At 36.7% G+C, this 72,089-nt stretch overlaps 1 long non-coding RNA gene and 1 pseudogene across 1 annotated transcript; one reads left to right on the top strand and one right to left on the bottom strand.

Moving 5' to 3' along the window:
* Positions 1-33,152: 33,152 nt before the first annotated feature.
* LOC145802115 (secreted RxLR effector protein 161 pseudogene) lies at positions 33,153-34,002 on the top strand (annotated as a pseudogene).
* Positions 34,003-36,065: 2,063 nt separating this feature from the next.
* On the bottom strand, positions 36,066-36,705 carry LOC114302234 (uncharacterized). Its single transcript, XR_014328123.1, has 3 exons — positions 36,585-36,705; positions 36,429-36,509; positions 36,066-36,304 (listed from the first exon to the last, which is right to left on the bottom strand). It is a non-coding gene; the product is annotated as an uncharacterized LOC114302234 (long non-coding RNA).
* Between the last annotated feature and the right edge of the window lie 35,384 nt (positions 36,706-72,089).

Below are 72,089 nucleotides of genomic sequence, written 5' to 3'. Positions count from 1 at the left end.
AAATCTCGGATCAAGAACCACTACAATTGCTAACACCAAAGAACATTCTTCCCAATATTTTTGAAATTTCACTCTCATTGGACCAGCCATCAATCGAATGCAATCATACTCACTTTGCTCCCATTTTTTCATTTCAAGTTGAATAAGACAAATATCGGGAAAAAACACATTTGAAATAGGAAAAGTGGTACCACTAAAGTGAGATGTAGCATCAAAAAAAATCTTCAAGCACCCACAAATCACATTTGCTACATTCCACTCATCCTCAGAAGGATTGTGCATATATTGTTTGTCAATTTGCCCTAAGCGGTGGAATGCACTTTTCAAATCTAATGCAGCTTCAAGCATTGAATAAGTGGAGTTCCATTTGGTAGAAACATCCATGGGGACTTTCTTTTTATGATGTAACTTAACATGATTCACTGCAACATCAAATTTTTGTTTTCCATAAGGAGACCTCCCTAAATATCTCACACTTTCTCGAATTTTTGAAATAAGACTCCTAATCACCTTCAAACCATCCTGAACAACTAAATTCAATATGTGCGCGCTACAACGCACATGAAGCAATTGTCCACCCAAATGAAGTAATCCTTGGTCATGTTGCCATCGTTTTAAGAGTCTCGATATGACATTATTACTCGTTGCATTATCGACTACCATTGAAAACAACTTCTTATCTATGTTCCACTCTAAAATTATATCTTTGATAAAGCTAAACAAATGGTCTCCATCATGCGGGTAATCAATGCGTCTATAAACAAGGATTTTCTTCTTTAACTCCCAATCATTAGTCACATAATGGGCAGTCAAACATGTATAGGCAAAATTCTGATGGTCTGAAGTCCATATATCAGTTGTCAAGGTGATCTTAGAAGAGAGTTCATCCAAAAATTGATATAACCTGGCCTTTTCTATTTCATAAACATCAAGGACATCCGCCCTAACAGTGTTACGAGATACAAGTTTGAACATTGGTTGAAGATTATTGCAAAATATTTCAAAAAATTCATGCTCAGCCATGTTAAAAGGATAATTATGCTTGGTGTTGGGATTGAGATAGAGGAGGTGGAGATAGTATAAAGAAATTAGTCCCATGGGATTAGATTTTTTTATTTTTTTATTTACATGTTGGGCATTTTTTTTAACATTAATATTTAATGTTTTGTATTTTTTGTTAAGTAAAAATCATAATTTTATTTGTTTTAATGTTTTATATTTCTTGTATAGGGTAATAATTTAACAATCCCCACATTAACAACTAGCATCAAAACAAACACAATTTTACTTAATCCCCTCACTATCAATCTCCTCATTATTAATCTCCTCCATTCCACCTCTGAAAACAAATGGAGCCATAATGTTATTTGTCTCTCTCTATGGATTTAAATTTCACTCACTTTTTTTTTTTCTCGATCCATAGAAAAATCCATTAAGGAAAGTCAAATGGCACTTACAACCATCCATCCAACCCAAAACTTACATTAAGCAAAGTAAAAATATAGCAAGGAGCACAAATGAGAGAAACTATGAAAATATTTAGATGCACATCTTGTGCTTGTGCTCATACTGCGAAGCAGAGTCAATCATAAGAGTTCGGCAATATAGCATATCTGAGATAAATCATAGATCCCAACCATAAAGAGGGTAAACCTAACACTCACACCATTGATGGACTCCAAAACACCAAATAACAACAGAACAAAACACAAAGAAAAACCAAAAAACAAAAAGCAAAAACACAAACCCACAAATCAAAAACTTCCAACAGCGGTGGCGGATTCAGCAATGTTGAAGGCGACAGATTTGGGGAAGGAAGGCTGTGAATCCGACAGAGAAAGAACGGTGAGCAAGGGCGATGATGGCTGAACAGGAGGCAGACGTAGAGGCGACACTGAATGGAGGCGGAAAAGAGGAGAGATGATAGATCCAGTGAAGGCCATGACCAGAGTTGAAGCAAAGGGAAGAAGATACCCCTCACAAAGGAGGGAGAGGAAGGAAAGCCAAAGCTCAGCAAAGTAAGTAAAGGAAAGAGAAAAGAGGGGTAGGAGGAGAGGAGAGGAGAGGAGGTCGAAGGCCGCTGAAAACTCCCTCTCCCACCTTGACTGCTGCTTTAGATTAGCAACCCTTGGAGAAGAAAAATATAGAGAGAGAAACTTCTTAGACGACTAATTTCACTCACCTTGACACCTAAACTTTTTATGTACATTTATTTTTTCATATTATATATATTGATAATTGGACTGGGAAGGCCCCCAAGTACATTTCCAAACCATGCCCAGTTAATAAATGGGTCTAAAAAATCATCCCAGCTACACCCTATTAAATATCAATTTTTTTTTTCTTTTCCTTAAAATAAATATCAATTTTAAATTCTTAAAATAGTGAGCTGGGATGGGCCAATTCAGTGGTAGGAGAGGAGCCTTAAGGGGGGCAATGAGTCCTATTGCACTTTTGGAAAATCATTTTTCTAAAAAAATTGCCTTAAAAGTTTGGAAATATTAACTTCTATTCATTTTAAATAGGTAGTAATTTTAAGAGAAAATTAGTGAAAAGTCAAATTTAAAGAGGGTATAAGGCATTAAAAGTAAAATCTTATTTAGTGATAAAAACATGTTGGAAAGTTGTTGGCGTAGTAGGTGATGGTGGTGCAGTAGAGAAATACGTGATATTTAACAGATAGGGTACTGAATGAGTGACATGTGTCACATTTCAACAGGTAGATAGTTTGATAAATTTCAACAGATAGGAAAATAAGCTTGGTAAATTTCAACAGATAGACAAATTAAGTAATTTCAAGAAATTGACCGATCGATTGATTTCAATAGATAGTTATCCTTAATGTCTTTTTTTTTCATTAATTTATTTATTTTTGTACAAACCGTTCTTGGGTAAATTCCACCATTAGAAAAAATTTTAGGTATGATTTTGTCGGTAGGATTTCGTTAAAATTTTAACTAAAAAATTAAAAAAAGTTACTAAAATAATATATTCCCAAATCAACCCTTAAAAAAAATTTTATGTATGATTTCGTCTGTGTAGGATTTCGTGAAAATTTTATAATTTCATGCAAACATGTAATGTGTCACAACGTAGGTGGAATGAGTATTAAGGAAGCATTACATATGAGTTTTGGTGGCGTATAAAATCTCTTCACAAGTTGAGACAGCCAGCAATGAAACATAAACATGGAGTGTTTTGGCAGAGTCAAAAACAGAATAATAATATTATATGATATGATATGCTTGAGAGAGAGAACTCAACTGAGATCACATACATAGATAGAAAAAGAAGATACATAAACATTCTAAAAATCCTAAAACACAATCACGACTAAGGGATCTTTAAGATTCCCCCAATACAAATTTACAACAACAACTAAAGTCTTGTTTAGAAATAGACTATGTTAGTAATTTTTCAATTTTTTATAAAAATAAAATATATAAAAAGTAGAGAAAATGATTTAACAATTTATAATAATTTTTTAATTAAAATGTATAATTGACAAACAAAACTTAAATGTCCATAGTGGATATGTATACTAAACCTAAACTAAATTAAATTTGTTCCCCAAACCCGCGTTTCATCATAATGATGGATCCGCGCTAAAGTGTGTATTGGTGAAAAATGTAGATGATTTTCCTTTCTTTCTCTCATGTCATAGTCACATTCTTATCATATAACTAGATTTTGTTAAACATTTAAACAATTGAGTAACAGAAAAGGGACATTAACACTTGTGTAGGGACTAAAGTGAGATTTGACTAAAAGTATAGGGGGTTGACTGTCATAATTTTATGTGCAGGAACCAAAGTGGAATTTGACCAGAAGTGTAGGGGGCTGACTGTCATAATTTCATGTGTAAGGGCCAAAGTGAGATTTGGTTCAATGTGTAGGGGTGCAAAGTGTAATTTACCCAACTAGTAATTAAGACTACAAATGGATGGAGCTAAGGTTTGATAACTATTCAAGGTCAAGCTTAACCCAACTCGTTAATTTTAATCAATGTTGAACTCAGCTCGAAACTCGATAATAATTTTTTTTTTGCTATTATTTAATATGTAAATCATACGTTTATGTTAAAATTAATTACTCTCTCTTTTTCCTAATATAAGTGAGTATTGAAGGTGTTTCAATCAAAAATCCCTATTATTTATACATGTTTTTATATATTTAATATATAAATAACATGTTTTTCAAACTTAGTTCATTTACTAAACGACCTAAAAGTTTAGCTCAAACTCATTTATTTACTTAATCAACCGAGCCAAGCTGACCTCATAAACAACTCAAGTCCATTTGTAACCTTACTAGTAATTGAATCACAACATGAATGTGATACAAAATGAATGACTAATAAGAGGATTACCAGCGGGCTCTTTAAAAAATGTTGGTTATTATAGTTTACTCCCTCCAATTGACTAGTAGCAACTCCAACACCCCTAAATAACCATGAATCCTTCAATTTAAGTTTCAATCTATAAGTGCATAAGCCTTAATCTCATAAATTTAGCAAGAAATTCTTACCGTAAAGAATTGATCTATGAAGATTTGCTTGATTCCTCTTCTTTCCTTCTTCTTTCTCTTCTTCTTGAGCTCTTCTCTCCCTTCCTAGAACTCTCTCTCTCTCTCTCTCTCGCTCTCTCTCTCAAGTTATATTTCTTCCAACAAAACCCACTAACTCATTTTCCTACTTCATATGATGAATAGACTTAAGGGATTCATTAATCTCTAAACTCTAATTAATTAGAAGTTTAAATTAATAAATTACATGGACTTTAATTAATTCGAATTCACTTAAAATAAGTCAATTCCCATTATAGTCTAATGTGAATTAGGCTCTAATTTCCTATTCAATTATTTCATTTTCATGCATATAAATTACTGATTCAGAAAGATTCAATTCATATCCTAACCATATCTGTTCACAATAATACATTTCAATTCACACATAGCACATAATTGCACATAACACATAAGCAATGCAAATAAAAAAATTAACATGACTAATTAAGGAGGTGGTTGTTACAAATGCTCTTCATTTTTTGCTAGCTAAAATATAAATAAGGTATACTATTTATTTTGCCTAACAATTTCTTCATTTATGTGCCCTAATACTACTATTTATTTACCTATACATCCACACAAATGGTTTGAAAAGCCTCTTAAGGCTCTCTATATGTAACTAGCTTGAAAGAGTTTTGTTAAAATAACTATTGTAGTAGCTAGCACATTGAAGGAAGTGCTAGCTATATTAGCTAACAAGTTTCTTGTAAAAAGCCTATTGGAGGAAGTAAAATATGATGAGACTAGCTATAATAGCTAACAAGTCTATTTTAAAAAGTTCTTATAGCTATTTTTAACAAAACTTTTTTCAAGCTAATTATATTTGGAGAGTCTTGTCAGGATTTTTAAACAATTTGTATTGATAGATAGGTAAAATAAATAATAGCATTGCAACACAGATGAAAAAAGGGTTAGGTAAAACATAGAGTACTCCTTATTTATACTTTAGTTAATGAAATTGAAGAGTAGTATTGAAGTTGATCTAATTCAGGCTAATTAGTTAAATTGCAAAGTTATTCATTCCTCCTAACCCTAAGTTAATTCAAATATAGAATGTGATTCTAAAACTAACGGTCCTAAAAATGCTAGTTCTATCAAATTCAGTTTATTCAAACAAACATAGTCTAAATGAATGGGAGGAAAGTCTTGACCATTTCATATCCGGAAAAGTCTAAATACTTAAAATTGTCTATCACGAAATCGACTCAAAAAATTAATTCTCCTCGTATAATCCTGTTGACCAAGTCCACGCTCCTCCGTACGACGTCGCTTTGTCACCTGAAAACACAAACGTGAGCTAGCCGGCGGGTGTGTGCCGGAAACCTCTCCGATGCCTAAGTCAGAAAACTTGACAAATAGACAAAGCTCTAAGTTCTCAGAAAGATTATGTTCAATTACCTCCTCCAAGGTGATGCTTGTGAGCTTTTATAAGTTTCATATGGCACAATCCTAGTAGGACTTGTATTTCTCCATACAGAGTCCTCCTAGGATTCAACCTCTTAAGGATAATGCTTATCCTTTTACACCCTCCCCCACTGCTCAAACCAAGTGGGATGGTTTTCTTTACGGCCGAACTTCCTTTTGACCGAAGTAAACTTGGCTATACCGAGCCACAGAAGGCCGAACTATCCTTAGCTCGGTCTTCTCCTCCAACTCTTTACTTCGGCTGCCCTGTTCGACCTTGATGCGCTTAGATCAAACTTCCAAGTAACAAGTTCGGACCGACCTAACCAATGTAAGTCACGACCGGACTAATTCCGACACCGGCCTTCTCAGAACATACTGCGACCGGACTAACTCTGAGACCGGCCTAACTGTGAATTGCCTCCAGACCGGAGTAATTTTACTCTTCCTCGGGCTGAAGTAACGATCTCTTCTTGAGCCGGAGTAATTTTGCCTCCTTGGGCCGAAGTAGCTTTGTCTTCCCAAGGCCGGAGTAACTTTGCCCTTCTGGGCCGGAGTATTCTGTACGACCTTTTTACCTAGTCCACTGCGTTTTGGGCCTCAAAACCAAACTCGAAGTTCGGCCCAATTTTCCCAAAAATTACCCTCTCAATTGCCCCTTAATTCCATCTGTGCAACATGATTGGGATTACCAGCCTTCTGGCCGAGCTAGAGTTTGTCATGCTTTTTCAGCCGAGCTAAAAACCCTTTAGCCTTTCCAGCCGAGCTAAGTTTACCTCGGGTACAACTATGTCCGGTCAAAACGTCTCTTCAATCACAGCGACTGTATCGCTTCCCATTCCCGTGACACGTGGCAAACTCTGATAGGCTGTGGCCAACTGTCACGCTGTCCTTCAGAATTTTTGTACTGTTCCCGCCTCTTTTTGCCGCCTTTTTTCTCTCTCCCTTTTCACAAAACAACCTTTCTCCTTCTTGAATCACTTCACCTTCTATTCTTCACTTTCTCTTCTCCCCTGGTTCCTGAGTCTTTGAGTTTGCTGTGTTCGTGCCTCCATTGCTGCCATTGCCTCCATTTCTAGCTTCTCTCTTATACAGGTAAGCAAGCCTATCCTTCTTGCTTTCTTTGTTTTCGTACTTTGCTTTCCATGCTCTGTATGTTTTTTGCAAACAGTTTGTCCATTTCTGATTCGCTTTTGTACTTTTATGGAGAAACCATTAGAACTCTATGTATATGTCATATACCCTAGAGAAAAAATTTCGATTTTGATCCAGAATCACGTCCCGACCGAACTTGGATACTGTTTGTGTCATGTATGTGAATAGATTCAGAACATAACCGGACTAGAACTTGTAGGAATATCAGTAGTTTCTTTTGACCCACTCTAGCCAAGATAGGATCACCGAACAAGCTTGCTTATACCGAACTAGGTACTTCGGTCTATAACCGAGCTAAGATTTTGGGGCCAAGCCGGCTTCCTTAGTTCTTAAACCGAACTCAGAAAGCCGCCCCTAAGAGCTCAACCGAAGTAATTTTCCTCATACTGTAACCGTATTAGGCCTTGGGACTAGACCAGCTTTCTTAGTTTTTTAGACCGAACTCAGAAAGCTGCCCCTAGACGTTAAACCGGTCTAATGTGCTCAAAACCGTGCTACCAAACATTCTGAAGAGCCGAGGTAGAACCAGCCCACTAAGCCGAAGTAGGATTTGTATATCTTGCTTATAATTTGTAGCGCGGTCCAATCGATCTGTGCTTAACCCCTTTGTTTTCTACCTTGCAGACTTAGGTTGCCCAGACACTCCTGCGTGTGCTCAACCGAGCTACTGAGCCAAATTTTTGTACCGAAATAATTTATTCGTAATTTATACAACAAATGGGTAAGTATAGATATTTAGTCGAAACCCCTGGTGGCATGGCCGAATTTAGGCAGGACTACCAGATTCCTGATGATGTCCAACTGGTATTGGCCAAGAAAGATGCTACTCCCTGGGACAATGAAGGCTTCGTCCCTTTTACCCTTCAATCCATAATAGAAACCGGACTACGGTTTCCTGTTCAACCGCTAATCTGCGAATTTCTTAGACAGACTAGGTTGTGCCCCACCCAACTGTCTACCAATACATATCGTATCATAATGGGAATAGCCACATTAAATCATCAAACCGGACTAAATCTCGGCCTAGCCGAAATATTCCATCAGTATTCCATCGGTTCAAAGAATGCTGGGTGGGTATATTACCTTAGAATTCGCCGCCGCCGAGAGAAGATAATTAAGCACACTCCGGACAAAGATCTTAACGATGATGATTTCTTTTGGGTCTTTGGGAACTTTGAGGATTTTCAGGCTCAAATTCCTGGCCGACCTATAAATTGGAAAATGGGAGAGCCTGGTAATTTTACTTCGGTCTTCTGCTTTGTAAGTTATCTCGGTTGTTTAGTCTATTAGCCGAACTAACACTTCTCTTTTTTGCAGATTTTGCCCATCTCCATTCCTTGTATAGCTATCCCAACCTCGGAGTTTTGCGAGCTGCATTTCGGGTTAAAGAAAGAGATTGGGCCAAGCTTCTAAATTTCGAACCGACCTACCGTTACAGCGGTCGCCGCAAAGCAAAGGTAACCGATTTTCTTCTCGAGGAAGCACCGGAGCCGGACCCAACTTTGCCCGAGATAAGGCTTGTCCCTCTAACAGCAGAAGAAGAGATGGCGAAAAGGAGCAGAGTTAGGGCCCTCCTGACCGCAACAACTAGGGCCGAAGTAACACCGACTACTGAGGTTCAGCCCGCCGTCGTAGCCCTTCCTTCACAACGGCCTTCTTCATCGCGCCCTTCAAAACGCGCCCGATCTGCGTCAGCCGAACAGCAACTTGTTGACGAAGTCGAATCCGTCCCCCAAAGTCCTCGTCCTGCTTCCCAACCAGAGCAAACTGACCGAGCTCGTTCTCCGAAGTGGGCTCCGCCTTTGATCTTCAATGACCGAAACATCAAAGCCACTGATTCGGTCGTGGCTGAAAAAGACCACCAACTGGCCTTTAACCTGGCCAAAAGTGTGTGCCTCCCCAAGGACATGGAGCACCACTTGAAGCAACTGAACACCGAAATGAAATCAATTCGGTCTGCTTCCAAGTCCATGATCTTGGTAAGTAGCTCTGTCTGCTTTATCCTATCTAAATTTTTCTAACTTTTACTTCGGCTGAGATGAGATTTTTGTTTTGCCAGGCCTTGCAGAAGAACAATGTCACTTATAGGAAAGTCCAAGAGCTCCGCAAAACCACAAGGCAGGCAATGGCGGAAGCCGAAGCCAAGTCGGCCGAACTACTACAAGCCGAAAAGAGGATGGCCGAGCTAGAAGCAGAAAACGGCCGTCTTGCCGATCTAGTTAATTCGGCGGAAGTGGAGAAACAGAAAGCTGCCATCGTTATGAAGGACAAGTATTTGCGGGAGTTGGTGAAGCTTGAGAGGAGGAAAGACGCCGAAATAGGTGAATTAAGAAAAAACATGGTGGAGGCCGAAAAGGAGGGCTATAAACAAGGTTACAAGAAGGCCGAAGACGCCTACGTCCAACAATGTGACGCTGCAAAGGAGCTGTTCTTTAAATGCGGCTGGAGGGCGGCAGTGGAGAAGCTCGGTCAAGATCAACAGACCGAGGTCTTCAACCCTCCAGATTATTTTATACCGGAGTCCCTGGCGGAGTACGCGGCTGCTCTGCAACAACAGTTTTTGGAAGACTCTGACTCTGATGATGCCTCTGATGAAGATACTCCGGCCGAAAATGTGGACCAGCCAGTTCGGTCGGTGCCCACTGCTGAAGACCTAACTGTTGATCCTCCCAGTGGAACCGTAGCCGAAGTGGCTCACCCTAGTGTGAATGAGCTCCCTCCGGAGACTGGTCTTCAAGTTGATGCCGATGCGGTTTTCGACGCTGAAATTGATGAACTTTTCTCTTGATTTTTTACTTTTTCTCCTTTGTAACCGAACTAAGCCCCCTTGTAATGACTTCTCTTTGAATGAAAAATTTTACGTCTCTTATTGTTATTGTGTGTATGCTTGCGTTTGTAATGTCTTCCTTTCACTCCAAGTGTTATTTCGGTTTTTGGTTGGTTAAACTATACTTACCAGCCAACCACTCCTTAGCCGACATAATTACTTCGGCTGAGGAGTATTAAGTGTTGGTTTATTCCAGCCAACCACTCTTCAGCCTTACACTTACTTCGGCTGAAGAGTAACAAGTGTTGGTTTATTCCATCCAACCACTCTTCAGTCTTACACTTACTTCGGCTGAAGAGTAAAAGTGTTGGTTTATTCCAGCCAACCACTCTTAAGCCTTACACTTACTTCGGCTGAAGAGTAACAAGTGTTGGTTTATTCCAGCCAACCACTCTTCAGCCTTACACTTACTTCGGCTGAAGAGTAAAAAGTGTTGGTTTATTCCAGCCAACCACTCTTCAGCCTTACACTTACTTCGGCTGAAGAGTAACAAGTGTTGGTTTATTCCAGCCAACCACTCTTCAGCCTTACACTTACTTCGGCTGAAGAGTAAAAGGTGTTGGTTTATTCCAGCCAACCACTCTTCAGCCTTACACTTACTTCGGCTGAAGAGAAAAAAGTGTTGGTTTATTCCAGCCAACCACTCTTCAGCCTTACACTTACTTCGGCTGAAGAGTAACAAGTGTTGGTTTATTCCAGCCAACCACTCTTCAGCCTTACACTTACTTCGGCTGAAGAGTAAAAGGTGTTGGTTTATTCCAGCCAACCACTCTTCAGCCTTACACTTACTTCGGCTGAAGAGTAAAAGGTGTTGGTTTATTCCAGCCAACCACTCTTCAGCCTTACACTTACTTCGGCTGAAGAGTAAAAGGTGTTGGTTTATTCCAGCCAACCACTCTTCAGCCTTTACACTTACTTCGGCTGAAGAGTAACAAGTGTTGGTTTATTCCAGCCAACAATTGAAGTTAGTTTTTCCAGCTAACTTCGAGTATTTGGTTATTCCGACCAAATGTCCTGCAGCCTGGATCCTTATCCTGGGCTTAGGAAGGGTGTTGGTTTAATCCAGCCAACCTCTAAGTTTGTTTTTCCGGCTAACTTAGAATGGAATGCTTGCAATATACTCAAGTGTAGCTAACTTTTACAAAGAGTAATTTGTGCTAAAAAGAATCTCATTTTATTGAAGGAAGAGAAAATTACATAATGTTTGAAAGATAAAAGCTAAAAGTAAAATATCTTGAGATTGGCCGTATTCCATGGCCTAGGGATTGCCTTGCCATCCTTGTCTTCTAGGTGGTATGCCCCTTTGCCGGCTAACCCAACCACCTTATAAGGACCTTCCCAATTTGGGCCTAACTTGCCGTCTCCTGGGACCAAGGTGTTTCCCATTACTTTGCGCAGTACCCAATCGCCAATTTTGAATTGTCTTGGATGAACCTTTTTGCTGTATTTTTTGATTAACTCTCGTTGGTATGAGGCGATGTGGACCAACGCTCTTTCTCTTCTTTCTTCTGCAAGGTTGAGTTCTAAGGCTATGGCTTCTCCATTTAAGTCTGGATCAAAATTTTCGCTTCGAATTGTAGGGAGGCCAACTTCTAGTGGGATCACTGCTTCCATGCCATAGGCTAAGGAAAATGGTGTTTCTCCAGTTGATCGCCGAGGTGTGGTGCGGTAACCCATAAAACATGAGGAAGTTCATCCGCCCACTTGCCTTTTGCTTTCTCTAGCCTTTTCTTTAGTCCATCCAAGACGACTTTATTTGATGCTTCAGCCTGCCCATTTGCTTGAGGATACGCCGGTGTGGAATTGTAGAACTCTATCTTGTATTCTTTACAAAAGCTTCTGAAGATTCTGCCGTCGAACTGAGTTCCATTGTCTGAGATCAGTGCTTTTGGTATGCCAAACCGAGTGATAATATTTTGCCAAACAAACTTCTTCACATCTTTTTCTTTGATTGATGCCAATGCTTCTGCTTCCACCCATTTTGTGAAGTAGTCTGTTGCTGCGAGAAAGAATTTTCTGCCCCCGGGTGCCGTTGGAAGTGGTCCTACTATGTCTAAGCCCCACATTGCGAAAGGCCATGGGCTAGTTAAGGGTAGGAGTTCTCTTGCTGGTTGATGTATTTGGTGCGCGAATTTCTGGCATTTTTCACACTTCTTCACATATTTTTCTGAGTCTGCTTGCATATATGGCCACCAATATCCTTGCGAAATAGTCCTGTAGGCGAGCGACCTTCCCCCTTGATGACTTCCACATACCCCTTCATGTATTTCGAATAGGAAGGCTTCTACTTTGCTGGGATGAACGCACTTGAGGTAAGGCCCAGAGAATGACTTTTTGTATAATGCCAAAGATGGAGATAGCCAAAATCGCTGCGACTTTGCCCTTATTTTGTTGGCTTCTTTTTTCTCTGCTGGTAGGATGCCGTCTTTTAGGAACAGGATGATGGGATCCATCCATGAAGGGCCTAATTCAGTGCAATATACTTCTTCTGCTTCGGGGTCTTCTATACTTGGTCTTGGTAAGAAGTCGATGAGTAATGGATGAGGGATCGATGTATCTGCCATTGAGGCCAGGCCTGCTAGCTCGTCCGCTCGGCTGTTTTCCTCCCTGCCAATTTGTTCTATCCTTACCACATCAAACTTCTTGATCTCTGTTCTGACTAACTCTTGGTACTTGGCCATTCTGTCGTCTTTTGCTTCGTATTCGCCCGAAATTTGGTTTACCACCAGCAGAGAGTCACTGTATACCATTAGTTCGGCTGCTTTCATGAAGTGTGCTGACTTGAGTCCTGCGATAAGCGCCTCATACTCTGCTTCATTGTTGGATGCTGGGAAGCCAAGGTTGATTGCTTGCTCTATAACCAGACCGTCTGGAGAGATGAGGACTATGCCAAGCCCTGCACCATGTCGGTTGGATGCTCCATCCACAAAGAGCTTCCACATCTCTCCAACGAATAGTTTCCAGCAGGTGGAAGGGTCAGACGATGCCGTGGGGTCAAGGATGGTGTTTTCTTCAAAGTCCATATTGGCTGTCTGTCCTTCGTCCTCTGTTTGAACTGCTGGTGAGCCTTTGTTCGTCTCTTCCTTGTGGTCCTTAATGTAGTCTGCCTTTGTGCTTGATGGACTACCTTTTACTAGGGGTTGCGTTATTCCGGCGTCAACTTCCGTCCCTAGTTCGGTTGGACTACCTTCCACTAGGGGTTGCGCTATTCCGGCGTCAACTTCCGTCCCTAGTTCGGTTGTGTCAGTCAGGTCGACTGGGCAGATATGATGACTTCCAGGAGTAAATTCCGCGACGAAGTCCGCCAAAGATTGGGATTTTATTGCTGTCTTGGGTTGGAATTTGATGTCGAATTGTCCCAACTCCACCGCCCACTTCAAAATTCGCCCACTAAAATTCGCCCTTTCAAACAGAGCTTTTAGTGGAAAGGCCGTGAGGACGACTATGGTGTGGGCATGAAAGTAGTGCGCCAATTTTCTGGATGCCATCATTAATGCTAATGCTAGTTTCTCCAATGGTAAGTACCTTGTTTCGGCTCCCAACAATGTCTTGCTGACATAAAAGATGGGCAAGTGTTGTATTCCTTCTGCACGAACCAACACTGCGCTGACTGCGTGTTGAGAGACTGCTAGGTACAAAAAGAGTTCTTCACCAGGTACTGGAGTAACAAGTAGTGGTGGGGAAGACATGTATTCCTTCAAGCTTTCCAGAGCTCGGTCGCATTCTTCATCCCACTCAAACTTGGCCTTTAATGCTTGGAAGAACGGTCGTAGTCTGTCCGACGATCTGCTTATGAACCGGTTGAGTGCAGCTGCCATACCAGTAAGATGCTGCACTTCTTTGACTGAGTTTGGTCTCTTCAACTCCTGGATTGCTTTGATCTGAGAGGGGTCGGCTTCTATACCTCGGTTGGTCACCAGGAAGCCCAAGAATTTGCCAGATCCAACTCCGAATGCGCATTTGGACGCATTGAGGCGTAGCTTGTGTTTCTTCAGGATCTGGAACATCTCGCCTAAGTCTTTCAGATGGTCATTCTCATCCTTGCTTTTGACCACCATGTCGTCGATGTACGCCTCCATTGTTCTGCCTAACAATGGTTCAAACATCTTGGTGACCATCCTTTGGAATGTCGCCCCTGCGTTCTTTAGGCCAAAGGGCATGACCTTGTAGCAATATAACCCCCTTGGTGTTGTGAAGGATGTGACCTCCTGGTCTGGTTCATGCATGGCGATCTGGTGGTAGCCTCTGTACGCATCCAAAAAGCTAAGTCGGTTATGCCCTGCCGTTAGGTCCACCAGTTGATCTATCCTTGGTAGAGGGAAGCTATCTTTTGGGCACGCCTTGTTGACCGTTTTGTAGTCGACGCAGACACGCCATTTACCATTCTTTTTTGGCACTACGACGGTGTTGGAGATCCATCTTGGGTAGTGCACTTCCCTTATCGCTCCTGCTTCCAGCAGGTTGCCCACCTCTTCTGCCACTATTTCGGCGTGGTGGAGTGCCGATCTGCGTGTGCGTTGTATGACTGGTCTGGCGGATGGGTGGACATTGAGTTGGTGACTGATGAAGTTTGGATCAATGCCTGGCATGTCGTAAGGTGTCCAGGCAAACACTTCGATATTGGAGGTCAAGAATTCCATGACCTCTAATCTCTCAGCGTTAGACAACGATGATCCAAGCAAGAAGAACTTATCCGGGTTCTTCTCATCTATTTTTACCTCCACCAAGTCTTCCACTGCTTTTTGATCAGCCTCTTTGCCGACGTCAGCGAATAGTTCATTACTTTCTGGCTCCTCCACCGAATGAACATATCCTTTGGCAGCTCGGCTTCCATTTGCTGTGGCGAAGCATTGTTTTGACATGATCTGATCGCCATAAACTTCTTCGATTATACCGGCGTCATTGGGGAACCGCATTACCTGATGATATGATGACGCTACCGAACGCATGGCATGCAGCCATGTTCTGCCCAGGATGATGTTGTAGGTGGAGGGGACCTTCAATACCCAGAACTCCACCTGTTTTGATACACTTCCTGCTCTGACTGGAAGGATTATTTTGCCGACAGGCCACTCTGGCATGGAGTTGAATCCAATCAGGGGAGAAACTGCGGGTGCCAAGTCTTTGTCCTGCAGCTTTAGTTGCTTGAATGTGTCGTAATACATGATCTCACATGAACTACCCTGGTCAATCAGAATCCGCTTGACGTCAAAATCCTTGACTCGGAGAGTGACAACCAGGGCATCATTATGGGGGCAGTAAATTCGCTCCAAGTCCTTATCCGAAAAAGACATGACGTTTGTTGCCTCTGTCCTCCCCTTCTTGATGGCGGGTTGGGAACTTAATACTTCCCTAAAGTGTTCAGCCTTCTTGATTGAACCTCTAAGCTCGCATACGCGCTCAGGTTCAAAAACTCCATGAATTACATTGATAATGCCTTGCGGTGGTGCGTCGTTTGGCATTCTGTTGGGTTGGTCATGATCTTGGGGGGCCGGTTGCGCTCCTCCTTCAATGTATTCGTCCAAGTGGCCTGCTGCCACCAATTCTTCTAAATGCTGTCTTAGGGGCGTGCAATTCTCAGTTCGGTGCCCCTTTTCTTTGTGGAAGGTGCACCGTGATCTGTCGTCGTAATTCTTCTGAGCTTCCCCAAGCTTGGCTGGCCACTTGACAAAAGGCTCATCCTTGATTTCGCTCAGAATCCGATATATTGGTTTTTTGAACACCGTGGTTATGGCAGTGCGAATTCTCAGCCATCTTTTGTCTGGGTCTTCTCCGTTATCTCGTCTGCCACGTCCATTTTTGTTACTTCGGTCCACCGTATTAACCTTTGCTGAGGTTTTCTTTTCTGGTACCGTGGCCGCACTTGTTTTGGCTTTGGAACGTGCGCCATTTTCTTCTACCCTGATGTGCTGATGCACTCTCTCCATCAGGGCTTCCATGGTGAGGGGTGGCGTCATTGTAATTGAATCCCTTAGTCTATTCCCTACTGGTAGACCTCTTTTATACTGCGCAATGGCTAGATTGGTTGGGCAGTCTCCAATTTGGTTGAATGTCTCCCAGTAGCGACTGTTGTAAGATCTGAGGGTCTCTTTTTCACCCATGTCGATGGAGAGTAACTGGTCTATCTCCACCGGTGTTTTTGTGTTTGTCCGAAACCTTGTCACGAATGCTTCTGCCAATTGGGCCCAGGAGGCTATGCTGCCCTCTGGGAGCTTTTCGAACCAAGTCAAGCCTAGGTCACCAAGACTGGACGGGAAGAGTATGCACATTAAGGACTCGTTTCGCCTGTACACAGCCATGACTTGGCGAAAGTGGCTTAGGTGTGAATACGGGTCCGTCTTCCCTTCATATGTATTGAATTTCGGCTGAAGGAAGCCTGATGGTAGGGGCGCGTTTTCGATCGCTGGGACAAACGGCGAAGTCTGTAGTCTTGCCAATGCTTTGTCCGCTGGTTCGTAGGCCGGTCGCGGTATTGGCATTCCAACCTCGACGCTTCTATGCGTTCGAGGAGCCAACCGTTGTAAGGCCGAAATTCGGTGTGGATCCTTTGCCCTGGCATCCTCCTTGCATCGTGCTTTTTCTTCTAGCACGGTTCGTAAGTCGGATGACCTGGGTAGCTTGGTTTGTCTGGATCTGGTTTGGTGTGAATGTGAAGGCCAATACGTGCTTCCTTCAGTGTATGATCTTTCGGATCTCGTCCTTTCAGACCTGGAGTGACGAGTTCTTGAAGATAAGGAGTGAGTGTCGCCTGTCCTGAGGCTTCTGCTCTCTCTTTGGGAAGGTGTAGTATTCCTACTACGACTCTCTGAGTGGCGAGGGGGCGTCTTGTGCTTGCGCCCCTCTCCTATCGCCACATCTTTGGTCTTCATCTGGCGTTTCAAGGCCTCCATGTCCGTCGCCATCCTCCGAATCAGTTCATCCTGTTCCTTTACGCGATCTTCCAGGACTTGAGGATCAATCCTCCTCCTTTGCCTGTCGGGACTTTGAGAGTGACGAGGGCTGCCATTCCGCCTTCCCCTGCCGCTCCTCCTGGAATTATGTTGTTGGGGCTCCAAGTCCGCCATGGGAGGGACAGCAGGTAATCCCTCACGCCTTGCGCCCCCTTCTGGAGTTAGTCCGTCGACGGCGGACTGCGGCAAGTCTTCAATGTGTGCCATTGAATGAGAAAAGGAGAAGCTTAGTCAAGAGGTTTTTGTTCTTGTCTGTTCTTCCCACAGACGGCGCCAATTGTACGGGGAGGAAATAATTCTCCTCGTATAATCCTGTTGACCAAGTCCACGCTCCTCCGTACGACGTCGCTTTGTCACCTGAAAACACAAACGTGAGCTAGCCGGCGGGTGTGTGCCGGAAACCTCTCCGATGCCTAAGTCAGAAAACTTGACAAATAGACAAAGCTCTAAGTTCTCAGAAAGATTATGTTCAATTACCTCCTCCAAGGTGATGCTTGTGAGCTTTTATAAGTTTCATATGGCACAATCCTAGTAGGACTTGTATTTCTCCATACAGAGTCCTCCTAGGATTCAACCTCTTAAGGATAATGCTTATCCTTTTACACCCTCCCCCACTGCTCAAACCAAGTGGGATGGTTTTCTTTACGGCCGAACTTCCTTTTGACCGAAGTAAACTTGGCTATACCGAGCCACAGAAGGCCGAACTATCCTTAGCTCGGTCTTCTCCTCCAACTCTTTACTTCGGCTGCCCTGTTCGACCTTGATGCGCTTAGATCAAACTTCCAAGTAACAAGTTCGGACCGACCTAACCAATGTAAGTCACGACCGGACTAATTCCGACACCGGCCTTCTCAGAACATACTGCGACCGGACTAACTCTGAGACCGGCCTAACTGTGAATTGCCTCCAGACCGGAGTAATTTTACTCTTCCTCGGGCTGAAGTAACGATCTCTTCTTGAGCCGGAGTAATTTTGCCTCCTTGGGCCGAAGTAGCTTTGTCTTCCCAAGGCCGGAGTAACTTTGCCCTTCTGGGCCGGAGTATTCTGTACGACCTTTTTACCTAGTCCACTGCGTTTTGGGCCTCAAAACCAAACTCGAAGTTCGGCCCAATTTTTCCAAAAATTACCCTCTCAGGAGGGTTGACATTAAATGATGTATTGTGAGTCCATATAAAAATTAAATTTAAACCACACATTCATAATTGGGGATAAAATTCTGAGTATAAATTGTGGGTGCATAATAGTGTGATTGTTTCCTATCCCTTGAATTTGGTACATTAACCTAATTTTTTTTTTTTATAGTTTTTTTCTTTTTAAATCCTTGAGCAAAGTCAACTGGGGCTTATATATTCATTTATAACACATTAGCAAAAGCTTTAGCTGAAATCTTCATCAACTAATTTTCATATATGATAAAAATTGTTGCATTTTTAGTTCGTCAACTGAGAGAGAGAGAGAGTACCTACTTACTGTTGTAACAAACAACTATTGCTGGCCAAAATAATATTTAAAAAAAATAAAACTATTTGACCTTTTCTTTTAGATAGGAAAACTATTTGATTTTTAAAAATTTAAGGCCGATAAATAATTATTTATAGAAATGATGTCAACTGTTTGACTTTTCATTTCCTAAAATATGAAAAGAGAACCTCCCCACAAAGTGCAAGGCCTGAATTCTCCAAACCTCTTTAAATAAGGACACGTGGGCTTGTTCTATAGGGCATATCCCTATACCAAGCAACCACTGAGTCACAAACTATCTGACTTGTTTAATTTTTCTTAGTTGCCAAATAACTATCACAATGAATAAATAAATATATAGAAATGCGATTGGCATTTTTATAATTCAAAGGTATTTTAATGATTTTTAAAATATTTTTTTAGAATAAATTAAAAATATACCTTCTAAGATTTACTTAAAATACAGATTGCTCTTATAGTTCTGAAAATCATGAATGTCTCCTTATTAGAATTGTTTTTATTTAATATAATTAATAGAAAAAATAAAATTTCTAAATACTCTCCTATACAACAATAAAATTGCCTGATTATTAATTGAAATATATTTTTGACAATATTAAATACTGTTAATTGACTTGATAATTTATTAATGAAAGATGTCATTTGTCATGTAATTAGAAACTTGAATGGGCAGTATGTAATTTTTAGAATAACATGAGATAATTCATATTTTAAATAATTCTCAATGAATGTATTTGTAATTTATTTTCTTTTTCTTATTATTTTATTTTATTTTATTTTTAAAGTGGTATACTCACAAGATGAGACAATGAGTGGGACAAATGATTTGTATTGGAGGTAGCATGAGATCATCTATCTCATTCTCTATATCATTGTTTGTTCCATATCCTTTTGAGTATTAATTTGAATGGTATGGCAATATGAAATTGAAATAGATATAAAATAAAAGATGAGACAGAAAATGGGACGGATGATATGTGTCAACGCTTTGAGATCATATGTTTTACTTTTGTATCTGTTTACACCTATTTTTGTAACTCTTCTGTCAATAGAGAATGAAAATTTGCTTATAACATGTGCCAGTGAAGTCAAAATGAAGTCTTCCAATAGTCAAGGGGCTTCGTGGTGTGAAAGACTTGATCATGTGCATCGATTGACTGAGAGAGTCATGAGCTAGTTATCAATTGGTTAATTGGCTTGGTGGACTAATTTATAGGGAACCATATTTGTGAATTGGAAAGCTTTCCTCTGTCGATCATGTTCATTAATTGAAGGTAAATTGTGTGATGATGTGGTTGGAGGTTTAAAAGTGGAGTTTGGTCAAAGATAAAAAGTTTAAAGAAGCAAAGGAGGTTACAAGTAGTTATGGGCCTAAGTAAAATGTTTTCCTCTATCAAAGGTAGTGCTAGAGATCATGGAGGACATGTGGTAGGTTTGTGTGAAGTGCTGGAAAAAGATGAAGAAGTAGTTGCAGCAGTTGGGAAATGATTGGCCAGCAAATTTCAAGGCCCTATCGACAGGTGGTCCAGTCAATTGAGGACACGTGGCTAAGTCCAGGTTGGATAGTTGGCATTAGAAAACAAGGGTCATTAGGGTTTGTGTCTATGGGTTAACATTGGATGGTGGAGCAATTACTGGCAGTGATTGTGGACTTAGTGGACAGTCCTTTAAGAGGAAACATAAACAAATTGGGAGTCTTTCTCTGTCGAGGGAAGGTTAGAAGGGCTTGTAGGCATGTGATAACTTGAAGAAGGGTTAGTTCGACAGACAAAAGAAAAGGTCTAATGTGATTGGAAGACCTAGAAGCTAGGAAGCAGTTGCAGCAATTGCAGATTAAGGAGATCATAGGGGCGTAGGAAAGAAGAAGTATAAAGGCTAAAAATTTGCAGAGAGAGGGGACATCAACAACAACATAACAACTTAGCTTTTAGACTTAGGAGTAATTCAGGTTGTAACTTAGGAGTAGCTTATTGCACTGTAATTCGTACTTGTTGAATGAACATAGGTGATTTCAATTTGAAGTTGCTTTTTGTTTGTTTAATCTACTTTGTTACCATCAATTGATACAAAACAGTTTATTTTTCTCTTGTTTACTTTGTTGCCATCAGTTGATCCAAAGAAGTGCTCATTCTCTTGAGGCATTAGAACCAAAGCCACAATTGCTTGAATTTTCTTATTTAAGTTGTTTAGTTTGATTATTGCTTAGTTGCTGTCGATCTAGGCCCAACATAATTTTTACTAACAAATTTTTGGCACGTCCAGTGGGACATCTTCCTAATTTGGAATAATGACAAGAATTCTAAGGCAATGTGAAATACAAGATGAAATGATTTAGTTTCGAAGGCAAGTGAAGTACAATATGAAATGTTTTGATTATGTGAAGATGAAATGCATTGGCGTGAGAATGAAATTTTATATTTACAAGAAAAAATTGATCATCTTGATTGGTAAAAATTTCAAACAACAGCGCCATTATCATATTATTTGAGGTTAAAAATGCGAAATCATTTTAATAGAGTGATTGGTCAACTTGATGATCAAATTGACCATTTTGAGATTGAAATTCGTCAATGGAGGGAAACAATGAAAATTCTTACAGAAGCCAAAATTTGTGGCTTTTCAATTATTTTTCCTATGCCTTCAAGGGTTGTGAATGAGGAAAAAGTTAATTCATCAGTTGTTATAAGTGAAAAAACAAAAGGTCATGAGAATAAAAATTCCATCGCAGGGGGGTAATTTCACAAAGAAGAAATATTTTTCAGGTTGTCAAAAAATATTTCCAACCCATTAATGTGTGAAAGAAAAAATTAGCCCTTTTTTGAAGATCTCAATTCAAAGAGTGATGCAGACAATGTGGTTAAAAAGTTTGATTGCAAGCCAAATATGGTTGAAAATTATGAACAATCAGATGTTATGAATTTGAAATCTTTGACATTGTTCAAGATGTGATGTATGAGTTTTTATGGCCACCTTATGCTATGGCTTTTGTTATTCAAAATCTTTTTCAGATTTGTGGATCTCACCAAAATTCAATCTTAGTAAAGTGGTTAATGAACCAACATTGTTTGGAAAATATATACATTCAGAAGTATTATGCAAAGACGTATTATAAAATATATACATTGTCCACTTTGGCATATGTATCGTCTTTGACCATCAGACTTCTTGGCCTAAGGCACATATTTTATATATGTTTGTTTGTTGAAGGGCTACCATCAATTTAATTTTGATTTCATAACTCTTCAAGAATTCAAGTAAGTTTCATTCTTAAAGAGTTAGGGGGGCATTGTTTGCATCCATCTTTGTAACTCTTCTATCGATAGGGAATGAAAAGTTGCTTATGACATGTGGTAGAGAAATCAAAATGAAGTCTTCTAGCAGTCAAGGGGCTACGTGCTGTGAAGAACTTCATTATATGCATCAATTGGCTGAGAGGGTCATGAGCTAGTTATCAATTGATTAATTAGCTTAGTGGACTGATTTATAGGGAACCATATTTGTGAATTAGAAAGCTTTCCTCTATCAATCATGCTCATTAATTGAAGGGAAATTGTGTAATGATGTGGCTGGAGGTTTAAAAGTGGAGTTGGGTCAAAGATAAAAAGTTTAAACAAGCAAAGGAGGTTACAAGCAGTTATGGGCCATAGTAAAATGTTTTCCTCTGTCAAAGGTAGTGCTAGAGATCATGGAGGACATGTGGCAGGTTTGTGTGAAGTGCTAGAGAAAGATGAAGAAGTAGTTGCAGCAGTTGGGAAAGGATTGGCCATGAAATTTCAAGGACCTATCGACAGGTAGTCCAGTCAATTGAGGACATGTGGCTAAGTCCAGGTTGGATAATTGGCATCAGAAAACAAGGGTCATCAGGGTTTGTACCTATAGGTTAACATTGGATGGTGGAGAAGTTACTGGCAGTGATCATGGACTTAGTGGACAGTCCTTCAAGAGGAAGCGTGAACAAAGAAGGAGTCTTTCTCTATCAAAGGAAGGTTAGAAGGGCTTGTAGGCATGTGATAACTTGAAGAAGGGGTAGTTCGATAGACAGAAGTGAAGGTCTAATGTGATTGGAAGGCCTAGAAGCCAAGAAGCAGTTGCAGATTGAGGAGATCATGGAGGCGTGGGAAAGAAGAAGTATAAAGGCCAGAAATTTGCAGAGAGAGGGGACATCAACAATAGCATTATTGGGTCTGTGGACCCTGATAAGTACTGTTCACTCAACCCTACAGTTCACTTAAACACTGGGTCCAATGGGGAGTTTGGGGGGGCTTTCCCCCAAGGGGGAGGGGTGTTCGGGAGAGGGGGGGTTTTACCCTCCTGGCCGAAAAGTTTGGGTGCTTTTGTAATTCCTATGTTGCTTCCATGTAACCTTAATTCTATACTTATAAATAGATGAGAGGGCGCATCTTTTAGGTGAAAAAAAGTGTCACACCCCAAAACCAGACATGATTGGCCGTCGTCCACAGGGACTTAGCCCAAGGTACACGTAAGCCCAAACACGAATCCACAAACACATTGAATAACTATACAATAGTCCAGTAATAAATATTTAAAACTCAATCCAGCGACAAGCCACAAATATAAACGGAAAAACCAACCATAATCAATACCATCCAAACTTATGGGATATAAACAGCCCACATATCAAAATAATCTTAAATGAACCTCAATAAAAATAAAAATAAAAATAAAAATAAATATGCACAAACTTGATATAACAATCTAAAACAAAATAAATGAATGTCCTAGAGGTCCATGCAATTGAGTCCCCGCTACACCATGAGTCCACTCTAAGTCCTTCTAACACTTGGAAATAATAAATAACTAAGTCAGCTGATAGCTCAGTGAGTAGCAACATGGATAGTAAATACAGTTTTGAAAATAGGATTCAATTCCAAAATGAGATATATATCACAGAAACTAGATTGGCATACAATTTTGATACAGATAATCTATTTCGAAAAGAAGGTTCCACAGTTCAACGGTCAAGAACATGATAAATGACATTTTCCACTTAAAACAAATTACAACACGAACACCAATAATTTTCTGCGTACCAAGAATAGCAAGTAACATGCCACAAAGTTCCCAAGGCAATAATCCCGTTGGATCCAATATCGAACCAAGAGTCATTCTTGGGGTGGCAACCTGGGCCTTTTCTCTAAGACAATCCAATTGAAGGTCACCTAGCCTAGCCTAGGTCTTTTCCTTACAACCGTTGAGCACTAGAGTCATCACGGCCCAATCCAGATCTATTCCTTAGTGGCCAGAGTCACCACACACAGTGGAATAATTTCCCTGGACTAAAATATACAGATAGTCTCAATAATCAATACACATCGATTTCACAAAACATGGTAGTTCACCATTATAAACATGAGACCATAACAAATAGTTTACAGTATGCCAAGTTTACACATGTTTCAGAAGTAATTTAATTCCATTGATACTATAATAGTATATCAAAACAGTTTAGTCCTGAAATAACAATCTAATTTTTTCAACAGTTCAGGGTAGGAGAACATTTATAAAAATATGGAGCATGCAACTACTCACCTGAAAATGAAATAATATAATTCTCAAACAAAGTATGAATGTCCAACTAGTGCCCTAAACTAAGTATGAAAACTACACGTCACTACTAATTTAAAAATACTAAAGAATAAGAACTAAGTAACCCCAAATTAAAGCACACTAATACGGCTCAACCCAACTCACTGTTACTCTTAAATATTACCTAAGCTCATGTTCTTTGAGGTCTAAAATCACCTAAGACATGGGTTCAAATCGAAACTTAATTAAAAGTAGCTTTAAGATAAAACAGAATTTTAAACAAATTTTTCCAATCTATTCGCTCCTTTGAAAATTAAAAACCCACTCCACACTATTTGAAAAATTCCAAAACCTTCCAGATATCAATTAATATATCTTAAGTTTCAAACCCAATTGGTTTTACTTGATTTGCTTATCAAAATAATTATTTACAATTATTATTTTAGGTTGTAGGTGTATGTATTTTGTGTATATATAAATTGTTAAGAAATCTGAGGAGTTAAATTCATGTATAAAGAATGGGTGTAATTCTTAGTTCAAAAATTGTGCACAAAATCATAAAATTTAAAAATCAAGAAACCATATAAAACGGATGAATTTTGAACTGAAATTTTTACAGTAGATTAATTACATATTGAATTGCATATCAAAATTTTCTAATAATTTTTGGGATTCAAAATCTATATAAACTGGTGCGTTTAAATCTGTCCAGAAAACTGGTGTAAAACAGTAACTTCGAAAGTGTCGTTCTCTTTGGGTATAAATCCGAAAATAATCAAATTAGCGTCATTAGAACCGGTTACGAGTCTATTTTCTTACATTTTTATCCTTGCATTGATTTCTCGTGTATACTAAGAGAACCATTAACTTCTTTAAAGTGTTACAGAAAACAATCTGATTGGTTATAATTAATTGTAAATAATTATTTTGATAAGAAAATCAAGTAAAACCAATTGGGTTTGAAACTTAGGATATATTAGTTGATATTTAGCGGGTTTTGGAATTTTTCAAATAGCGTGGAGTGGGTTTTTAATTTTCAAAGTTAGCGAATAGATTGGGAAAACTTGTTTAAAATTCTGTTTTATCTTAAAGTTACTTTTAATTAAGTTTCGATTTGAACCCATGTCTTGGGTGATTTTAGACCTTGAAGAACATAAGCTTAGGTAATATTTAAGAGTAACGGTGAGTTGGGTTGAGCCGTGTTAGTGCGCTTTAGTTTTGGGTTACTTAGTTCTTATTCTTTAGTATTTTTAAATTAGTAGTGACGTATAGTTTTCATACTTGGTTCAGGGCACTAGTTGGACTTTCATAATCTATTCGAGGATTATATTATTTCATTTTCAGGTGAGTAGTTGCATGCTCCATATTTTTATAAATGTTCCCCTACCTTGAACTATTGGAAAATTAAATTGTTGTTTCAGGACTAAACTGTTTTGATAAATTATTATAGTATCAATGGAATTAAATTACATCTGAAATATGTGTAAACTTGGCATACTATAAACTATTTGTTATGGTCTCATGTTTATAATGGTGAGCTACCATGTTTTGCGAAACCAATGTGTATTGATTATTGGGACCATATGTATATTTTATTCCAGGGAAATTATTCCACTGTATGTGGTGACTCTGGCCACTAGGGAATAGATCCGGGTAGGGCCGTGATGACTCTAATGCTCAACGATTGTAAGGAAAAGACCTAGGCTAGGCTAGGTGACCTTCAATTAAATCGTCTTAGAGAAAAGGCCCAAGTTGCCACTCCGAGGATGACTCTTGGTTCGATATTGGATCCAGCGGGCTTATTGCCTTGAGAACTTTTTGGCATGTTACTTGTTATTCTTGGTACCCAGAAAATTATTGGTGTTCATATTGTAATTTGTTTTAAGTGGAAAATGTCATTTATCATGTTCTTGAGAGACCTGAGTATTTTAACCGTTGAACTATGGAATCTTCTTTTTCAAACAGATTATTTTTATCAAAACTGTATGTCATTCTAGTTTCTGTGATATTTATCTTATTTTGGAATTGAATCCTATTTTTTGAACTGTATTTACTATCCATGTTGGTACTCACTGAGCTATCAGCTGACTTAGTTGTTTATTATTTCCAGGTGTTAGAAGGACTTAGAATGGACTCATGGTGTAGCAGGGACTCAATTGCATGGACCTCTAGGACATTCATTTATTTTGTTTTAAATTGTTATGTCACGTTTGTGCATATTTGTTTTTGTTTTTATTGAGGTTCATTTAGGATTATTTTGATATGTGGGCTATTTATATCTCATAAGTTTGGATGGTATTGATTACGGTTAGTTTTGCTGTTTATACTTGTGGCTTGTCACTGGATTGAGTTTTAAATATTTATTACTAGACTATTGTATAGTTATTCAATGTGTTTGTGGATTCGTGTTTAGGCTTACGTGTGCCTTGGGCTAAGTCCCTGTGCGCCACAGCCGGTCATGCCTAGTTTGGGGTGTGACAAAAAGAGAGTTGTATTTTTTTTTTAATCATAGTAAAAACCGTAACAGCCATGGACGTAGCCCTATTCTGGAGTGAACCACATAAATCCTTATGTTCTTGTGCGTGTGATTTGTTTGATTCATTTTTTTCTTCCTTGTTTGTTATTTCGTATCTCACCAATCTTGGTTTGCAAGAGTCAATTCCTAGCAACTGTGTCAGAGCATTGGTTCGAGTGGTAGCGATGGCTACAAATTGAAGACTATCTATATTAGAAAAAACTATATGAGCCCCTTTTAGGGATGAAACTAGAAAAGATGAAGGATGATGAGTGAACTCTTCTTGATCGCCAAGCGCTAGGTGTTATTCGGCTAAGGTTGTCTCGTAACGTTGCATTTAACATAGTGAAGGAGAAGACTATAGCGGGTCTCATGGCGGCACTCTCAAACATGCACAAAAAGCCCTCTACCTCAAATAAAGTTTATTTGATGCATAGATTGTTTAATCTAAGGATAACAGAAGGTGCTTCAATAGCTGAGCATCTGAACAAATTCAATATTATGGTAACACAATTGAGTTCTGTATCTATCGAATTTGATGATGAGGTTAGGACTTTGATTCTTCTATCTAGTTTGCAAGATAGTTGGAATCGTACTGTAACAGTAGTAAGTAATTCTTCAGGAAAAGAAAAGTTGAATTACAATGATATTCGAGATTTAATTCTGAGTGAAAAGATTAGCAAGAGGGAATTAGAGGAAACATCAGGTTCTGCCCTAAATACAGAAGCTACAGGAAGACCAGTAAGAAAAAAACCCGAACCGCAATAGATCAAAATCCAAACACAGAAGCAAGTCAAGAACTGGAGAGGGATGGAGTTGCTGGAACTGTGGAAAGAAGGGACATCTAAAATGAGCCTGTCCGACATTGAATAAGAACAAAGGTGATCAAAATCAGAAGTCTGCTAATGCTGCAATGGAGGAGATTAATGATACTTTGATCTTGAGTATTGACAGCCTTGTTGAATCTTGGATTTTAGATTCTAGGGCATCATTCCATTCTATTTCATAGAGGAAAATCATGGACAATTACATTAGCGGTGATTTTGGGAAGGTTTATTTGGTTGATGATGAACCTTTGAAGATTATGGATAAAGAGGATGTAACAACTAGGTTACCAAACGGATCTGTTTAGAAGATACAGAATGTCAGACATGTTCCTGGTTTGGAAAAAAAAAAAACTTGGTTTTTGTTGGACAACTTGATGATGAAGGTCATGTTGTAACCTTCATGGGTGGTTTGTGAAAAATCACAAAAGGAGTCATGGTTATTGCTCGTGGTCAAAAAGAAGGCACCCTTTACATGACTACGAACAATAGGGATGCAGTAGCAGTTGTTGGTGAGAAGAAAGACTCAAATCTGTGGCACCAAAGGCTTGGGCATATGAGTCAAAAAGGGATGAAAGTACTTGCATCTAAGGGGAAACTATCAGATTTGAAATCGGTGGATATTGACTTTTGTGAGGATTGTATCTTCAGTAAACAAAAGAGGGTCATTTTTTCAAAGAATGGCAGGAAACCAAAGTCAGAAAAGTTAGACTTGGTTCATACATATGTGTGGCGACTTGAACTAGTTTCATCTCTTGGAGGATCATCATACTATGTTACCTTTATCGATGACTTAACGAAAAAGGTATGGGTTTATTTTTTGATACATAAATCTGAAGTTTATACTACTTTTAAGAAGTGGAAAGCCTTAGTGGAGACTGAAACATGTATGAAAATTAAGTGCTTGAGATCAGATAATGGAGGGGAATATGAGGACAATGAGTTCAAGAAATATTGTGCAGAAAGTGGAATTAGAATGGAGAAGACTGTTCGAAAGACACCTCAATAGAATGGCATTGTAGAATGCATGAATAGAACTCTGAATGAACGTGCTAGAAGTATGAGGATACATGCCAGATTACCAAAGATGTTTTGGGCAGATGCAGTTAACACTGCAGCATATCTGATTAACCGTGGCCCATCTGTTCTATTAGATGAAGAGTTACCAGAAGAAGCTTGGAGCGGTAAAGAGATAAATCTTTCTTTTTTAAAGGTATTTGGTTGTGTTTCATATGTGCATATAGATTCTACTGATAAAAGTAAACTTGATTCAAAATCTGTTAAATGTACTTTTATTGGGTATATGTAGCTCAACTTTTTCGCACCCCTTTTCAGAAGGCGAAATAAGCCTTACAGTATCGGATTCCCGCGGTTCTGAATCTGATCTCACAAGTGCAATGTGAAATAGATAAACACCAAAAAGTCCCAATCCGACAAATCTTTTAGAAAATCGATTTTGAATCAAATTGCCAAAAATGGATTACTTTGCCAGATACAGAGTCGCCACCTAAATATTTTTAGAAAATTTAGGAAACCCATGACTCGTGCCAAAGGCCACGTGTCCATCATCACCAAGATTGTCTCGGTTCGTGAACTTAGGTACGAAAGGGAAAGGTCATAAAATGAGCACCTCCGCTCGCCCGATCAAAGATCGGCCTCTACTAATCATGATATGAATCTTATGTACATTATATGCTCTTGTTCCGGTTTATTAGGCTAGCATTACTATGTGATGCACACACTCACAAGTATAGACTGAATTGCAAGAATTGGAACATTTTATTCATGTTTGTTTTTGAAAATCGTTTCGAAATATGTACCACTTGAAAAAGTGATCACATATAAACATTACTCAAATTATTCTAATTCAGGTAATTAGCCTTCATCCACAGGCATTCAAGCAATTATAGCAATTAAGCACTTAGCCTCATGGCAAGCATGCTAGACATGACAACAATCACACTCATGCGATATGCTAAAGCAATAAAGGCTTACCTAGTACTCTAAGCCAAAAGAGAAATGAGTTTAAAAAAAATGCATGATTCCTCACTATGCAAGATGACTAATGCAACACATGCGATATGCAATTAATAGGCTCAGTCACTAATGTGGCATATTGAAGCAATTTTGATAGTATATGGTCTAAGCACATATTCAAAGACGTATTTAAATGACAATGCAAGTTAGAATGATGAACCGAGCCTCGGTACATGCAATACAAGTGGATGCAAACATGAAGTATGCTAAATAAAACATAATGTCCCTAAACTAACCATCATAAGTTAGTTAAATAAAAGGGAGACAAACGTGGGGTTAGAAGACATACACGTTATTACATTGCGCTCTCACGAAGGAGAGTCCGAATGAATAAACTAGCTAACTAGCTAACTAATTAAAGCTAAGCTAAGCTAAGCTAATTATTACAAAACAAATGAATAAATAGCTAAACTACTTAACTAATTATTACAAACCAAAGTAATTAATTAACTATTCTAGCTAATTAAATATTACAACATCACAACTAGCTAACTACTTTAACTAATTAAATAATTACAACATAAGTGCAATTAAAAGAAGTAAGTAAGCTAAACAATTAAGTACTAAGCCAACCACTTCGCCTCGGGAAGCGAGGGATGTTCATGCGCATGCTCGGTTTCCACCCAAAATGCCATTGTTTTGCCTCCGGAAGGCCTCTGTTGCACAGTAGAAAACTGACACCTTTGCTCACTTCCAGAATAACTCTGCTCTGCTTCAAAAACACACTGCTGAATTTTTCATTAGTGGCCTGCCGGCCATCAAAGGTGGCCTACCGGCCACTAAAAATGGCCTGCCAGCCATTGCTACCCAGTTTATCTTGCTGCAATAGAAAACAAATAAAGCGTGCACATGATGTTTTTAAGGGCTTGTTTGCACAACTCACCCCTCCTTTTCATGAGCAAATCAAGGGAGAGACAAGATTTGATCCATAAACCATCAACTCAAGTAATTTCTTTGCATGATGGCTCATGAACCAAAATGTGCAAGTTCAATAAATACAACAAAATAAGACTCCAACCTCCACCATTTCATGAGTTGATCAAGGAAAGTGGTGACCTTGGAAACTTGAACCATTTCATCACTAATGAGTATGAAATGCCTCAAGTTTCCATGTGTTTAATTAACTTCCGATTGAACACGACAAGTTATTATCTTGCACATTTTTAGTCCCAAGTTTTAATTACTCCATTTTAATTACCTTTCAATTCTTTAATTCATTGAGTCCAATGATGAGTTTAAGTCCTCTAAATGGAAAGAGAGCTCAAACCAAGTGTTGTCTTAGGCATGAAAGAGACATCACACCATTGGTAATGAACCCCCAAAGGGATTAAACCATTAAGCATGACATCTCAATCTCATGCTTTAAACAAGCCACTAGTTTGAACCACTTTCAAAGAAAAGCAAAAGCCAAGAAAAGAAGAAGGTTGCAAAGATGATTAAGAATGATCACAAGTATGGAAAAGCCATAAATAAATGCAATCAACTCAAATAAGATGGTGTCTAAGGCCTAGAACACCAAACTTATGAGGACAATTACACTATAAGAATGCAAAACAAAGCTCAAATGCAACTATCAACCAAAAATAGTGCTAAAACAGTCTAAAATAAGTCATAACTCATGCTGGAATTAAGCTAAAAATAGCTAGACTAATAAGCTAAAACATGGCACAAACTAGGCTAGTAAGCAAGACACAAGGAAGGGAGGCTAACCCCTCCAAATTTAGACTTCAAAACATAATTTTGGCCACTGAAAAAGCTCTAAAAATTAGTGTTTAAAAGCTCAGAAAAAGATGATGCAAGGGTGGGAAACACAAGGGTAAAGGCCTCCAAAACAAGGTACAAAGAAGGGTGAACCACCCCTCAACCTTCAATGGCCTTAAAATCCAAGTTTCAGCCAAAAAATATAGAATTTTTACAACTCAAAAATAGTTGAAAAACAGCAAGAAAAAGAGTAGTTAAAGCAAGCGAATAGGCAAAGCCTTATACCTTTGAAGAGGAAAACCAATTCCAAGCAATAAAACCAAGCAAACACACCCTCTAGAGCACCAACAAGGCTCAATAATACCTCAACTCAAAGATGAAAAGGTTTGGTTAAAAGTATATAGGCAAAGGTTGAAGATTTGTAAGCAAAAGTATAGGAATTTGCTATAGAGAGAGAGAGAGAGGAAAAATTTTGCTCTAAAATTTTTCTAATCTTAAAACATGTGAGGGAGGCCCTCTATATATAGAAAACATGAATTCTCGTCAAGAATATCCAGCCCTACACGTGGGTGAAGATGCATGCATTTGTGCAAACAGCTAGCACAACTGTCACAAAATATCTGCAAAAGAAACTGGTGGCCGACCGGCCATCACTAGTGGTCGGCAAGCCACATCAGTGGTCGACAACCAAGAGTGATGGCCGGCAGCCCAAAAAGGTGGCCGACAGGCCACCAGAAGCTGCAGGCTTGAAGAACCAAGGCTTGGTCCAAGAATGAAGCAACAAGGGTGCAAGGTTTGAAAGGCTCAAAGCTATGGCATTCCGCTGAAGACTTTGAGCACTTGATGAGCATATAGAATCATCATTGAGTGTGCATGCGATGACGTCCAAGTCATAAGGGCCGTAAAAAATAGGGTGTCTACAGTATGACATTGATCAATTTGGTTATCGATTTTGGGATGATAAAAATCAGAAACTAATCAAAAGTGGAGATGTCATATTTAATGAGAAAGTAATGTATAAACATAGGGATAAGTCTGCATTTGAATCTGAATCTACATCTGTTACTTGTCATGAGTATGTTGAGTTAAAAGAGATTAGTGAGAGTGATTTGAATAGTAGGATTCAGAATAATCCTGAAAAACTTATTCCACAAACTGAGCCACATACTCCTACTCCTAATTTGAGACGATCAGAAAGAAAGTCTAAACCTACACATTGTTAGTCTCCATTTTTACATTTTTTGTTGCTGTCTGATGAGGGTGAACCCAAAAGTTATGATAAGGCTTTGCAATTTGATGATTCAATTAAGTGGAAGTCAGCTATGTAGGATGAAATGGATTCACTCATGGCAAACCAGACATAGGAGTTGACTGAATTACCAGTGGGTAAGAAAGCTTTGCACAACAAGTGGGTTTACAAGGTCAAACACGAACATGATGGGAGTAAACGCTAGAAGGTCAGATTGGTTGCAAAGGGATTTCAGCAAAAGGAAGGGGTTGACTACACTAAAATTTTCTCTCTAGTTGTGAAGTTGACCACTATTAGATTGGTGCTGGGAATTGTGGTTGCTAAAGATTTGCATCTTGAGTAGATGGATGTGAAGATGACTTTTTTCCATAGTGATTTGGAGGAGGAAATTTACATGAAGCAACCACAAGGTTTGTTGGCACGTGGCAAAGAAAAGTTTGTATGCAAACTTTGAAAAAACTTGTATGGTTTGAAACAGGCCCCAAGGCAGTGGTACAAGAAGTTTGACGGGTTTATGTGTAGCAACGATTTTATAAGATGTCAAGTAGATCATTGTTATTATTTCAAGAGGTTTGACAAAAGTTATATTATTTTGCTCTTATATGTTGATGGTATGCTTATCGTAGGATCTAGCATTGAAGAGATAAAAAGATTGAAGAAACTTTTGTCCAACCAATTTGAGATGAAGGATCCTAGAGTTGCAAACAAAATCCTTGGTATGAGAATTCACATGGACAAGGCAAATGGTACTTTGAAGTTGTCACAGGCTGAATATGTCAAAAAAAATTTCGAGAGGTTTAGCATGGATGGTGCAAAACCAGTGAGCACTCTATTGGCTAGCCACTTCAGACTTACCAAAAAGTAGTCTCCGAAGACCAAAGAAGAGCAAGCTTACATGGAACGTGTTCCATATGCTTCAGCTATCGGTAGCATAACGTATGCTATGGTTTGTACTAGACCAGACATTGCACAGGCAGTGGGAGTGGTTACTAGGTACATGAGTAATCCAGGCAAACGACATTGGGAGGTAGTGAAGTGGATCCTTAGATACTTGAGTGGTACCACAGACATGGCACTTTGTTTCAGACGAACCGGCATCGAGTTACATGGTTATGCTGATGCAGACTTGGCTGATGATATGGATAACAAAAAAAGTACTACTGGTTATGTTTACACATTAAGTGGTACAACAGTGAGTTGGATTTCACAGTTACATAAGATTGTGGCCTTTTCTACAACATAGGCTGAGTATGTTGCTATTATTAAAGCTAGGAGGGGCATAACTTAGCTACAGAATTTTCTAGTAGAGTTGGGTAAGACGCAAGAGATAAATATTTTGCATAGTGACAGTCAGAGTGCTATTCATCTTACAAAAAATCCGGGTTTTCATTCTAGGACAAAACACATTCAAATGCAATACCATTTCATTCGTTCACTTGTAGATGATGGAGTCTTGTCTCTTGAGAAGATCCAAGGCAATAAGAATCCAGCAGATATGTTGACCAAGACAGTCACCATTGGCAAACTGAAGTTGTGTGCAACTTCAGTTGGTCTTCAAGATTGATGAAGGAAGATCGAGTTGTTGCGACGTTCCTCTATGTGATGAAGATGATGAAGAGCTTGTGTTATCAGGTTCCAAGTGGGAGATTGTTGGGTCTGTGGACTCTGATAAGTATTGTTTACTCAACCCTACTGTTCACTCAAGCACTGGGTCTAATGGAGGGTTTGGGAAGGCCTTTTCCTAAAGGGGGTCTAGGGGGGGTTTACCCCACCGGGCCGAAATTTTTGGGCACTTTAGTAATTGCCATATTGCTTCCATGTAACCCTAATTCTATACTTATAAATAGATAAGGCGAAGCCTCTTTTAGGTGAAAAAAAGAGAGTTGTATTTGTTTCTGATTATAGTGAAAACCGCAACAGCCGTGGACATAGCCCTATTCTGGGGTGAATCACGTAAATCTTTGTGTTCTTTTGTATGTGATTTGTTTGATTCATTTTTTTCTTCCTCATTTGTTATTTCGTGTCTCACCGATCTTGGTTAGGAAGAGTCAACTCCTAACAAACATAACAACTTGGCTTTTAGACTTAGGAGCAGTTCACGTTGTATCTTAGGAGTAGTTTATTCCACTGTAATTCGTACTTGTTGAATGAACATAGGTGATTTTAATTTGAAGTTGCTTTTTGTTTGTTTAATCTACTTTGTTACCATCAGTTGATATAAAACAGTTTATTTTCCTCTTGTTTACTTTGTTGCCATCAACTGATCCAAAGAAGTCATCATTCTCCTGAGGCATTAGAACCAAAACTACAATTGCTTGATTGTTCTTATTTAAGTTGTTCAATTTGAATTATTACTCGGTTGCTGTCGATCTAGGCCTAGCATAATTTTTACTAACAGTATCACAATTTGTTCCATATTCTTTTAGCCATTAATTTTAATAATATAGCAATATGTATGAGACAAAAAATAAGACAAATAGTGGGATAAATGATTTGTGTCATAACATGTGTAAGATCATTTGTCCCAATTTTTGTATCATTGTCTATTCCATATTTTTTTGGCCATTAATTTTAGTGATAGCAGTTGAAGCCCTAGACAACTAAAGTGTTTGGCTAGTGCCCAAGTAGAGGATGGGAATTTTTGTTTTGTTTTTGTTTTTGTATTTTTGTTATATTGTGTGTACATACAAATCAAAATTTTAGGTGAAGCAATCCTTTAGATGCTCTCCCTGCCCATGCTGAATACCCCCAAATGGTTTTGTTGAGTAGGGCCAGGAGTTGGTTTAGGGAATCATGGGGCCTTACTTATTCAAGGGGGACTCGATTTTGAAATGGAATAATTGATAGAATCGATATTTCATAGAAGAATGACCGAGGCCAAAAAATTCACTACAAAAATTTCAACTTTTTGCGACGATAAAATACCGTCGCTAATACTCCTAATGCCGTCGCAAAAACTTTTTGCGACGGCAAAATGACTTTTTGCGACGGCAAGAGAGGGTTGCAATTGGGGGGGTTGCAAAAGAGTTTTTGCGACGGCACAGTCCGTCGCTAATGTTTTTGCGACGGCATTTTTGCCCTTTTGCGACGGCACTTTGTAGTCGCTACTAATGTTTGAAATTTCTTGACTTTTTGCGACGGCACTATTTTACCGTCGCTAAAAATGTTTTTTGAGACGGCAAAAACTGCCGTCGCTAATAGTCTTTTTTTGCAATGGCAAGAACACTGTTTTTGCGACGGTATGGTACCGTCGCAAAAAGTATTAATAATATGAAAATCCCTATTTTTTGCGACAATGTGCTGCTGTCGCAAAAAGTATTAAAAAATAATAAAATTTTATTTTTTGCGACAGTTTAGTGCCGTCACAAAAAATAAAACCTATAACAAATCAATAAAAATAATAAAATTTGGTAAATAATAAAATTTTGTTGCTGTTTTTTTTTTCTTTGTTGGCGTTTTTGCTTTTTGTTTTGGTTATTATTATTATTTTTTTGTCTATTATTAGTTGCTCACAAAAACAGTGTAAGAAATTAAAAATGAAATATGACATCAGATTTTATTATTTTAATTTTTAGACTGTGTTTGATTCATAAATTTGACAAGATTTTCCTTTTCCAATCCCTCTCCAAATTAATGAATCAGACACAGACTTAGTCTCTCATAAAGGAAGCGTGAGAAATTGCAAATGAAGTATGAAATTTTGTTTTTAACTGTATAAGTTGCATGGTCAAAGAAAATCTGAAACTGAAAAGTAGCATTTGGACATCCTTGAAACTGAAAATATGGTCTAAATTCTGATCATGTAAAAAACAAACCAAAACGAAGAGCATGATGTAATACACATCAACACATTACAACATAGACAACTCTTGATCTTATTAGCAATTCCACATACCCTGACCTCAAAACAAAAAAACAAAAAAAAAACAAAACATAAATCCACATCCCCGTGCAGATACATTTGAGTTTTAGATTAGAGATATTGATTATAGGGCATCAAGCCACTTATTTGAGTTATGAACAGCTGCTGCATGTTCACTGCTGAGCCTGCAAGTGAAGATATATATATTGAAGTGTTAGCAGTTTTATTTGATTTTTTTAATTTTTTTTTTCACTATCAAAGCATATCCGAGTGCCATTGGATTTTTATTTAAAGGCATGAGGGGATTACCAGAAAACGTTTCTTGTAGAATTCAACAAGCACTTTGGGTTCACATTTTGTCTATGGATAAGCGTCAATCTTGTTCAGCTCCTGCACATAGATCCGATAATAAGAGATACCATCATTCAAGATATATACAAGAATGAGTTTAGTTTATTAACTCACTTCAATCCATGCTGCTAGTTTTGGTCTTCCTGATGTGATGTCATACTTCAAGGCATCTTCAAAGAAGATTTGAAACCTTTCAATGAATGGAGCATAGGCAATGTCCACCTGTATATCACAAATTTTTACTCATGAATTAGAGGAGGATTTCAAATTAGCCACATGACTGCATCGGTATGCTTGATTTTTAAAACAATTAGTTAAACATATGCTCTCTAAAAATATCATCCACGTCCCATGAAGAAATGAATGCTTGAGAGAACTGAGGATAACCGACAGATCATGGACAAGGCATACCAGACTGAATTGACGAAAGAGAAATATGAGACAAAAATCCACAAGCTAAATAGTAAGTACACATAAGTACATATTTTCAACTACTTCTAAAATATTCCGCATGAAGGCACCATATATTAAACTACTATGAGAAAATTTTAAAAACACAACCATTGCTATTAATTGCTTTAAACCTCCCAGCTTGGGATATTTTGTATGTCACAATCACAGTCACAACATGCCCAAAAGGAAAGTAACTTGAACAATTCCTAGAAGAATCTATATAATTGCACAAATAGATAAGAGAATAAACTTACAGTATAATTTTTAACAAGGATGGTAGTCTCGAGTCCCAATTGATATTCCCTTTTGCAATCATAACAGCAGGAAAACAAATCTAATAAATTGTAATGAAACAAATCCCAAAAGCATACCAAACTATAATGTTATTTCTTCACCTTAAATAGCAAAGGTTCTCTTTGACATCCCTAACAGTCTCAAAGTGAGTGGTGCTATTCATTGCATACCTTCAGAAATGAAAGTTTGGTATTCCAATCAAAGTACAAGTAATTTTTCTGTGAAAGGTTATGCCCATTTTGGCATCTTTCAAATATAATACACTACATATATATTGAGAATAACTGATGTTGACCCTTACCCTCTACGTTGAAGCAAATCAACGAGATAAGAAGTTATATGCCTGCCAGCAACATTCATCCATTTTGTGAGATGAGCAAATGAGTAGCCATCAACAATTGGAACCTAGAGAGAAGATTTAGCCATCAACAACTGGGACTTGGAGAGATTTAGCCAACTTAACAATGGAACTATTAATCAAAACGCATGAAATAATGGAACACAACCAACCCAGTTGATACAGCAAACAACTCTATGGATGCTAATACACAGCAAACCTGAATTGCTTACAAACTTCATGAATTAGCTTCTTTTTTTTTTATTTATTTATTTTTTCCTCTTTGATAAGTATAAGGAAATATCATTAAAGAGGCACCAAAGGGGTTTTGCCCTTATGCAAAATAAAACTTTTATCAACTATACATCAAAGCTATTCAGAATTGTCTACAAAATCTAAAAATTAGTCCAATCACAAAAAATGAACTTCACATTCCAAACATGGATATGATAAAAGAGGAGATTCTACCAGCATCCTTTGGCAGAACAGTTGAGCTCAAGGTCTTTCCAAGAGTTAGTTGTTTTGCTTCTTTTAGCTTTTCCTTGCACCATCTTTCAACAGCTTCTGTCATAGACAACAATATCAAGAGGATATCAGGAAAAATAAGGGGAGCTAATATCATAGACAACAAAAAGATTGTGGGATATATGACTACATAATGGCTAAACCCCAAGTTAGTCCTTCCTAATGGCTTCAAGGAACAAAAAAGTTAAAGAAATTCTCTAAACCCCAAGTTAGTCCTTCCTAATGGCTTCAAAAAAAAAAAAAAATCAAAATCAAGAATTTCAAAACCATGTTAAAAATAAAATAAAACAAAAAAAAATCTAGTAAAAATTTCCTTACATTGCACTCGTGATCTCCATTTTGTTTACTATTTATCTAAACAGAGCTTAAATTTTCATATTGTTACTGCACATCCATCAGCACTCACGCAAGTTCAAAATTGCTACATTTTTTGTTAAAAACTCAATATGGCTTGTAGGGCCCAGAAATACCTTGATAGAGAGTGAATCAACCAATTGATTCCCTCAAACTTGTAGAAATCTGCAAAAAAATTTGAAGAAGATGAAGAATCAACCCATCGATTTCATGATGTATATATATGTATGTATATATATATATATGTATGTATGTGTGTGTGTGTGTGTTGGGAAAACGAAATTGATAGATCTACCATATTTAAGCTAAAGATCTCTGTTATAGATATACCAAATACATACATCGATTTCGTCTTCGATTTTCTCACATATATACGAAATTGATAGATCTACCATAGAACTCCTGCTCTTCATCTTCCTCCTCGACCGTGGGTTTGGGTTTGGGTTTGGGGTGGGGGTAAACTCGAGCGGGAATGGAAAAGGGAGGAGGGGGGGATTAGGGATTTTTGAGATTGGGGATTTTGGGTTTGGGGGTGGGGGAACCCGAGCGGGAATGGAAAAGAGGGGAGGGAATGAAAATTTTTTGGATTTTTTTTTATTTTTTTATTTTCATTATAAATGAATATTTAAATAATAAAACGATTTTTTTTTTTTTTGTAACGGAGGATGCTGTTGCTAAAAAAAATTATTTTTTATTAAAATAATTTTTTTTTTATAGTTAATGAATTTTTTTTTTATTTAGTAAGGTTGAAAATTTATTTGTTTCATATTTATTTTAATGAATAAAAAATTATTATTTTTTATTTGGTAGAAGTAGGGATAATATTTTCTATTAAAATAAAGTTAATTTTTTGTGATCAATGAAAAATATTTTTTTGCGACCTTTTTTTTTTGTTATTAAAAATCAAGAACTAATTTTTTGTGGTAGAGGATAGGAAGTGGCAATAGTGGTGAAGGTGGTGGATAAGAGGTGATAGTGGCGGTGGTACTGATGGTGAAGGAGATAAGTGGTGAAGTTGTGGTAGTGGTAGAGGAGATAGAGTAGCGGTGGTGGAGGAGAGGTAATGGTAGTAGTAGTGGTGGTAATGGAGTGGTAGCGATGGTGGTAGTAATGATAGTTGTAGAGGTGGAGTGACAACAGTGGTAGTAGTGGAATGGCATTTGCAGTTGTGGTAAATGTGGTAGAGAAGATAGGTGGTGAGAGAGAGATGAGTGAGAGACAGATAGAGAAGAGAGATAGAGAGAGAGAGACAGACGGACAAAGACAAAGTGATGAGCGAGAGAGAGACAAAGTGGTCACTAAAAGTGCATTTTCTTGTAGTGGAGAGCTCGGTAAATAGAGAAGAGATTAGGGAGAGAGTGAGCAATATGAACACAGTGGGGGAGAGAGACAAATAGACAAACAGACACATAGAGAGAAAGAGAGAGAGAGAGAGAGAGAGAGAGAAGACTGAGAGACAGACAAACAGACACAGAGAGAGAAAGACAGAGAGAAGAGTGATAAGTGAGAGAGAGATAAAGAGAGAAAGAGATAGAGAGAAACATATCGAAAATAGAGAGAAACAAGAGATGAGAGAGATATATAGAAAGAGAGCGAAAAGAGATGAACGAGAGAGAGAATAGAAAAATAGAGAGAGAGAGAAGAGAGATGAGCGAGAGAGACGGAGAGAGAGAGAAAAAGAGAGATGAGTGAGAGAGAACGAGAAGAGTGGTGGTAGTTGAATGGCATTTGCAGTAGTGGTAAATGTGGTAGAAAAGATGGGTAGTGAGAGAGAGAGAGACGAGTGAGAGACGAATAGAGAAAAGAGATAGAGAGACAGAGAAAGAGATAGAGTGATGAGCGAAAGAGAGAGATAGACAAAGTGGTTGCTAAAAGTGTATTTTCTTATAGTGGATTGATAAATCGAGAAGGAGCTTAATAAATAGAGAAGATGGGAGTAAGAGAGTGAACAATGCAAGCATAGTGAGGGGGAAGTAGACAAATAGACAAGTAGACAGAGAGAGAGAGAGAGATAGAGAGAAGGGTGATGAGTGAGAGAAAGACAGGGAGAGAGAGAGATAGACAGAAAAAGAGATAGAGAGAGAGATAGATAGATGGAGAGATAGAAAAAGAGAGAGAAACAAGAGATGAGCGAGAGATAGAAAAAAGAGAGATATAGAGCGAAAAGAGATGAGCGAGAGAGAGAGATACAGAAAAAGAGAGAGACATAAAGAGAAGAGAAATGAGCGAGAGAGATATAGAGAGATAGACAGATAAGAAATGAGAGAGAGAGAGATAAGAGAGATGGGCGAGAGAGACAGAGAGAGAAAATAGATAAGAGAGATAGAGAGAAGAGAGATAGGCGGGAGACACAGAGAGAAAATGAGAGAGAGAAACAGACAGACAGAGAAAGAAGAGTGATGAGTGAAAGAGATAAAGAGAAGAGAGAGAGATAGAGACAGAGAGACAGGAAGATGAAAAAATGAATGAAAAGATAAATGTTATATCAAAAGAGTAAGACGATATTGTTTTTTTACTTTTTTTTGCGACAGAAAAATACCGCTGAATTTATTCAAACCATTTTGTGACTATATATATATGAAGCTATCTCAAAACCACAATCACTATGCTAGGTTAGAGTTTTCCAAAAACTCCTTTGAGAAAATTATACTTTCTTGTGTTTCCGTGCTATATTGTTTTTATTGAATTTTTTTAATATTTTAAGTATTTTTTTTTTAATTTTTAGACACACCTAACATAAATACACCTAAAAAGTTAAAAAAGAGATAGGCGAGAGACACAGAGAGAAAATGAGAGAGAGAAACAGACAGACAGAGAAAGAAGAGTGATGAGTGAAAAAGATAAAGAGAAGAGAGAGAGAGATAGAGACAGAGAGACAGGAAGATGAAAAAATGAATGAAAAGAGAAATGTTATATCAAAAGAGTAAGACGACATTGGTTTTTTTAATTTTTTTTGCGACAGAAAAATACCGTTGAATTTATTCAAACCATTTTGTGATTGTATATATATGAAGCTATCTCAAAACCACAATCACTATGCTAGGTTAGAGTTTTCCAAAAACTCTTTTGAGAAAATTATACTTTCTTGTTTTCTGTGTTATATTGTTTTTATTGAATTTTTTTAATATTTTAAGTATTTTTTTTTAATTTTTAGACACACCTAACATAAATACACCTAAAAATTTTAAAAATTGTAAAAAAAATCTTTTAAAAATTCACTAAATACCAAAAATACAAAAAAATAAAATAATTCAATACATTTTTTTTTTGTATTTTTATGTATTTATTAATTTTTAAAAATATTTTTCATAATTTTTTTTTAGATATATCTAAGTAATGTGCATCTAAAAAAAATATTTAAAATTTTAAAAATATTCACTAAAAACAAAAAAAAAAACACGAAAGTCATTTTTTGCGATAGCAGAAAATGCCGTCTCAAAAAAGCAGAGTATTTGCGACGGCACCATTTGCCGTCTCAAAAAAGCGGAGCATTTGCGACGGCACAATTTGCCGTCTCAAAAAATGAGAGCATTTGCGACGGCATTCTGCCGTCGCAAAAAGTGACTTTTTGAGACGGCAAGTGTGCCGTCGCAAATAGTTCCGTCTCATAAACCCACTTTTCTTGTAGTGATTCTTTCATACCTACTTGCAACATGTGGCTGAATATACAAGGAAGTTCATACACCCTGGATGAATATACAAGGAAGTTCACACATCCTGGAAAAATCCATCCTATATCCGTTACTTGCCAGCTTGATCGCTTGTCTTATTTACCGTTTGCTTTAGCGGGTAGTTTATATTTGGTCCTCTCAGGTTGCCTGACTAGATCTGATGGTGCTTCATTAATAAATAAAAATAATTAAATCTTAAATTCTAGTGAGAGCAGGATTATGATTAATAACATAAATATGGGAGATACATTTTGATTTTCTATATAACTTCAAAAAATTAAAATCATTAGACAATGAAAATTTTTAAAAAATATTGTCTTAATTTCGAATCTCATATTAAACAATTTTTTTTTTTTTTTAATATTGACGAGTTATATTTGTTTCCATAAATAAGTTTTTAAAAGAAGTTTTGCAAAATAAAAGTGTAATTGACATAGTAAATTAGTATAAAATTTTTTTATAGAATATTATTGACAATACATGCAACAATGACTTTTGTAAAAATGAAAATTTTCAAAATTAAAATTAATAAAATCATATTTGGGATCGATTATACTACAAGAAATATTAAATAGATTAGTCATAATAACCATTGAAAATGGCGTATAAACATTTAATTAGTAATTTTATATAATAAAAAAAATATTACTAATAAATTGAAGTAAAAATTACAAAGTAAAATAAAGAACCACCTTCGAAAATTTTGCCTTACCCATTATATAAACTTGTGCTGCCTCATGGCAATATGTAATAGATATGAGACAAATGATCTGTGTCGGGGTCAATGTGAGATCATCTAACTCACTTTCTATATCATTGTTTGGCTCATATTCTTTTAGTCATTAATTTTAATAACATGACAATATGTAATAGACTATTGGCATCATAATTAAACTATTCAGTTAGAAGGTGACACGTGGCAAGCAAAGGTAATTATACAACTACACAAGTCATTGAAGAATCTCAAATTTGAAAGCTACACACGTGAGCAGTGGATGTGAGTTGTAGCAGCTGATAGGTGAAAGTATCAAGAAAGTTATTGGTAGAAAGTTATCAAGATAGTAGTTATTGGCAGTTATGCACGCACAAAGAGAAGAAGTGGCCCTAAGAAGTACTTACAAGAAAGGAGAGGAAAAGTAGTTCAACTGCTTCAAAGGCCAAGAAACGACTATAAATAGATGAAAGTATAGATGACTTTGCCATTTCATTTATCTTTAAATTTCAGTACTGCACTTACTTTTTATAAGAGTAAATTAAAGTAACTCTTGCCTTTTCTGAATTCAAGAAACGACTATAAATAGATGAAAGTATAGATGAAAGAGCCCCCCAAAGACTTTACGACTTTGCCATTTCATTTATCTTTAAATTTCAGTACTGCACTTACTTTTTATAAGAGTAGATTAAAGTAACTCTTGCCTTTTCTGAATTCAATCTTCGAAATTGCCTTTATTAAAAACATTTTGTAATCGCATTATTCAGTTAACCAATTATATTTTCTGTCCAGTCTCTTTCTTCCATTTTGTTTCGAATTCAAGTTCTATTGTATTAGTTCTTACTAAAACACAACCAGTAAAGTCTTCTTTATTAAGGCTAAAAAAATCTAATCACAATCACCTAATAAGTAAATTGAATTATAAATTTTATAAAGACTTTGCAAATCCTTATTAGCCAGTGACAATTACATTTTTATTTTTCAAAATGTCAGCCAACATATGGAGAAAAAGAACGTAATCACAAAAAACCTTGTGTATAGTAAAATAAACAAGTACTTTTAGATTCTTTCTCTAAAACGAAGGATTGTTAAAATCCCCCGAGACATGGAAGATCACAATTCATTGATAACTAATTTAACCAACATCCCCCCCCCCCTCAACACACGCACACATCTTCCATTAACTCCAATAAACTAGTATAGACTGTTGTGTGTATATATATGTGGGGTCAACAAGTTAGTTATATTGCATTGTTGAAGAGACAGAGATCTAGAGAGAGGAGAAAGACATCTAGAGAGAGAGAATGAAGTACAATCAGGTGACATTGAACTGTGGCTTGACCATACCCATCATGGCTTTGGGCACATATTCTTCTCAAAATGATAGAGAAGAAACCAAACATGCAGTCCAAACAGCTCTTAAGGTATGCGCGAGATTTTCTCTTATCAAATTCTTCCGTTGTTCTGCTCTAAAAACACTTACTATAGTGATTTTAATTATACTTCGTGATTTTCATCGCTCGTGATTTTCATATGACTCAAATCAATAATTACAAGTGTTTTGAGACAAGTGAACATAGAGATTTGATGACAGAGGATACTTGATAACTTGCATGACTGCATAATTTTTATATAATGAAGCCGGCATCTTGAATGTATTTGGATGACACAGTAAATATTTTTAATATTTTTCTATATAGGTAACATTATTGTAAAAACCATGCCTGGCTTTACTTTTAAATTTCTATGATAAATTATACATATATATATTCCCCTGAAAATGGTTTTTAAGTAGTGTTGTTTTTGTTGTATACGTATTATGCACAACAGATGGGGTACAGGCATTTTGACACAGCAAAAATATATGGTTCAGAAGCAGCTGTGGGAGAGGCATTAAATCAGACGGTTGAGAGAGAAGACATTTTTCTCACTTCCAAACTGTGGGGCAGTGATCACCATGATCCTGTCTCAGGAGTCACTCGTACTTTAAAGTAAGCATATATGCAATAAGAAATTTCATAGAAATTTCAAATTATGATAATGGAGACTACACTAAAATCTTACAATCTATGTAATTTTATTAACAATTTTTTTTATTAGCTTAATAATGTCACCGTTACACTCAATATTCATGCATAAACGGATTAAAAAGCATGATAGGTCAAACAACCGAATACTTGCATTACATGTGATGAGAACAGAAAAAAACAAACGCTAAAAAAAATGCACCGAAATCACAGATTCCTTATTAGGGATTGGTAATTTTGGTCAGTGGCGGAGGTAAGAAATTAAATCAGAGGAGGCACTTCTTAATTAATTTTTTTTTTTTTGATTAGCAAAAAAGAAGCTTTATTGATGCAAAAAGCAATAATATACATGCCAAACTTACATCAACAAAGAATGAAAGTGCACTGAGCATCATAGCTGACCTCACCAATCCCAACTAGGTTGGCACTGCAAAGGAAGCACAATCATATACTAGCACTTAACCCAGGATTAGCGAGGAACCAACCAAAAACAACCAAGGGAAGAAAAAAAAAACACAGCAATAAACCAGCACCTGTGTCAATGCTGCTACTGCTACTCTCCAACCAAAACAATGCTAATGCTGGTGGTCAATGACAGAAAGCACCAGCTGCTCACCGACAAAGCTAGACCAGAACAGATAAGGAATAGACCATCCCAACAGATTATGGCCCAAACCACTGAACGCTGCTGCTGTTGTACCTTCTGACCAAAGCAGCAGAAACCCCACAAAAACAAAACCAAGACTAGCAGCCACTGCTGAGCATAGCAGTCCATTGTAGCAGACCACTGCTAAGCGAATCAGTCCACTACTGAGCATAACATCTAACAAAACATATCAACCAAAAAACCCGCAGCTGAGCAACGAGACAACATCAGCAGCAGAGCAACTAACTACATAGTACCATCAGTAGGCATCAAAACTTCAACACCAGAACAGAACAATTATCTATACAAATCAACAAACCAGCACCCAGAGACACAACTAACTATACCAGCTCCTCCAAAGCACCCAGAGGCACTTATTAATTATAACATTGAAAATTTTTACAAAAAATATTTCATATAAATTTTATGATTGACTTCAAAAAAGATAAATATATATATATATATATATATATATATTATTTGTAACTAGTATATAGACAATATAAAAACAAATAAAAAATAAAAAGTCATGGATATAAGTTTTAAAATAAATTATATAATGATACAGTAATTTTTTATATAAAATTTTAGTAAAAATTCAATATAATAGTAATACCACGTCATCATTGACATATGATATCACCAACCAACAGTAAAAATATATATAGAGGATGAACCCCGCATGTCAAATGTATCTAACAATTCAATAAATTTCATATCGTCATTGAGATTAATTATAATTGTATGTCAATAATGATAGATATCACCATTGTATTGAAATTTTCATAGATAATAATATTTTTTTTTTAACGGCAAAAAGAAGACTTTATTGATGAAAACATACGGAGTATGGAAATTACATCAATAAAGAGGAGCTAAGAGCTAGATCAAAGCTCCGACGTCCTAGTTGGTGAGAAATCAACACATCAAAAGAAAAGAAAACCAGTCCAAAAGATAGCAAAAGAAAACCAGTCCACATCGAAACAGAGCAAATTGAGCAACCACAAAAGCTACACTGCAGCAATCATCAACAAAGCAGTCCTCAAGTTGCAACCACTGCAAACACTCCAATCCTACAAAACTCTGTAGCAGCAAGAAACCCGTGCAAGAAAACAGCAAGTAAGACAAATTACCTAGAGAAATGTAGAACTCAGACCAACCCCAACAATGCATAATGCAGAACTTCACATTCAATCAAAACAGCTGAGCAATCCTTAACATCCAGCTTGCAACAGAAAAACTAGAAGGCAAGCAAACAAGCAGATAGCAAAAAAACCAAAAGACAACCTGCATAAGGTAGCACACGGTAGCAGAAAACACAAGCTAGCATAAGCTCACTGCTGAGCACAGCATCAGATACCACTACTGAGCAGAAACACCATGACAATTCACACCCTTCCACAAATATACTTCCTAATACCTGAGATGTTATAAAGGAAGTCATTAATGGAGAATGAAAGGTCCTTGGTAGAGGCCTTTAGCCAAATTGCAAGCCGTAATGATTATGAGCTCCTACAACTCCTGCATCTTTAGTTGTGAATCTTGAAAGAGATACTCATTTCTGAGTTTCCGTAAGGACCAAAGGGTGACCAGTGCTATTGCACGCCAAATTCTCTGTTCATATTTCCTGCAAGAGTGACCTGCCCACCATTGCAGCAATCCCTCTACAGAACTAGGAACCACCCACAGAGCCCCCCACCACTGCAGCAGCCCAGACCAGACTCTCCACACCAAAGGGCAATGGAGAAGCACATGTTCAATAGTTTGTTGCTGTGATTTGCAGAAAATACATAGAGTAGATGCAGACCTATCCAGCACACCAATCCATTGTAAGAGTACAGAAGTTTTAACCTTGTGTTTCCAAGCAAGCCAACCAAAGAACTACACTTTGGGAGGAAGATATTTGGGCCAAACCAAACTGGAGGAACTAACATTGCCACCAAAAGCAAGATTAGAATGGTTATAAAGAACAGATACAAGGGACTGCCCAGACTTTGTAGCTAACCATGTAGCACTGTCTTGGACCACCAGATTCAGTGCAGGAGTTGGTGCAATGATGCCAAGTAGTCTGAGTAGCTTCTCGTTTTCCCAATCAAGATTAGAATGGCTTTTTTTTTTTTTTTTTTTTAATAAGAATAGATAGATAATAATAATATGACTTATCATAATATCTTTGTTTTCAATAAAAAAAACCCACTATTATTATTCTCATAATTTTAAAAGTGCCATTGATATTTCACTCTAAGTAATATTTTATAATTTTTTTACTGAAAATATTTTCTTTATGTTTGTAAAACAAAAAAATTATTCTAAAACCCAAGGGGGCACGTGACCCCCCGAACCAGCTGTGGCTCCGCCACTGATTTTTGTGATCAAATATTTGAGTGATTATAGTTGTGCTTGATGTGAATATGCTTATAGCTTTCATGCATGGTTTTCTTATACGTATTTCTTGACATTGATCATTATCTACGTCTCTGCATGACTTATATTAACAAAAAAACCAAGTGGACATATATATATATATGTATATGTATGTATGGCAACTAGACTAGAGTATACTTGGTAGGAGGAGATAATTGTGTGGATCCCAAAAAATACATCCGTACGTAGATGACCGTCCTGAAATGGTATGTATTATTAGAATGCTGTTTGTCCCTGTGGAACCCAAAAAACAAATATGCACATTATTGACAACTCCTATCTAACCATTTTGTTTAGAACTATTGGATGTGAAACAACTAAATCTCAAAATAACGGTTATTTGAAACAGTTTGATAGCAGTAGTTACAAGAATGATATTTTGAAAGGGGGGGGGGGATACACAGACAGACCAATTAAAGAGTTGACTTTATATAATAGTACAAATACAAAAAGATAGAGTCGTAGTAATAATATATATTTGAAAAGTCCGGAATTCCATATTTATTTACCCAAAATTTGTTGGGTGAGTGATTATGTGGTGAAGATTAAATTTGTGTAATATATGATTCATGTGTAAAATAAATCTAAATTGCAAGATGATAGTGCTGAATAATTTTTTGATAGTTAAGTCTGGGTTTATAATATTATTGACAAAAACAAATATGCACATTATTGACAACTCCTATCTAACCATTTTGTTTAGAACTATTAGATGTGAAACAACTGAATCTCATAATAACAGTTATTTGAAATAGTTTGATGGCAGTAGTTATATTTTGAGGGGAAAAAAAATGACATTCACAGACAGGCCAATTAAAGAGTTGACTTTATATAATAGTATGGACATAGAGAGATAGAGTTGTAATAATATATATATATATATACGAAAAGTTTGGAACTCCAGATTTATCTATCTAGAATTTTCTGGGTGAGTGGTTATGTGGTGAAGATTAAATTTGTGTAATATAAGATTCATGTATAAAATAAATCTGAACTATAAAATGATAATTCTGGATAATTTCTGAATAATTAAGTCTGGGTTTATAATATTATTGATATATATATATATATTGATTGGGTGTGTTATATTGTAGGAGGTTGGGGATGGAACATGTGGACATGTACCTGGTGCACTGGCCAGTGAAGTTGAAGCCATGGGCTACAAATGCAGTCCCAGAGGAAGCTGAGTTCGAACCAGTACTGGACCTGGAGACCACTTGGGGTGGCATGGAGAGATGCTTGGACATGGGATTGTGTAGGAGCATAGGAGTCAGCAAATTCTCCACCAACAAGATCCAACGTCTCTTAGATTTTGCTTCTAATCCTCCTGCTGTCAATCAAGTAATGCTCTTTTTCCTTTTTTCAAATAATTCAACGGATACACAAACTAATTACAGAATTGATCGTAAAAAAATGTAAGTAGAGCAACGTGGGTGAACAGAGCTCACTCTTTAGTATCAGATGTGTATGACCATCATTATTTTTTTTGTATGTAGAGCAATGTGAGTTTTTTTTTTTTTTAATTTTATTTATTTATTTATTTATTATCAGCAAAAATAAAAGAGTTATTGATAAAAATAGCACTTTACATGCAAATTACATCATAAAACAGTAACCTCCACAATCCCAACTAGGTTGGTACTGCAAAGGGAGCACAATCATTTGCTCGCACTGGATCCAAGATTAGTGAGAAGCCAAACAAGAACAACCAAAAGAAAAGAGCAGAAATGATTTTTTTGTCTTGGTTTATATTCATCGTGTTTGGATTGGTAAAGACGAGAAATCTTGTGAAATTGAAAGAAATTGAGAGAAACCAATTTCCCTTGAAATTCTCATTTTTAATCTCACTGTAATTGAAAAGATTGGAAGAGAAAAGAAAAGGAAAAAATCTAATTACTATTTTTCATAGGCCTGGCTCCTTTTCAGTTCGCAATTAGATTGGAAGGTGTTGTTGGGTAGTGGTGGGCCCAAATCAGGGTCTATCTCAATATTCAAAATCCTTTGTGTAAAGCATTGAGTACATTATTTCGGTCAAAAATCAACTTAATCGGATATAAATAATCACTTGATCGTAAAAAAATATAAGTAGAGCAACGTTGAGTGAACAGAGCTCACTCTTTAGTAGCATGTGTATGACCATCATTATTTTTTTTTGGGGGGGGGTCATGTAAAGCAATTTGAGTTGATGGAGCCGTTTCTTCATTTGGATTGAAAGAAAAATGCAGAAATGATTTTTTGTCTTGGTTTATATTCTTCGTGTTTGAATTAGTAAAGATAAGAGATGTAGTGTAAAATTGAAAGAAATTGAGAGATATCAATTTCTCTTGAAATTCTCATTTTGAATCTCACTAAAATTGAAAAGATTGGAAGAGGAAAAAAAAAAAATCTGATTACTATTTTTTCATAGGGTCTAGCTGCTTCCAGTTCGCAATCAGACTGGAAGGTGTTGTTGGGTAGTGGTGGGCCAAAATTAAGGTCCATCTTGATATTCTAAACGGTGTAATGTGTAGGGCTCATTGAGTAGATTATTCCTGTTAAAAATCAACTTAATCGAATATAAATAACCACTTAATCTTATCACAATTCTATCAACAATTTATTTTGAAAATCATACTTGCCGTTGATTGAAATGTGATTTGATTAAATGTCTATCGATTTCTGATCAACGTGATTTTTTGAAAGAATGATGTAATCGATAAGTTTTAAACATTGAACGGTTTGGATCATTAATATGAGTCCAGATTTGAGCCCACACAGTTTGCAATCAGACTAGAGGAGCTATACGCTTTTTCATAATACCTAAATTGCACCATTAGATATAGAAGAAATTAAAAACAATAATAAAAAAAATTAACAGTTACAAATTTTTTTTGGTAATATAACATATAAAAAAAAAATTATATATATTTTTTAATATATATAGTTTAACCAACTAGATAGAAGAGAAATTATTATTCTTTTTCTCTTATTTATCCTAACAAATTTTGTTTGGGTGTATACATATATTGCACCATTACAACCAATGATTTATTTAGAGTGAGAGAAAAAGGGGAGAAATTGTTCCCCCCCTCCCCCCAAAAATAGATAAAAAAATAAAAAAATGGTCTATTTCTTTTTCAACTTATTGAGAAGTCATTTTTGATTAAAATAAATAAATAAACAAGAACCATGAGTCTTACAAGCATAAATTATGAATTCTAAATGAGATGTATAATAGAAAAACATAAGTCAAACTTGTAATTTTGGTGTGATTTTAGTTGTGAAGTAGCCTCCATGTAAGTGATTATTGGGTGATTCTACTTACACCACTCTTTTACCTCCTTACACCTTCTATATAAGATTGTTTTTTTCTTTCAATTTTATCCATGTGTGAAATTACTTAAAGGGACAAAATACTAAATTAAATGTATTTGATTATCTCCTTACACCCCTTGAGTTTCAATCCCTACTTCTCTTTTTCCTTTCTCAACTTTTCTTTTCTCTTACACATCTCTTTTGAAAAACTGATAATCATAGTGTTTTGATCATCAAAAAAAGCAATGGATAAAGAAACAGTGGTGAAAAACTATCAAAAAAGTGAAACGGTGAGTTTTTTTTATTAGTTTGGTAGGCTTTTGTTTCGATTTTCTTGGCTGGTCTGCGACTTTTGTTCAGTGTTTTGAAATTGAACAAAATAACATAGTCCGGCATCACAATGCCCAAAAAAAAAAAAAAAAAATATAAGTTTGGTATCAAATTGCCGAATAAAAGATAAATTTTCGGTAATATAAAGCTGGATTTTTTTAATTTGTTCGGCTACTCATTGCCATGTATTTTCAGTATAATTTTTTTTTTTGTTTTGCTTGGAAGGATTATACTTATACTCATTGCAACAACGCAAGTACTGCATTATTAGTGGACTCCAATCATGAATTCATTACAAACGAGGTTTGTTAAGTTTTTTTATGAATACAATTTTTTTTTTTATTTCTAATTTGTATTGAGTTTTATTAATAATTTGACATATAAATGTATTTATTATATTTAGATTTTAGTAGTCATCAAGCATTAATTAAATGAGCTGCTAACATTGGAAGGAAGATTGGATTTGTCATTGTTATAAAGACATCAGATGCAGGAGGTAATGGCAAAAAACCAAGACTTACTCTTGCTTGTGAAAGAAGTGGTTATTATAGAGACAATAGGAAGATCAAGGGGGAACGATTGAGATTGAAAGGTTCTAAAAAGTGTGGATGTTCATTTCTATTAAGGGGGAAAAAAATTACCTACAAATGATGAGTGGATGTTGCATGTCTTATGTAGAGTGCACAATCATCCGTCTGCTGAACATCTTGAAGGGCACTCATTTGCTGGCAGATTATCTAAGGAGGAAACATCCTTATTAGTTGACATGTCGAAGAGTATGGTGCGACCAAAAGAGATATTGGTTACATTGAAACAAAGAGATGCCTTTAATGCGACAACAATGAAGACAATCTACAACGCAAGTCATCGACATTGAGTAGTACAAAGGGCAGGAAGATCACAGATACAACAACTATTGGGGCAATTGTGGATTCAAAATTATGTTGAGTGGCATCGATGTGATGATAGAGAGATGGTGACTGACTTGTTCTGGGCACACCCAATTAGTTTGGAGTTGTTACGTGCATTTCCATATGTGTTGATTATGGATTGCACATACAAGACTAATAAGTATCGACTCCCTCCCTTAGAGATTGTTGGGGTAACATCAACGGACTTGACTTTTTCAATTGCTTTTGCTTATCTTGGTCATGAACGGGGAGGACAACTATACATGGGCTTTAGGCGTATTGCGTACTGTTATGAAAAATACTGCTTTTCCAAAAGTCATTATCACAGATAGGGAGTTGGCTTTGATGAAAGACATATCAAAATTTCTACCTATGGCCACTAATCTTTTATGTAGATGGCATATTAGCAAGAATGTTCTGATGAAGTGTAAGAAGGTTTTTGAGACGAAAGATAAATGGGATAAGTTCATGCATGGTTGAAGTGCTTTGGTATTGGTTAGAACAGAAACAGAATTCAATGAACAATTTTCCACTCTGAAGACTGAATTTAGTACATATCCTGAAGCTATTAAGTATGTTACTACCATTTGGTTAGAGCCATACAAGGAAAAATTTGTTGCAGCTTAGACAGACAGTAATATGCATTTTCGAAATACTACTACAAACAGGTAAATTATGATCATTGCATTTATGAATTGCTATAATTCTTTGATTTTTATATTAAATACCAAAATATATAAACTTGTAGGGCGGAGAGTTCTCATGCTAAATTGAAGAGACAACTTAGATCAAGTTAAGGCAGTTTTGAGACATCATGGACCAAAATACACAATTTGTTAGAGTTGCAGCATGCAGACATTAAAGCCTCATTTCAGCAGAGTTTGATTGTAGTCCAACACAACTACACACCTACTGAGTTCACTGAGTTACGTGGTTTTATTTCAATTCGTAGTTTAGACAAAATATTAATAGAGTCAAAGAGATCGAATAGTGTGGGAATAGATGTTGTTGCATGTGGCTGCATTTTGCGACGTACACATGGGTTGCCATGTGCACATGAAATAGCTAATTATTTTCAACAAGGTCGACCGATTCCCCTTTGGTGCGTAAATCCTCATTGGAGGAAGTTAGATATGCTTCCAGTTTCAGATAGTTCTTTTGTGAAGTTGGATTGCAAAACAGAGACTGATTTTTTTATTGAGAAATTCCAAACGATTGATGAGACGCAACAAGTGATCCTTCTGAAGAAGTTGATAATTGTGATAACATATTTGATTGATGGATGCAAACAATGAAAATTTTTTTGGATGCTTTTATGGATATTCGTACACTTGATTTTGTGATGAAATATTTTATGGAAACTTTTTATGTTTGATTTTATAGATGCGCGTTTGATTTATGGATGTTTTTTTTATCGAACTGGATTAATTCAAATTCATTAACATTCTATTACCGAACAGGACCAAATTATTATTTAGAAGAAAGTAGCTCTGTAAATGTATAGCAACAGAACGCTAGACAAATATATTTCTTCCAGCAACATAACACCGGATAAATGTAATTTGTCTACTATTGTGTGATTGAATAGACACTTCACAGTGGGCTCCACTGACTTTGTTGTGAAGCAAATTGAAATTCTCCAATTGTATGGCAGCATAATGCTGGGAAAAAATAGTTTGTCTGGTAACACGACACTGGAGTAATTAAAATTCACTAGCATTTTATTATCGAACATGCTCAGCACAAATTATTACCACATCATTTGGAAGGACGCGGCTCTGTAAATGTATAGCCACAAAAGGCTGGACAAAACGATTCATTTCGGCGTTATAGCACCAAATTTTTGTAAATTTTTTCGCATTGTGTGACCGAACAGGCACTTTAATGTGGACTTTACTGGCTTTGTTGGGAAGAGAACAAAAATTATCCAATTGAACGGTAACATAATGTTGGGAAACAAAATTTTTTCTAGTAACATGGAACTAGAGTAATTCAAATTGTTTAGCATTGTATTACCGAACAGGCCCAGCACAAATAAAAAAAACACTGTTTAGGATGAAGTGGCTTTGGAAATATATAGCAGCTAAATGCTGGAGGAATCTATGATTTTCGGCAACTAAACACTGGAATAATGGAAATTGTTTAGCAGTATGCCACTGAACTGGCCCATAGCACTGAAAAAAACAATGTAACTTTCAGCAAATGGTACCATATCCCTCCAAAACACTTTAATACCATTACAATGCATTACAAACAATAACAAATCCATATGTTCGCCAAAATAAGTTTCCATTGACATAAATATTGAATACAAAATAGATGTGAAACTGTTTAAAATTCTTACAAAAGTATGACAATTCATTACTTGTCCAACCGAGCATCCAGTTTACAAAAGATCCAAGGCATCTACAAAAATTATGCCATTAAGGAAAAGTATATCCCAAACTCTGTACGGCCTAGGCATTCACAAAAACTATGTCATAAAAAAAAAAAACTAGATCCCAAATTCTGTACGGGCTAGGCTTTCACAAAAACTATGCTATCAAAAAAAAAAAAAAAAAACTACATCCCAACTATCATGTACGATCAACACAAAACTATATCCCAAAATGTATATGGGCTAGACATTATGCAAAATTATGTCATCAAACAAAAACTAGATCTCAATCCTCATGTACGGTCCATCCTACAACGTTTACGATAGTAGACTTGATGTTCTGTACGTATCGAAGTAGATCCCAAACTCTGTCCATCAAGAACTTGCAACATGCGACCAATGGTTTCATATAGCATGCCAGGGTGCAAAACACACTCATCACACTCATCACGACCGAGCCGATGGATTGCAGCACCAACATTGAAAGCAGTATCATTATACTGCAAAAAAATTGATAAAAATCATTCTTAGTGTTTGATTTATGGTGAACCACTTAAAAGTAAAAAAAGTTAATTCACAATTTGCTTACCCACTCAGGATCCGTTGTAACATCATTCTCAGGACGTTGAACACGTGGATCAAACTGAGAGTGATGCATAGGATTTTGAACAACCCAGTGCAAAACACGAGCATACCACTCACGGTATCCCTGTACACATTCAGATGGGCGCTACTATACAGGCACACTACGAGCGTTAACGGACAATACATGATTCTCCCATTACACCCATATCGTATCATGGTATTGATACATGATTCTATACTATCCTGGTTTATCGCCTCGTGTAGCTCGAATAGGAGATAATGGTGCTGGTGTGATGGTTTGGACCCTACCAAACTGTCGCAAAACCCTATTGGGGTGATAGGGTTCAACAATATCAAAGCATTTCAAACATCCAGTATAATATGCAACCTCATGAAGCGGATGGTGTGTCCTACATAAATGGTATGGATCCCACTCGATCTACAAATAGGGAATGCATAATGTTAATTATGAATTTTTTTTTTTTTTTAACAATATCACGCTATTATAAAATGTCTAATCTCATTAGCACGTAACATGTCAAGTTGCTCTTGTAATGTCTGCAAGTGGTCTTCTGTAAAACCTCTATCTCTTCGTGGACTCCAACGACATACACGAGGTTGTTCATCATAATAGGACAAATTTGGATAAGGCCTTCCTAAACGAAAATGCTCATAAATCCATGCTTCCAATAGCTTCAAGTAACCAGCAATCTTCTTAACACCAGCCCTACTAGCAAGTCCTAATTGTCTATACAAGAATGCCAAAGTTGCAGCACCCCATGCATATGAGCTAATAGCATCAATGTCAGTCAACATGTGCAGGTAAGCAACAGGTACTCGAGTCCCACTCTTGTCAGCGAAGAGGGTACAACCTAATAAATATATCAAGTAAGCTCTCGCTGCGTATTCTATGAAATTGGCATCATTAGTATCGTTAACTTCATGAAATCTAATTCGCAACCACTCTAGCTTCACAGATTGCCTATGAGATTGAACTAATTCTACAAATGCATCATTCACTGGCACTCACAAAAGTAGCTCTCACCAGTTCAGTAGCCTCGTATCTTGTTAACTTAGGACACGACAAAGCCATGCCAGTGACTGGAATGCCAAGTATGGTCCGCACATCATCCAATGTGACAGTTATCTCACCATTTGGCATGTGAAATGTATTTGTCTCTGGATGTCACCATTCAACGAAGGCAGATATTGCCACTCTATGGCCATGCCGATATGTGTGATCAATAAGGACACTAAAACCAGACTGCTCAACCAAATGTCTCCACCTAACATTTTTGACTGTTGGTGACATCCATGGCCACTCGGTAAGCTTTTGAGAACGATTCAAACATTTAAGAGGTCCCTGTTCTTGCATTTTACATAAAACATATAAATAATTTGAAGCATATAGTACATATGATTAGTTTATTGTTGAGAAATTCTCAAAATACCTTTTTCTTCCAAATAGCGGCAGCAACATGGTTACGGAAGCTAATTAGCAATGAAGGATCCTCTGGAGCACCCGGAACTGGTTCTGTGATGTCATCATCCACACCATCATCCTACATGAGGTTAGCCTCTACACCAACATCATTATCGACATCGTCATCCTCCGCACCAATATCGTCGTCAACATAATCATTATTCGCATCCACATGGTCATCCTCCTCCACAAGGACATTCACTTCCACTAGTTCAGGTTCTGTTTGCCTAGCATGTCTTCTGTTGGATGTCGTTGGTCTCTTACATGAGACACCACTAACCATTTCTGTGTAAAAAAAAACATTAAACCCAACATCAGCAAAAACTCGAACATATTACATGACTGATGTAAATAATATCAGCAAAGAAACCATAATTTCATAGATAACATTCAATTTAAAAAAGAAACATTTAATGTGCAAATGTATAGAAAAGGGAAAAAATGCCAATTATAGAAGAGCAAAATACATGATTTATTAATACATGATGTTTTAGAAAAAAATTATTAAAATGATAAGTAAAGGGGAACTTGGCACCATTTGAAACTTTTTTGTCCCAGAAAATTGCATTAGCATATTGCAAGAGGGGAACATATTGCAAGTTCTGAGAATTCTATTGAAAATTAAAAAGTTATAAGAACATATTGCAAGAGGGGAAAAAGGAAGAAAATCACATATTGATCTTCTAATGACCGGAGAATTTATAAGATTTTGAATTTCAGAGTGTATGACGCCCCGAATTTACACTATTGGTTGCAGAAAAGGAAGAGTCACTAATGAGTCCTATGGTCAATAACCAAGTCAGATCCTAGATTGTCGGAGGAGTCAAATTAGCCTCCCTTCTAAGTCCAGCTTTCTTAGGCAGCGCACTATCCTTTTGACAGATCCTAAAAAGTATTGACACAAGGTCTCAAAAGCAACGATAAGGTTCATACATATATATAAATACATAACAACCGCAAATATCCTTAATTTCAAAAGCTTGTTCTATTACATTACATCTCAAAAGAAAATTTAAAACTTCACATGAGCCTTAAAAAATATCAAAAGGGAAATTTTTAATTTTTCTAAGATAGCCAAAAGTCTTCGAAGGTTTCAGGCTCATCGTCTCCAGCTATAAGCTCCTCTTCGGCACCTGGCATGATACGCCGTGAGCTTTGAATGCCCAGTAAACACACACACACCCCGTCCCTTTTTTCCCAGTCCAATACACAATCACAAAATGACAGCAAGTAGTAAAGCATGATACTCAACTAAATAAATAAATGGTTACAAGGTTAGACGTTAGTAAACTAGAAATCCCCCAAAGAGATTTCGTCCTCCCAACCACAAGAATCGGATGCGGATTATTCGGTATGCCCCCTCTTTTGCTTCTTTGTTGCAAACCTAACCTCGGATGCCTACCAACAGTTATGTACCGTGTAGTGCCAACCGCAGGGACTCAAAAGAGACGGTAAAATAGGGCCTTGCCCAAATCCCTCCTCACACTAAACCACCTAGGGTCTGAATACAACCGCTCCGTTCAAGGGTTTCAAAAACCACTTGCGCAAGACTTTAGCTTCCAAATAGGGAACACATCCCAACAATCCGTACATCACATATTATCATCTTTCCATTTCTCAAAAGATCGAAGACCCAATACCATCCCAATTAAGTTTTCCGTTGAGTTAAATGTTTTAAATCAAGGTTAGACTAACTTAACAAGATAATAATATCCACATAAGCATGCATCATTAAGATGAAGAAGATAAAGAACATAACCATAACACATATAATATCATGCCAAGATATGATCATAGGCTAATAAGCATTTTCATGAACACAAGAGCATAAAACATCCATGCACAACAGAATTTCCAGATTCAATATCACATAAGGATTAGAATGAAAGGACTATTTTAGATTTTTCACCAGACTCAGCCTTCCTATGGTTTGTAGAGAATTTAACCTAGTTTCCAGAACATATTTCGGAAATGGGATAGGTTTTCTAGATTTTAAGTTATTTAGAAAACACTCCAGCGCTGTCCAGATTCGTCGACCGTGATGAAAATTTGATTTTCTTGCAAACGGCTCACTGTTTTTCAATGAAACCAATTTTAGTTAAAAGCTAACTCCTTAAGGAAGATTTTTACATAAAATAGAGGTCCAGAATAAGTTTCTACATTTTTCTAGAAATTTTGAAAGTTGGCTGCGAAAACAGATTCTAAGGCACAATATCCAAAACAGGAAGATTTGTGAGAAAAGAGCTCCACTACGGGAAAATTTTCATTTCTTTTGTGATAAAAACATGCTAACTAACATATATTAAACTCAGAAAATTTGCTTGAAGGTGTGCCTTTGGAAAGTTCGAGAGATTGGTATGAAAAAGATAGTTTTGTACCGAAATGAGGGAAACTACAAGAGAGGTAGAATCATGGCTCAATCCTTATCATTTTTAACAGAAGTAACTCATCAATAACACATCTGAAAACAATGTTTAGAACTCTTAAGAACATGTATTTGAAAAAGAAAATGAAAGAGAATGTTGTGTTGTGGCTTACTTGCTTGGCTTGAACAAGATGGCTCTTCTCTTCCTTCCTCTCCCTCTCAAGACTTCTCTCTCACTCTCCTTTCTCTCCTCTAGGCCGAATGTGTGTGAGGGTGTGTTGTTTGTGTTTTCCATGCTAGGAGGTGGTGGTATTTATAGGCAAATTTTGATGTAAAAAGACATAAAGGCCCACTAGTTAGAATTGGATGGAAAAGTTTGGATTTACTTGGAGTCTAATGGAATAGGGAGTGATTAGGGAGCTTAATCATGGGTTTAGACAATATCCAGTTGGTCTATAGTTGGAGTAAGACTAGTGTTGGAAACAAAACCCTAGATTTAGGGTTACTAGGTGTTAGGGTTTCTAGAACATCATAATTAAAATTCTTAAAAATAGGCCCCTCACAATCTCCTAGGGTGGCCGGCCATTGGGAAGGGAGATGGGGCATTTTTTTATTCAATTTAGGTACTAGGGACACATCTCCCAATGTATATATATATATAGATCTCAATTTGATTGATGGTACTTATAGTATAAAAGTACATGTACTAGTTTTTGGGGTAATTCTTGAATTTAAATAAAGAAGTGAGGGCTTGGAATTAAACTCATGTATTGGAGCCTTACTTATGTAGAATTAAAGTAAATTAGGCTAAGGAACCTAATTCGGCTAGGATATTTCTGTTTTGATAAAAAAAAAAAAAATGCTAACCGACAAGATTCGAAATACTTCAAGGAACTGAGGGCTTTAAGGAAATAATTCAAACATTAGGGTTTTTAAAGAGAATACATTTTTTAGGGGCTTCACAGAGTGACATAACCATTAGGTTACCAACAGACATGGTTTAAATAGCATGGGTTTTTCTTCAGTCTGGGTGGGAGTAGTAGTTTACATCGAAGGGATGTTGCATACCCATTGGGATTATATTTTCTTGAAATTCATGTCTTCAAATTCAAATTCAAATTTTTATTTTTCATTTCTTTTGTATTGTTTCACACAGTAATTTTTGCCCTAAATGAGTGTATAGGTTATGTGGGACATTTGTCAGATGCATGATTATTTTGATGAAGATAAAAATAGTATCAAAAGCTTTAAGTTATAGAATGGAGCCAAATTGCCTTATTCCTGTTAAAGTGAAGAAGAGCAATGGATTTTAAATTTATACAGTATAGGATATTAGAATAATATTTGCCTATTAATCCAAAAGTATGAGGTTGTAATATGAGTTCAAACTATAGAAACAACAAGAATTTTTTAATAAACTTGGATTTGGGTGTGTTTGACTTCCATCTAACTTTCCCCAAGTGGACTTCAAACTGATTTTAGACACAAAGTAATAGAATAATAATGAAAAAGAGACAAAGACTCACGACGTAGCTTCTTATAATTAATTTGTACATTGTTCCCAATTTGGCGTTAAATTGTCAAAAAGTGAGAAGACCGGCATGCTTGTTTTTTGTAGTCATTATCTGGAACTGTTCTGTACTGATAGGGTTTAGAACTTGGATTGGACTCTTGTTTTCTTCTCTTTCTTGCTATAAATTTTCAGGCTCATCTTAAGTGAAGTATTGTTCAGATATGTGCGTTAGTGATTAAGAAGTAGACCTGTGTTTCATAAAGGGTTTTGGCACTTTAGTTGCGTGTTTCACTTGGGGTCTTTTACAACAACTTGATTTAAACAGGGCCATGTTTTTAGTATTTTTGCATGAAGTTCTTGTAGACTATTACCCCAAATACTTAGGTAGGTGATAATAAATTATTTAACCTGGGTGACTTGTTGCACAAGTGGAATGCAATCTTGAAGTGTATAATCATCAAGGGCCCATTCAATACTACTATGATCTAAAAGTCAAAATTAATGAAATGTATTTTAGTTAAAAAAAAAAAAAACAAGTTAAGCTTATTAAAAAGTGCATAGAAACTGTGCTTGAAATGGGCTTTTCTAAATGCATGTTGAGGATGGAAGCAATTTTGGCAAGCTTTCAAATATTAGAGTCACCATTAATTATACTAATGCTCTTAGTTTTCTCATTTTTGTTCTTTTATTTGAATATAGTGCATGAGATTTGCAAATAACAGTTCTTTTTTTTAAAAAAATTTTTTTGGAACTCTTTGTTTTTTGGTAACAATTTGAAATATTGGAATTAGAGTAATCCAATGTAAGGATTGATTGAAATGAAAGATTTGGCTTTAAAGGGTCTACTCCAAATCTTATCCCTAATTCAATACCAAATCTTTGAACCAAGTAATGCCCTAAAGTGTAAGCTTCCAATCTGAGTTGAATTTTGGTGAAAGTTATGTAACTTAAGCAATTGCCTTCAATTAGCATGAATAATTATAACAATGTCCTACCTATCTGCAGCTTTTATTCAATTAAAAAACAAGCATTTTGTAGATTGTAGTTGTATATGCATATTTGTGGCAGTGATGGTTGGCCTAATGGTGGATTAGCAATATTAGGAGCAACTAACCCACAACTTCAATTTTTTCCACAACTATTGACAACCTTCTATGGCACCTCTTTACCCATATAACTCTAACCCTTTCCATTTGACTATCACTCTAAAAAAAAAAAAAAAAATCTGATAAATTAGAAGACTACAATCTAAACTTCAACATTCAAACTAGCACCAAAAATCACAAACCCAATTAAATTCCAAAATCAAAACCACCAAAGCTATGTTAGGAATGTGCTATTCTTTGTCTATTCACAAAAAATGACGACATAGATGATATATATATATATATATATATACATAGATAGATATACTGTCACGTCCCAAACGCGCCCCTAAAAGTTTGGGCATGATCACTTCAGAAACGGACACTTAATTTGATATACACAACATATGGGGCCTGAACGGAAGCATTTAATAACATAAAATAATATCCATTGAGCTACCACTAATATGCCAGTATCACAAACACCGCATCAGATAGATAACATACAGTGAGCGTATACATGAGAATCAGTTATATATATATACACACACAGACCCAGCCCCATGATTGGGCGTATAACAAAAAAACATTGGTGAAGAAAGGGGTTATATACATTTCAACCTTAGGCAGACAATTAAAGTACAAAGCCAAAAGCTTAGCAAAACTTCACAAAATGCACGGGCTTCATCTCAGTGCCTGGACACACTGAGGTTGACAAAAGAGGAACGAGCATCAGGGTTTAAGACTGACCTCCAGGTTGATTACCTACAGAAGCAGACATAACATAGAGTGAGTCAGGCTCAGTGAATAATAGTACTTACAATTCAATGATTAACTTGATTTAAAAAGTATATAAATTCAGAGAACTTATGATTAATCTGATTCTGTTAACTATTTCCAGAACAGCCTTGGGCCCAGTCTTTAGATAGAATGGCTTTAAGCCTAGTAGCATGCAGAATGGCCTTAGGCCTAACAGATTTTATAGATAGGCCTTAGGCCAACGGAATTTACAGATTGGCCTCTGGCTTTACAGATTGGCCTCTGGCCTAACAGATTATACAGAATGACCTCTGGCCTAACAGATTATACAGAATGGCCTCTGGCCTAACGGATTATACATAATGGCCATAGGCCCAGATATCATCAGAATAGACTAGTCTCAGAGCTATACAGAGGAACACAGATTCTTTCAATCATTCACATGAGTTAACATAGTTAATTTGCATTTAACAGAGTGCTAATGATAATTATTAGCAACAAGTAAAGTGTATTGTACAGATTGGCCTTAGGCCCAGATATTAACAAAGCATAGTGATTCCGGAGTCGTATCAATGTACGCCGATTTTCCAATCATTTATAAATATTAACGTAATTAACTTGCGAAGAACAGAGCGTTAACAATAATAATTATTATCGATAGGTAAATGTACAATTACAGTACTAGTACTCACAGTGTTGTGGCGGAGCGATAGTTTCTCCCGGAGCGTCCTACACACATACATAATTCACAGATTAGTTCTTTCCTTTTTAAATCATTTCCTGATTCGTTTTGCTTTCAATGAATTTACAAACATCTTAAGAACATCAAATAATTATTTTAATAATATCAGAGGGTCAAACAGGGAAAACGGAGCAAACGACATTTTTCGACACGGGCCGCACGTGCGGCAGTCCCCTCTGCACGTGTGGAAGAGTGGGCCACACGTGCAGTACTCCTTCCCCGCACGAGCGGCAGAAAGCAGAATGCAATTCCCATTTTTTTCCTCTTTTCCGCACGTGCGGCCGTGGCTCCTGTTTTGGGCAGTCCAAATCAAAGCACAACATCACCAAACTATAACATTTCAAAGCCCAAAAATGGGGGAATTGAAGACAATAGGATGGTATAACATCACATTAACATGGATCACAAATTCAATTAGGTCTTCAATACTCTAAAATTCATATACACAAATCAATTCTTTGCATTCATAATTATACTTACTTTTCGAAACACATGCACATAATCACCCAAACATTTAGATGAGTTTGAATATGTAAAGCAAGGGAATAAGATGCACCTCCTCTCTACAAAGTTTAAAACCACCAACACAACCACAATTAAACAAGGAACACCCACACACACACACACTTGATCTTTAAGCACAACCCTAACTTCATTATTGTAGAGAATTTTTCAGTCTTTAATCAAGAGAGGCTTAACAAGAGTAGATAATACATACCTTAAACTTAATCCCTACAAGCCCTCTCAATTTCCTACTCTTCCTCCTTAATGAACCTCCCTCTTCTTTTTTCTTCTCTAACTCTCTCCCTCTCTCTCAGGAGATATTTTTTTTGGAGGTCAAGATTATAAGTCAAATGTTTGGAGAACATAGATATATATATATATATATAATGTGAATAAAGACGAAATCCAATCAGTTTAATCATTCCAAATCAAATTTTTACAGAAAATCATATTAGGCTCTAAAAATTATGCTGATCTCAAATATAAAGTCAATTTCAGATAATTAAGCTTCTAAGGCTTCCAATTTCTGATCCAAACATTATAATTGTAACAGATATTTCTCTCATTAAACAGATATGCATCCACAATCATAGGATTCACTTGATTAAACTTAATTTCACATAAAGTTTCACAGTAAGCATTTAAATGCACAGAATAAGGGACTGAAGGTATACCAGAAACATGTACAAGGATCGGGTTATTACATATACACATCTATGTCTATCAATATAAAGAGAGAGAGAAGAGTTTTTCACTTACTTTTAGCAAATGAGAAGAATGAGTTCAATTGTCCACGCTGTCCGAACCTCTCCATGCCGGTGTTGTCTACTCTTCTTCCCTGTGTTGTTCTCTCTGCGTCGTTCTCTTTTCCTTCTTTTCCCTCCAAAAGTATGGGTGTAAAGAGATGGGTTTTGAAGAGTTTTTTACCTTAGGGTTTGTTTTGGTAATATATTGGGTGTAATGAGAATCTTTTTTTTTTTTTTTTTTTTATGGTGTAATGAGATGGAGGGTGTAAAAAGGTAAAAGAGTGGTGTAAGTAGAATCACCCGTGATTATTTTATATCTCTTAGTCTATTATAAAATCAAATAAGGGTTAAGAGCTCAGTGATTAAAGACTCTAATATTCTATTTGATTTACTAGAATTAAATAAAATAGTTATTTTTTAAACTCTCTTATCTTATATAAAATAATTATTCTTTTATAATGGTGAACTATAATTTTAATTTGACATATATTTTTATTACTTTTTTAATCAACTAAATATGAGACAAATATTTTAATAAAATAATTATTCAATTTTACTTTGTTCGAAAAGAAAAATTAGGGATCATGAAAAAACTTTCATGAAAATGATCATGAAAAATTTATGACTCTTGGATTACCTTAATTAGTGTGTGGTGCTTTATTTTAAGTGTAATTCAAAGGTCATGAATCTTTCATGATCATTTTCATGAAAATTTTTTCATGATACCTAGCATTACTCTTGTTCGAATGGACCAAACATTAACTGATTGAGACATTATTTTCAAACATCACCACCATTAATTCATCATCATCATCATCTTGCTATAATGTATAGGTAGAGGCAAACAAAGCTTAGAGAGTTCTGTGGGGACCACGACATCCACATAAGTGCATATTCACCACTTGGTGGGCCAGGGAATGCATGGGGATCAACGGCTGAGGTTGATCACCCAATAACATCCAACAATATTCTCACTCTTTCAAATAGGATCATCTGTTTCCACTGATAAATGTTTTTAAGTGGTTCTATTCTATGTTAGTTCATCAAGCAAGTTTTAGCATAGATAACATGAAAAAAATATATATAAATTTTCAAACAGGCACAAGATAGAAGGTATTTGGAGTCCTCATCAAACCTGTTAATTAGCATGTAAGTTAACTCTCAGCTGGCAGTGTACCACTTCCATCAGAAACCGATGATATACCTTTTTCAATACACTGATAAAGAAACAAGAAAAATGATTCGTAGTTCGAAACTGACAAAGCTCGAGTGGCCCGACTGTCCAAAACAACGTTGTTTTGGGCAGTATTTTTTTTTTTTCTCCTTTCTTTCTTTTTCTTTCGAACACATACAGGAGAAGAGGAGAGAGCGAGCAAAGAGAGGAGAGAAGAGAAGAGGAAGAGGAAGAGGAAGAGAGAAGAGGCGACAAAGAAGGAGAAAAGATGATCGACGGTGATGGTGGCAGCGGCGCCGGTGGGTATCACCGATCTCTCTGTTTTCCCTTTTTTTTTTCTTTTTTTTGTTTTTTTTTGTTTTTCTTCTAAGTAGATCTGGATCTGAATGAAAAAAAAAAAAAAAAAAAAATTGTTGATGTTGATGAAGATGATGTTGATGTTGATGAAGATGAAGATGAAGATGAAGATGCTCTGAAACTCTGTTTCGATCTCTCTGTTTTCTCTATTTTTTGTTTTTTTTTTCCTAAGTAGATCTGGATCTGAATGAAAAAAAAAAAAAAAAAATTGTTGATGTTGATGAAGATGTTGTTGATGTTGATGTTGATGAAGATGAAGATGCTCTCAAACTCTGTTTCGATCTCTCTGTTTTCTCTTTTTTTTTTTTTTTTTACTAAGTAGATCTGGATCTGAATGAAAAAAAATAAAAAATAAAAAATAAATAAATAAAAAAAATAAAATAAAATTGTTGATGTTGATGAAGATGTTGTTGATGTTGATGAAGATGAAGATGCTCTGAAACTCTGTTGATGATTGTTGATGTGTTGATGATTGTTGATGAAGATGAAGATGATAATGTGTTGATGATTGTTGATGTTGATGAAACTGTCCAGCTCCAGCTCCAGCTCCAGCTCCAGCTCCAGCTCCAGCCTCAGCTTCCTCTTCTCTTCCTCTTCTTCTTCTTCACTTTCATCTTCTGCATCTTCAGAAAAAAGCGAGATAGAGAAAGAAAAGAAAAAGAAAAGAAAAAAAAAAAATTAAAACGTCGTCGTTTTTCGACTCGGGCCATTCGAGCCCCATAAGTCTCGAGCTACAAATCGGGATTGAAGAAACAATGTCAAACGCAGGTTTTAGAACCATCGTACAGGCTACTGACCAGAAAAATAAAATAGGATTTACAGTCTAATTAGCTTAGACAAAGGAGAAAAACTAATCACTGATAATGTATTAGATCATTTCAAACAAGCTTAGAGTACAATTACCAGAGAAACATCAGGTGGTTCCCAAATGTAATTATTGGAGTAATGAAAATGAAATGATTTTGACAGTTTACCTTCTAGGACGATTCAGAGCAGTTTCTTCTACTAATAAACAAAATAATAAAAAAAACCAAACAGTTCCAAATGTTTACTAGATGGAACATTTCGATTTCATAATATGCTAGAGAAACTCCAGGTAAAATAACACTTTGTAAAAGATTTCTGGATCTTTTTCCACAGCAGTAAAACAATTGATTATTTAATATAATTTATGTTAGCGTAGAAGATAATTATCTGAAAGAGCATAAGAAAATGACCAAATTTATTAACGGACTTCATTTCCTAACAAAAGTGGATTTTCACTTATTGCTAATGAACACAGGCCATGTTTGATTCACAATACTAATAGTGAGGTATTAATAATCCTATCAAATTAGTGTGGTATTAACTATCCCACCCCTACCCCATTACTAATTATCCTTCAAATTTGTTGGATAAATTATCCATTGGATTAATAGTCCTAAACCAAATGTCAAAACAAACATAGGATGGTTGGACCCACGGATTAATAATCCTAATCCCATACTTTAATCCTTCCAATCAAACATGCCCACAAAGTACTATCCTAGTTTTATGACTTAGCTGGTGGGGCCACTACTGGTATCAACTTCTTCCAGGTTAGAAAAGAATACATACGACTTGACCAATTCAAGTAATTCAGCTATTCAAAAGAAGGGTCGGAAGACGAACAAACCTGAAGAATATAACTATGTAGCCAATCCAGTGTTTGTGGAAAAGTTGTAGCTGATATATTGGTGACTGTTAGACCCTGTTCATGAGGTAAGAAAAAACACAACAAAGTGAATAAAAGAAAAACAATTAAGTTGACATTATTTTCCATTGTATTTTACAAATTGCAGCAGCCTAGCTGAAAACCATTGAAAATTCTGGGTTTCTCTCAAAGTAACTGATTTGCAGAGCGAAATCGTCCATTGTAAAAAATACCACCAGAGTGGGGTACCTCCAGGGCGTGCATACATGTAAAAATACCTACAGAGTTCCAAATCACTGCAACCTGAGTGTGAGGTTTCCATTACTTTTTATAAAAGCATCACACCAACTTGCTTCAGTCTACAGAAGTTATCTCATCATCACCATCTCACAGCACACAGCTTTCATCATCATCATCATCATACAGCAGCAAACCTGAGCTGCTGCCTTTGTCTGTTATAGCCTCTCCATCACAGACCTGTAAGAGTAGTGTTCCGATGGCATGCTACAATGGAATTAGTTGTGGTGGTTAGATAGTTTGTTATATAGTTACATATGGTTAAAGAGAGTTAGTTAGGATTAGATATTTTGTATAGATTAGATATTTGTTTACAGTATATAAACAAGTGTAAGCTACAGTTTTTGTTTAATGAAAATGAGTTTAAAGATTCTCAATATGGTATCAGAGCATTGAGCTCTCGTGCGCAAGATCCACAGCCTTTCAATGGAAGATTCTTCTCTACCACCAAATCTTAGTTTACTGATTTCAAATTTCAATTCTCTCATCATAGTGAAGCTCGAATCCAACAATTTTCTCATATGGAAGTCGCAGATGACAAATGTGCTTCTAGCATCTGGATTTCTTGATCATGTAAATGGATCCAATCCATGTCCATCTCCAGAATTCATTGATGCATCTGGAAAAACCATTCCAAATCCAAGTTATGCAAAATGGCAACTGATTGATGCACATTTGCGCCCTTGTCGGACTGCAACTCTATCTTCATCCATCTATTCTTCTGTTATTCATTTGACTCACAGTGATCAAGTATGGCAATTTTTGAAGAAGTAGTTTACTTCTGTCTCATGTTCTCATATCCATCAACTGAAAACCAAACTCCAAACACTCTGTAAGAAATCATCTTCAATGGAGGTATATCTATCTCAAATCAAAGATCTTGCAGCTCAGCTGGCTTTAGCTTCTACAAAAGTTGATGATGAAGATCTGGTATTTCTAACCTTGAATGGTCTGCCAGAGGAATATGATGCTTTTAAAACCTCCATTCGTACTCGATCTGAGACTAACAAAATGGAAAAGTTGTGTTCCTTGTTATGTTCAGAGGCCATTCATATTGAACAAAAACTTAAACATTCCAGTGGCACTGCTCTTCATGTTGCCTACTATGCCTCACGAGGATCTTCATCTTCCTTTCAGTCTAGTTATGATTCTTCAAGTTCTTCTAATCGAGGCTTTCATTCTTCAAAAGGCAGAGGTCAATATCGCAGTTCCAGAGGAGGCAGATATAATAATTTTCAAGGAGGTAGATCCAATAATAGGTACAATAATAATAGATCCAGAGGCAATCTTTATTTTTAACTCGATGTTAGATTTGTGGAGGTCTGAGTCATACTGCTTTTGAATGTTGGCATCGACTGGATCCTACTTTTCAGCCTTCCTCTCACAGTAACTCCTCACAGTCCTCTCTATCTCAGTCAAAGGCCTACGCTGCTTCAGTGCCCCAGCCTTCTTCTGATCCTCCCATACCTCCTTGGTATGTTGACTCTACTTCCGCCAACCATTTGACAAATGACTTGACTAATCTTCAACAATTTCAGTCTTATCAAGGTCAAGAACGGTTCAAGTTGGTAATGGTTCCTCTTTACCAATCAGTCGCATAGGTAAAAGTCTCTTGCCTACTCCATGTTATTCTTTTCACCTCTCAAATCTTCTTCATGTACCTACAATTTCTTCAAATCTTTTATCTGTGCATCAACTTACCAAAGACCACAATTGTCTTGTTATTTTTTATGCTAATACTTTTGCCATTCAGGACAAATGCACGAACAAGGTTCTGTATAGAGGTGTTAATGTCAATGGTCTCTACCAATTCATTCCATCATCTGAGCAATTCTCTCCCCAAGTTTTTCAGTCTAGCACTACAGTTCCTATGTCTGATATGCTTTGGCATCACAGATTAGGCCATCCATCTTCTTTAAAGCTTCAACATATGGCTATTTTTTTACCAAATAAACTTTCATTGAATAAGGACTTGTCTTGCCTTGATTGTAATGTGTCTAAAGCTCATAGGCTTCCTTTCAAATTGTCTAATACTTCTATTAATTGTCCTTTTGCGTTAGTTCATAATGATGTATGGGGTCCTTTTACAGTGGCTAATGCTCCATTTCATTTCTATGTTTTGTTTGTGGATGATTACAGTAGATTCACTTGGGTGTATCATTTGAATTACAAGAGTGAGGTGTATGACAAATTGCTTGTATTCAAAGCCTATATTGACACTTAGTTTCAGACTTCTCTTAAATACTTAGGACTGGTTGTGGTACTGAATTTGTTAATGAAAGAGTTGATACTTTGTTGTCTTCTCATAGCATTGTTCATCAAAGTAGTTGTCCATATACTCAGGCTCAAAATGGCTTAGCTGAACGCAAACACAGACATATTACTGAAACTGCAATCACATTGCTTCATCACTCCTCTGTTCCAATTAATTTTTGGTTTGATGCCATTGCCACAGCTACCTTTCTCATTAACAGAATGTCCTCTAGTGTTTTACATCACAAGACTCCTTTTGAAATGTTGTTTCATACCTTACCTGATTTTTCATTTTTCAAAGTATTTGGTTGCCAATGTTTTCCTTGGTTAAAGCCTTATACTACTCACAATCTGGCACCAAAATCCATTTCTTGTGTTTTCTTAGGGTATCATCCTACAATTAAAGGTTATACATGTCTTGATCCTCTTTTTGGAAAAGTCTACATTTCTAGGCATGTAGTCTTTGATGAATCTTGTTTTCCTTTCTCTCAGCAACAACCCTTAGTTTCTTCTCCTTCATCTTCATATTTGTCTGCTCTTAATTCCTTTTTCTAGCCTTATTCACTCAGTTCTTCATTAGTGCTTCCTGCTCAGTCTTCTTCTTCTTCTGTTCCATTTCATTTTGTGTCATCTACGGCTCCTTCTGAGCCTTCTTCCTTTTCTGAGCCTTCTTCTTCTCCTACTCCTACTTCTATTGTTCAACCTATTCCTATTTCTTCTATTACCATTGACTTACCTCCTCTCTCTCTTCCTTCTCCTGTCTCTAACACACATCCCATAATTACTAGATCCAAACACAAACTTCCTCAGTGTCTTTCTGCTACTGTCTCTCTTCTTGACACTAAACCTACCTCTGTTCAAGCTGCTTTTTAATCTCCTGTGTGGCTTCAAGCCATGAAGGAAGAATATCAGGCTCTTCAACAACAAGGCACTTGGGACCTTGTTGATCTTCCTTCTCATAAGATTGCCATTGGGTGCAAATGGGTTTTTCGCATTAAAAGAGATTCAAATGGTACAATTGCTCGTTATAAAGCTAGATTGGTGGCAAAGGGGTTTTTGCAACAAGAAGAAATTGACTTTCATGAGACTTTTAGTTCGGTGGCTAAACAACCCACAATTAGAATCTTCTTAAGTATTGCTCTTCAGTTTTAATGGCCTATCAAACAGCTTGATATTTCAAATGCATTTCTTCATGCCATTCTTCAGGAAGAAGTCTATATGTTGTAGCCTCCAAGATTTGTGTAATCTTCAACTCATGTTTGCAAACTCAAGAAGGATTTATATGGTCTCAAGCAAGACCCTAAGGCTTGGTACTCTACTTTTTTAGCCTTCTTGCTCTCTTAGGGGTTCACAAACAGTCTGCCTAATACTTCTCTTTTTATCAGAAAAACTTTTACTAATCTCACCATTCTCTTGGTATATGTTGATGATATCTTACTAACTGGTAATGATTCTGCTCTAATTGCTCAACTTCTTCAGCAAATGCACAAGGTTTTTTCTATGAAAGAACTTGGTTCTTTGTCCCATTTTCTGGGAATTCCAGGTCACTCTCATAAGCATGGTTGCTTCTTATCTCAAGCCAAGTATGCAGCTGCCTTATTGCACAAAGCAAGTTTGCAAGACTGCAAACCATGTTTTTCTCCTATGGTTGTTAAAATAGTATGTTCTGCCGCTAATTCTCTACTGTGGGTGCTGAATTAATAGCAGAATCAGAAGCGTACGCTCTAGA

This window comes from Camellia sinensis, chromosome 1, assembly GCF_055761805.1.
Source record: "Camellia sinensis isolate YWXY chromosome 1, ASM5576180v1, whole genome shotgun sequence".
Classification (NCBI taxonomy): Eukaryota; Viridiplantae; Streptophyta; class Magnoliopsida; order Ericales; family Theaceae; genus Camellia; species Camellia sinensis.
The sequence above is the reverse complement of the archived record's forward strand: the minus strand, read 5'-3'. Positions and strand labels throughout refer to the sequence as shown.